The 68,159-nt window shown below is 49.3% G+C and overlaps 2 protein-coding genes across 6 annotated transcripts; one reads left to right on the top strand and one right to left on the bottom strand.

Annotated features, from left to right (window-relative positions):
* Positions 1-7,424: 7,424 nt before the first annotated feature.
* Positions 7,425-27,988, top strand: IL12RB2 (interleukin 12 receptor subunit beta 2). The gene is made up of 16 exons (XM_049807384.1): positions 7,425-7,672; positions 9,074-9,139; positions 10,204-10,530; positions 11,221-11,335; positions 13,021-13,196; positions 13,400-13,539; positions 14,232-14,376; positions 16,936-17,015; positions 20,159-20,378; positions 21,702-21,902; positions 22,928-23,029; positions 23,109-23,264; positions 24,071-24,208; positions 25,504-25,591; positions 26,093-26,192; positions 26,526-27,988. Exons 2-16 carry the CDS (start codon positions 9,082-9,084, stop codon positions 27,018-27,020), a joined length of 2,541 nt encoding a protein of 846 aa, XP_049663341.1. The 5' UTR covers positions 7,425-7,672; positions 9,074-9,081; the 3' UTR covers positions 27,021-27,988.
* Positions 27,989-31,778: 3,790 nt separating this feature from the next.
* SERBP1 (SERPINE1 mRNA binding protein 1) lies at positions 31,779-51,539 on the bottom strand. Of its 5 annotated transcripts, none has more exons than XM_049807379.1 (10): positions 51,004-51,537; positions 47,569-47,731; positions 46,491-46,628; positions 46,278-46,373; positions 45,621-45,695; positions 43,090-43,267; positions 39,844-39,891; positions 37,130-37,303; positions 36,080-36,118; positions 31,779-34,813 (listed from the first exon to the last, which is right to left on the bottom strand). In XM_049807379.1, the coding sequence occupies exons 1-10, from the start codon at positions 51,407-51,409 to the stop codon at positions 34,757-34,759; spliced, it is 1,374 nt and encodes a 457-aa protein (XP_049663336.1). In that variant the 5' UTR covers positions 51,410-51,537; the 3' UTR covers positions 31,779-34,756. The 5 variants fall into 5 exon arrangements, with proteins under 5 accessions (XP_049663336.1, XP_049663340.1, XP_049663337.1 ...); XM_049807380.1 differs by having other exon boundaries at positions 33,969-34,813; positions 46,278-46,349; positions 51,004-51,536; XM_049807383.1 differs by lacking the exon at positions 46,278-46,373 and having other exon boundaries at positions 51,004-51,539.
* Between the last annotated feature and the right edge of the window lie 16,620 nt (positions 51,540-68,159).

Raw genomic sequence — 68,159 nt, 5'->3', positions numbered from 1 at the left:
CCACCTCCGTAAAAAGGATCTTTTTATACAAACGGAAGGAGAGAACGAACTAAAAAGAAATAAGAAAGCGGGTGTAGGCTCTTCAAAGCGTCAGCAGGCTCAGAAAACAGCGGAGCCATCGGCTGCCTGCTCTTAGCTCCATCCCCTGGCGTCGGTCTCGGGCGCAAGCTCCTCGGCTCAGGCAGAGGAGTTACCCGCAGCATGGTGCGGATCAGCCAGAGAACTCTCCCTTTGGGACTTGTTGTTTACCACCCTTCTTCAAAAAGTATGCTTGAAAATTAATTAGAAGAAATGCATAATAAAGAAATAATAAATAAACTTAGCACATAATAAAAAGCGATGCGTTAAATATGCATCAGTACCTATAAATAAAAAGCGATGCATTAAATGTGCATCGGTATCTATAATTTTAAATCGTTTATGCTGCTGCTCTGCCACCGTTACCGTGCTTTCTGCAGGGGGACATAGCATTCACTCTGGTCTGGCGCCTGAAGCAGAGGAGAGCTGGGTTTTAGCCTCAGCTTAGTCACCAGCTGGCTGCGTGACCTTCACCAAGTCGCTTTGCCTCCGTTTCTTATCCACAGAGTCTGGGTAAGTAACAATTACTGCCTCTGGAAAAGCCTCGGGATCTAAAGTCTGAAAGCACCATATAGCATTTGGTAACAGGAACACTACAAGAATATGAAGGCAATAGAAACGTTTTCTGAGTAATCTTGCGCTGCTCCTTTCTATTCTGCGCAAACATTTGCCAGACTACTCCGTGCTGAAATGTTCGTAACCATTTGGTTGTCAGTAAACTCTGGAAGTGATTTAGCGGCAGATAAACATGCTGCAGAGGCCAATACTGGATTCAAAACCTTAACGTTTCACAAAGCTAAATAACAACAGTAGACCTCCGGGGATTTCTGAACGCACAGAGAAAAGATCAAAGCCCAGATTGTGACCAGCACTTGTGAGCAAAGCTGCAAATAAACGCCCGGATCAGCAAAAGCCTTCTGAAAACAAAGCAACGGAAAAATGAGAGCAGATGACACAGCTGCACAACAGAAGCAGGAATATTCATTCAAAAATCACACTATTTGGTATAGCCTCTTACATTCCTTTGCCTTCAGGAGGATTAATTCTTTAAGAGGGAAGACGAGGAGTTATTCACAGGGTGGAAGGGCTGAGCACACCAGCAGAGACTGAAACCAAAGCTGCATTTTGTAGAAGAGGATGTGAGAAGTGAGGCTGTGGTTTGTGTCTTGACGGGCTTCACTGAATGTGAGCTTCACAGAGTCAAATCCCATGAAGGTATCACTTGTGAAGCGATGGAAGCAGGATTCGGATAAAAGATCAAAGCAAGCATTGAATACAATGAAGAGAAAACAAACTGTAGGAGTGATCTATCGAGGGAGATTTCAGGACTGCTGCTTACCAAACCAGCCGAGCCTTTCCTTAACGGAGAGGAATTAATCTTGCCACAAGAATATTAGAAAAACCCACAATTCTTAACCTCTTAAAGGATGCAGGCTGACGCTGTGTCTCGCGTGTAGTCTACAGGATTTTCTGGAATGGCACGGTTGGAGCCATCCTCTGCCCGTGAATTCAGCCTTCCTTGGCTCGGTTATGCATTCAAGAGGAGGCAGAGCAGTTGCATTTGCCAAACTGACTGATTTCATCCCGCTGGGTTAAGGCAAATTCAATGAGAATCGCTGGCATACACAGTGGATGGAAAACTAACGGAGCCAGCGCACAGACTACCTGCAATATTGAAGAGAGACAAACGTGCAGTGAATTATTGCCCATTCTACCGCTGTAGCAGTAACTTCAATATTACTATAGTGCCACAAACCAAAACTCCGCTGGCCGGGTTGCAAGGAACTGGACATCCAAGCAGCTGAAAGTCATTAAAGAAGCTGAAGCAAGAAAGGCAGCGGGAATGAGCGGCCCAAGCTCGGTTGCTGGAAGCAGAGCTGCATGGGCTTGGGCCGTGGTTTGACATTGAGCAGCCGTGCTGGTCCTACCAGCCTGAGCTGTCGTGTCCCCTCAGCCACGTCTAGTGGTCCCACCTCTTCCACGGCGCTGACAGGAGCCACGGTCCTGCGCGGTAAATTGGATCGTAATTCCAAATAACGACACCTGTGATTTGGTTTTGTTTATTCCTACATTCAACGCTGAATTCACGTTACTTTCTTTCGGCTTCGCAAGCGTTACGACGGCTTCGGTTGCGGTGCCGCACGCCGGGGTGGTGACCACAACGGGCTGACGTACCACGTGTCGGCGTTGCCGGCTCTGCCTGCTCCAGAAGTCCCTGTCCTCAGCCGTCCGTGGTGGCCCTGCTATTGAGAAGGTTCTTCCCTGCTGCCCTGGTTCTCAACTGTTGAGATCGGCAGCTAAAGCTCAGCACCAAAGAAACGGAGACCTTCTCGACCATAGGGGGAGTGGCCGATGATGGAGGGTTGGCAGCATCGCCAAAAAACACAGACTAAATATGAAGTTGCAACAGAATGTGACCGCAGTTTTGACAGTAAGATCAACGCAGTGCCGACGGCGTGGCCAGGGACCTCTCATTTAGTGCAGTGCTGCTGTACAGCCTTGCCTGTGTGGTCCCTGGTACAATCAGATCTAGAAACTGTACTCGCTTCTGGAACCTCATCACCAAAACCAGTGAGAAACCAACAGATATTCAGAGAAATCAAAAAAAAAAGAGCAGGCCTGAAAGAGTGACCCGCCTACGGGGTAAGAGATGCCAGGCTGAAAGCAGTCTATGAACCTCTGAGGCCTTCAAGCAGGCAGAAAAAATATCGGTGCGGGGTTTTTTTAATAGTTGTTTGTCTTTGCTGACGCAAGAAAATGGCATTATGTTGAACACAAAGTGAAGACAAAGAATCACGGTGTGCCTTTCAAAGAGCAGGGATGCAAACACCGTCACAACAACTCTTCCCAAGCTGGACTAGGCAATGTGGTAAAATCAAGAACTCCAGAGAGTATTACCAAGGAAATACAAGAAATAAACAAACACTACTCCTTCCTGACTGACGACGGATGACAACCACGGCAGGGTTTTTGGATATACTCACATTCTCTTGCATGGGTTTTTAAGCACCCGATAATTAATGCCCAGTGCTCTGTCACTCTTGTCATTTTGACGTTGATGACTCACCACCATTCCTTCACAATTCTTCTTTCTCGAGGTTATTTCCAGACCTACAACCTGACAAAACCAGAGAGTATAAGGGCTGCAGCTGCTGATTTCACTTCTGAGTTTGAACTCTGTTTCCTCCGGTAGTATTTTTAACATTAGCAGTTGCCCATTTTCTGACTGGGCTCCAGCTTTCTTCCATCATCAGCTTTAGCTTCGATTCTCATTAAAGTAGTTGGAAAAGAGGGAGCCTTGCACCGTTTGAAACTTCTTACATTTTTGGATAGCAATTTTTTTCCTTACAAAGCCTGTGAACACAATGGCTGAATAAGCCATTCCTGGTCTTGGTTTGGTTTGCTTTAGAAGTCTCCTTTTATGTGCGCTTTTGATCCCAGATAAATTATTTTGTCGTTCACTTCCAGAAGCCGAGCACGAATTACCACAATAGCATACATTTGAACTTCATGACATCATTTACATCCACCTCATTTTCGCTAGGCATAAGGGAAGTCCATACTCTTTCCTCACTCTTTTTCCTTATTCCAGCATTCAACGCATCGTGAGGGTGGGCTGAAGCAGAAAGCACCTTGACCTCAGTACACTGAGGGCATCTACCCATGGAGAGTCCTTCCAGGTTCGTATCGCTGGAAGCTCTGCAGAAATAAGGCGCCGAGGTAGCAGCAGGCACCCATACCTCGTGTCCCACGGGGCAGAGAAGCGCTCCCTGCCTCCCCTGCGCTACCCACCACCGTCTGCTCTTGGCAGCAAAGCTCTGCTGGGGGACAGTTTGCAATCCCCCCTCCCACGAGCAAGCTCCAGCCGAGGTAGCTGCTATTCCCTGAAGCGCACGCTCAGCGAGCTACCTTAGCTCTCGCATTTACAGCTACGCGTTGGCATATGCCCAACGCATCATATAGGCTTGCCTTCCCCCCCCCCCCCCGCCCCCATCAAAGCCAGGCTACCGGGGCGGCACGGCTGCTGCTGGTGGATCTCAGATGGCGCAACTTTGCCTGAGGCGTACGGGACTACGCGACGACCACTAAGAGCCTCTTTCTTTGTCCTCCTCCGCTTGCAACCCTCCCTTCTTCGCTACCAGCGCTCCTCGGGAGCTGGCCGCCGTCACCAAAAATCACACGTTCTTGTGGCAACTGGCGCCGGTGCTTTCCCGAGCTTTGTTTGCAGAATCGCAGACACCCCCTCCTCTCAGAGAACTGATGACTCCGTACTTTCCTTGACATCATCCCCTGCCTGGTGGAGCAGGGAGGTTGGCACAACGTCCTCGCGGCGCCGGCAGCTGCGTTGGCAGCGGGACCTCGCGCTTCGGCTCTTCTCCTGCAGTCAGCGTGGGGCAGAGGTTCTGGTGAGACAGCCGACCGCGGGGAACACGCTGTTCTCTTTGCCGTTCGTAAGTACCACGCGCTTTTGCCTGGAGCTTTGTGCTCGACGCAAGTCGATGAAGAAAGAATCGTGCGAAAAAGCAGACTTTGGTGCTAAAAAAATAAGCAAAGAGAAAAAAAGAAAGCAACTGCATTTTGTGAAGGGTAATGGATGGGTGGTTTTCAGTTTAGCTTCCTGTCACCAGGACGCAAAACTCCGATCACCTAGGCCACCCGACAGGCATCTCCCTTAACTGTATCATCGATGAGTAAAATACCGCTCAAGGTCTGCTAACGCCGGCTGAGCACATCGCGTGATGGCTGCTGCCGTGTTTTTTCCAAGGAGAAGTAAATACACGCAGCGAGGGATAGCGATGAACAAGGCCTCGATAAGAAACGCGAGATAAGCTTCCATATCAGCTCCCCGCGGCGCCCCTTATATGAATCCTGGTTTCGCAGAGTGTGGATCACGCCTGTGCTGGGAAGCAGTTCTGTGAAAAGTGAAAATACAGTGTGAACTAAAAGACGACGGAGGGGAAACAAGATATATACTTAAAAAGAAACTGTTGATATTTGGAGTTTCGAAGGGTACAGACTTGCACAGTTCACACATGATATCGTAACGAACGTTGTCAGCTCTCTAGAGAGAAGGAGAAACGTTACGCTGGGCTTTGGGAGAGAGGTGAAGGGGGGCTGGAGGTTCAAATGCAAAACTCTGGACTCTTGGAGGCTGCAAACTTTGTGCTTCCTCCCCCCCCTTCAGCTGAATATCTGCCCCAAAGTACCTTCGCCACAATTTCCAAGCTAGAAAAAGTTCATGCCGCCGGGGAGCTGCTGTCAGGAAAACCGAGTTTGCGCTATCCGTGTCCAGCCGAGAGAGGGAACGCTGGGGAAAAGTTCTTAAAAGCTCTTTTAAATACGGTGGTAGTCTAGGGGAGCGCTGAAAAAAATGCGAGAAAGCGAAAATCCCCCGAAAGGGAAGACGGGACGAGCCCCCGTGTCCTGGCAGGCGAGGCGGGGGGGGCGTTTCTTCTAGTCGCGCTTCTTCTTCTTCTTCTTCTTCTTCTTCTTCTTCTTCTTCTTCTTCTTCTTCCCAGTTCGAGAGGCATCGCGCAGGTAGCGAGAGTCCTCCTGGGCGTCCCGCGAACTTTTCCCGGTAATCTCCTCCTTTTCCCTCCCCGCCGCCTGCTTCTGCCGGTGGAATTTCCTCCGCCTTACCTGCCCGGGCAGAAAGCCGAGGGGGGGTGAAGGGGGGCTGGCTCCAGCCTCTGCCGAGCCGCCGCCGCTCCTTCTCCTGCCCGCGCCGCGCCGCTGGCTCCGCGCCGGCTGAAGAGCTCCGGGCGGAGCCGAGAGCCCCCCCCGCCGTGCCCCGGCGACCCCCGGGGCTCCGGGGTGAGTAACCCCGGCTCGGGGCGGGGAGGGCTCCGGGCTGCCCCCCCCCGGGCTCCCGCTTTTCGGTCCCAAAGAGCCGTTCCCGGCGGTGCGGGGGGTGGGGGGGGGGGTGGGGGGGGGAAACGCAGCATCCCACCCGTGGGTACCCCGGGATGCTGCCTGCCTTGGGATGCTCCTCACTCTGGGATGCTGCCTGCTTCGGGATCTACTTCCCCCGGGATGCTGCCTGCTTTGGGATACTGCTCACTCTGGGATGCTGCCCACCCGAGGATGCTGCTTGCTTCGGGATGCTGCCTGCTTCGGGATGCTGCTCACTCCGGGATGCTGCCTGCTTTGGGATGCTGCCCACCCTGGGATGCTGCCCACACTGGGATGCTGCCCACACTGGGATGCTGCCTGCTTTGGGATGCTGCCTGCTTTGGGATGCTGTGCCCTCCAGGATGCTGCCCACCCTGGGATGCTGCCTGCTTCGGGATGCTCGTTGCCCACCCTAGGATGCTGCCCGCAACCCCAGAACAGAGCCCCCCCCAAAGGAGCGCAGCACTGAAGGGCCATCCTCTAGAAATAACACCGTCCCTTTCCTTCGTACGGTGAGGTCTTACGAAATACCTTGCGCTCGGTAGCTCTGGTGAGGCGTCGCTGACCTCGGCCAGGATGGCGGCACGGCCGCGGTTGCCCAGCCGGAGAGCACCGGGTGCCACGGGTCTCGCTGGGCCCGGGGCAGGCGGGGCAGCCGGAGCAGCCCCAAACGAGCCTGCCGACGGGGGGACGTTTCCCTAAAACTGCAGCGAGGGCTCGTCGAGATCTGTAAGCTACAGCGCAGTTCGGGCACAAATAGCGGTCGGTTGGGGTTTTTTTCTGGGCAAAATGTAACGGTGAGAAATGTTCCTCTTTCCACCGGCGGTCGGTCAGTTGTTCCGGCGGGTTCCGTGTGAGACCCTTACAACAGACGCTTGCTTTGCCTGGAGGTTTTTTAGGGAGAAGCAAGGGCAAGGACATAAAAAGGTGGTTAAAAGCAAACTACAGAGCTTCTGTGCTTTACAAGTGATTTCATTTAGGAGCTTGAGTCGGCTGCTGCCAGTATGGCCACTCCGTAGGTAAACAAAATGTGTGGTCTTTAGCTCTTGTGTTTTCAACTGAGATTTCACGGAGATAGGTATGCATAAACAGGCATGATCTCATACCCTGTGAACACCTTATATACTTCCTCTACTTTGTACTTACCAGGACAATGTCCTTTATATTTTCTTTAGCCTATGCACCGCGATACCATTTTCCCTCATTGATGTGGAATCCGGAGTTTTTCTTCTTTGATTTTTTTTTCCACGCACCTTTGCTCTAAGCTGAAGCTTATTTCTCATCCTTTTCTCATATTTTACTCTGATCACAGTTTATATGCTCTGCTGCACTCATATAATGCTGCATAAATTGTCTAGCACTTACCTAAGTAAACCGCTGACAAAAATTATTTGAAGCAAGACTATTTTTATCTGTTGACTCAAGTATTTTGGGTACAGCTTTGCTGTCAGAAAGCAAGCTGCCTGAAGGATGTTTACACAGTCACTGGGCAATTTCAGTTTATTGGAAGGCAGAGCATTTACTTGAAGAACCTTGGTGCTGTGATTGCTCATCCTTGCAGTTACTAGTCACCTACGGAAGGCACCGCATGAAGTGTCTTTGTGTGAAGCTGAGGCACTGCGGCAAGGCTTAACATTTCGGTCTGAAGAACATCGGGATTTAAACAAAGCAAGGCGTTAATACGCATTTTGGCAAATCTTAGGTATTTCACATTCGCGTCAGATATCGGTTCACTTCAAAAACATGGAAAGGATCCCATCTTGTTGTATAAAACCAACCTGAAATAACTTTTTTGTTTGCTTTTATACTAAAATACACATAGCAAAGACTACATTGTGCAATGCATCCCCACAGAAGTGCCCTCCCCCCCCCCCCCCCCCCCCCCATCCAAGATGGCATGAAAAGGAGTCAGGATTTAAAGTTTCACTTCACAGTAGTTTGTTTCCAGTGTGGCACCAAGTTAGTAAAATAGCTGCATCTCTGTGACGGGTCAGGAGTTATAGAAAGTTCTTGTTGGTGTATTCACTTCTGAAGTATCCCATATATTCTCACTGCTCACGTAGTTCTGCCGGGGAAGGGTAAAAATAGGAAATAGTTGTTAATGCTGGTTGCAAAACGTATGGGAAAATACCGAGCTTAGTTCAGGCTGACCTCGAATAATTTGTGTAAAACGTTTCTATTCATAACTTCCAGTAACGGAGCGTGGGTTTAATCTAGGAAGTCTAGACATGGCATAGGTTTGCATTTGAACAGAATTTTTGAGCAATCCTGTGGAGCTTAAAACATTTGAAAAGCTGTTTCCTTGGTTTGTGTCGTTAACAGGGTGCTTACTGCGTGCGTCTGCAGCTCTCTCCGTCAGGGTAGGGTTAAATAGTCGCAAATAAGCTGCGTGGGCTGGCTTTCCTGTTGGAAAGCAGTCGAAAGAAATTGTAAGATTGCTAGTTCCCAAGGTCTTATCCAAAATTTTCTGTGTAATGCTCAGGTCTGGGAATTTTGAGACTGCGTTAGTCATCTGGGATGAGGTCGGTTCATTTGGAATTGGGGTCAGGCGTACAAAGTCTGAGCCCAGAGGGGCTGACGAGCACACGAGGGTCCCTGTGGGGCACATAAACGGGGCTGCTCCATCCAAAAGAGGGTGCGGGATTTTGGGAGAGCGTGGGCTGTGCCGGAGCGAGGCATGCAAACCGTATCTTGGGGAGAAATAGCGTGAGGGGTTACTGATGGTTTGTTCTTGTCCTTCAGAGAAAGAGTTTCGGTTCTGGGCTTGCAGGGGGTCTTTGGGAGGGAAGGGAGCAAATACTTCTTTTTTCTAAAGCACAGAGTTTTCTGGGTTTAAAGCACAGAGTTTTAAAGTACCCATAACTCTGCCATTCCCCTAGCTCTTGTGCCTGTCTCTAGGGAGAACCAGCTGAAAATCAGCTGCTGCTTCGGATAGGGTCTCCAGAGTCACACCTTCGTAACGTCAGCAGAGAACGTTCATTAGAAACGTCCCATGAAAGAAGCATTTTGGATTTTCCGAAGTTGTGAAATAGCAACATACAAATACCTGTAAAATATTTTCCCATTTTTCAGGAACTGGTAAAACGTATTCGTTTCTTTATAGGGAGCAAAATGCTATTTGCATGGATTGCGCCCGCAGCAATTTGGTTGTTGGTGCACTTCACAGCAGGTAAGATATATTTTTTTGCTACATAGCAATTATCCTGAAAGGAAGGACTCGGGCTAATTAGGGGGTTTTTTTCAGCTTCTGCGTGGTGTGCTAGTAAACATCGTTCTTATTGGAGAGAGCAAAATTTGATGCTTGAGTAGGCTTATACTGTAATTTCTGTAAGGACTCCCTGACCCGCTGCTACTGCTGAGTGTCCTCCCATTTTCGGCAGCAACGCAGCTTCTCCGTGACGGTCTGGGCAGGCTGCGGGCAGCACTGCCTGGTCCGGCAGCGCTGGCTGGGAACGACCGCGGGCACGGGTACAGCCTCGGCCCTCAGCAGAAGAGGCAAATATAGACCCATATACGCTCGGGCATTGGCAGCTTGGGCACGCGTTTATGCAGAATTGGTTGCGTTTGCGCGTTCCAGGCAGCGTAGAGCAAATAGTTGGTAATTGAGTTACGCAGGGAGGTTGTTTGGTTTAGTTCGAGGGGGAGCTGTCAGTTTACATGAGAACGCATCTCTACGGTTAGCTTCCACGGAGACTTTCACGACTCAAAAGTAAGGCGAAAAGGTGTTTCAGCATTTTCCCTTACCTGCTGCCGCACCTCGGCTTGTTTGCCCCCGGCGCAAGCGTCCCGGAGCCGGCCCCAAGCGCCTGCTCTCCAAGCGTGGGATCGCCTGTCCCCGCCGGTGTCCCGCGCCGCTTTGAAAAGGCAGCAAACGTGCGAGGGGACGTCTCTGCAAGTCAGAGAAAAAGCTTGCTCGGCTCTTCAGTAGAGCCGTGCCTGCCACTGCTTTACTGGAACACAGAGATTTCCTTAAACCGCAATGAGAACAGAGTTCCGACAGATTTTTGCCCCGGGGTTGGGCTTTTTCGCAAGACGTCTGGTAGCTAGCCCTCGGTTTCCGACCCCAGTTAATCAGATCGGTGAAGTCTGGGCCCAGCAATACCCCCCGGGTTACGGTGCAGAGGCAGGAAAGCTTGCTTGCGTTATAAATTTGGGGAGACTCCCTTCCTCGAGCGCAGCGTGCTGTACAAGAAAAGTGATGTATCCGTGCTAAAGGTTTGTTTTCTGTTGCAGAAGCGTGCAGGAAAGGGAACGTGCCTGCTAGGAAACTTCCCCGTGGTGCCGCAGAAATATGCGATAAAGGGAATATGACTGCTAACACTGCTGCTTATGTCCAGCCTGGAACCAGTGTCACCCTCTCATGCCAGCTGAAACCCCTGCGATACACCGAGCGCTGCAGGATAGCTATTTTCCTTAACAGCTCTGAACTAATTAGCAATTACAGCAGTTCAGTAAGCACCGAGTTTCCAGTCCATACATATGGCAAACACATGTTTACGTGCAAAATAGTTTGTGAATACAAGAAAAAACTCATTTGTGGAATCGATATAGAATCTGGAAGTAAGGAGAATTTAATTATCCCTTGTTCTTAAACGTTTCCTGTGGTACCTCTGAGACACGTATTAGAAACTAACAGCCGGTGGCCTTTGCCAGAAAAGGTGCTGGCTTTTAGTGGCTCTTTGTATTTAAAATATTCCTGGATGGGACTGTGCAACTCTGTTATTGATAAACGGAGAGATGCTCCATAAAACTGCCTGCTCAGAGCAAATATCACATTCCCTCCTGTTCTAGCCCTCGCACCCACCAGTCTCTCCAGGACACAGGGGACTTGCAAGAAAAATCCTAAGGACATTTTAAATTTTCTTCTAGCCTGATGAGCTGATGCTGCAGCAGCAGTCGTCTGCTGTATCGGTGCTGCTTTTTTCTTTTTTTTTTTTTTTTAAATAAGAATAATGGTTGATTGCTTCAAGCAAAGCTTGTGGTGCCCAGTCTGGGGGGCTGGTAAGTGCTTGTAGTCACCTGGCACCTTTGTAAAGTCGCTGGGGTTTCGCTCAAGCGTCAGAGGTCTCGACGGGCTGCAGAGATCACAGACTCAGTTGTTTTCACGTATAAAAATTATTACCCCGAATATTTTGTCTACAAATTCTTTAACACCCCCCTCCCAAACAATCAAAAAGCAAATCTAGCATTTCTTAAAATGTCTCCTATCAACATCTTTAAGGAAGAAACTGATAAGAATATCTGTTTAAGATCCTCCAGATGAACCAAGAAATGTGTCGTGTATCCAGCATGGGGCAGACGGCCATCCCACCTGCACCTGGAATAAAGGAAGGCTCACGTACATCAACACTACCTACGTAATACTGTAAGTAACGCGGGGACGTAGGTTCTTTAATACCCATAATCGTATCTTAGAGTTGGGTTTGCTTTTTTTTTAATTTTTACACCGTTTCTTGAAGATATACCCTTATCAAAGCACGCAAAAGAGTTGGCTTGTGAATAAGTGAGTCCAAGGCTGCCAAGATCACCGGAGCAGATAAAACCCCCTTTTTTGTTCACGGCTGTGCGTGCCGCCCCGCGGTGGGTTGGCTCCTTCTGGGTTCAGCAGGTAAAGAGGGTATGCCAAGAGACGGCTGCCTTTTGGAAAGGGGCGGTTAGTAGGGGAAGGGCTCTGAAAACGGCTGCTCAAACCTGCTTTCCCGTGGCGGATCTCCTCTACTTAGGGATTCTGAGGTTAGCAGTGCCGGCACCAGAAATCCTACGATCTGAGCTGCTCGCTCTGACTCGGAGGTTAGCTAAGGAGGTGGAGAGGGACTTTGCTTGGAAATGTGTTATTTTTGCTTTCTGTTTTAGACCCAAGCTATAGTTTTGCTGGCTCTGGTTTTGCTGAGCCTTCGCTGAAAGAGATTCTGGTGACTTTTGCAGCAAATTGTGGGGAAGGAGCAAGGGCTCCCTAGAGCCTGTCAAGGCACGTTAGGAGACCTTTGGATTTTGGGAATCACCGTGCATAGGAGGGACCTTATTAAAAACCTCTATTCAAGCAAACATCCGGGTAGAATGAATTAATCTTGCCCTTTGCAAACTGCTGGGTAGGCTGAAGTACTCCCCATTTGTTTCCAGGTGCTGCATGTTGACCATCTCCTTGCCCTGCAAGGCTTGCTCTTCTTCACCTCCTTCTTCTTCTTCACCTCCTTCTTCTTCTTCACCTTCTGCTGTGGGCCAGGGTAGCAGCAACTTGCTTAGTAGCTTATAGAAACCTGTCACTGCTCTTCAAGCAGAAGGAGACTCTACGGGTAACGTGCAGAAGGGTAGGGAAGTGTGGATAACGAGTCCTGTAATTGTTGTAACATAGAGATATAGCAGTGCTTGCTAGGAAGTTATTAAATATATTGCAAAATACAAAAGGCCAGCCTGAAGCAACACGACATGAACGTCTCTGATTCAGGTGGAAGAAAACAGACAGAGAAGCTAAATGAGCTACCCAAGGCTGAATGACAGACTGAGAACTAAAAGTTGTGTTTGAAGTCATGCGGTCTGACCGTTAGACTGCAGATAAATTACATTTTTAGTCACTAACTTACGTAAAAAAAAAACAACAAAAAAAAACCCCAAATTCATCACTCACACACACACACCGCAATTCTGTGTACCAACACCTACGCTCATTCGCAGAGAAATATTAGTTAACCAATACTAGGTAACCATCAGAAGGAACGTACTCACATACTTGCAGCTCAGTGGAAATCCAGAAGTATTTCCTTTGTCTGCAGTTGAACCCCCAAAGCAGTATAACAGCTTTCCTACCGGTTTAGCCAGAGGAGTATTTACTGTAGGCACTGTATTTAAGCAGACGGATCTTTCGAGGGGCAGACGACCTACCTGGCTTCCAGGGCAGCGGTCCTGCCTTGAAAGCTCGCGTGCAGGGGAGCTGCTGGAAGAGCCGCGGCCTCGAGGGACCCGGAGCAGCGCGGCTGTACGGGGACGCCAGCCAGGTTTTAGCTTTCTTGGTGTACAGGAGAGTATTAACCCAGCATTTTTCTTCTGTTCCAGGCTATCAAATGGGACGGATGTCTTATGTGTTTCAGAAGAAAGTCTGAATAAGAATATTGGCTCGCTGGCTCTAAGCAAGTTGAATTTTGACTCTACTTACACCGTTGTGGTTGCCGCCTCCAATGGGCTAGGAAGTGCTTTTTCACAGCCGCTCGTGTTCATGTTAATAGACATAGGTAAATGCGTTACTTATTGCGTTTCAGTTAGTCCCGGCCCTTTAGAAAGAGGTGAAAACATTTTGAGCACTTTCTTCTTTAAACCTCTCAGAACAAGCATCCATCCAGCCTAAACCAGTAATTCTATTTTCCACGTAACACCCCCGTTTTGAGCTGTGCTGTGTATCTGAGTGCTGTTTGCTTGTTTCTCTTTTTACTGCTAGTGAAACCACATCCTCCCAACTTTTTAGTGGAATTTGAAAATTCTTCTGCAACCAATTGCACCTTTTTTTGGCACGATGAAGCACAAGCGCGGCACTGCAGGCTGAGATACCGTCCACTTACCAGGCAGGCCTGGAGCACGGTAATCCTCTTCCGAAGAGTAAAGGAAATTATGATGCTTGGAGGTTGCTTTAATTATTTTTTCGTTATTTCTTACTAGAATCAGTCCGTCCAAATTTGCCTCTCTCTGCTCTCTAACATCATATTTAAGAAAAACTATTGCCTATAGGTCAAAACCTATCATTCGTTTAAAATTGTGTGAAGGTAAAACCCTGATCCTGTGAAAAAGCATGTGCATGATTAGTTCCCCATATGTCAAGTGTCTGCATGATGCACTGAAGAATCAGAGGCTATGTTTGACCCGCCACTTTACTGGAATATGGTCATATCTGCTCATTGGAGCTCACGGCTACAGGCGTGCAACTTCCAAACATTTGCGCCTTCCCTCACGTCGATTGGAAGTCTCTGCTTTTATTTTAAGCGGTGAAAGAAATGTATTGCTTGAAGTTGAGTGAAACACGTGAACAGAAAATTTGTTATCTTCACATACTTAAATGGGGGATTTTTCAGATGAAGAACTGGAAGCCTGATGCTTCATTGCATCATTCTTGGAGTTATTAGTGTTGCCTCAGATCAGGGTTTTTCCCACTGTTTTATAAAGACGTGCTTTGGCTGGCTGGGATTCCTTTGGGCATGAGTAATTCAGCCTGTCGCTGCCTTCAACCTGTATTTCCTTCTGAGTTTAAGGTTACATGTCCTTCATCTTCATTAAAGGTTGAATGCTTAAACAGTGAAAGATGCAGTCTTTATGGTCTGGAGCCTCATACAACCTACGAGTTTCAGGTCAGCTGTAAAATTCACCCCGAGCGAGGACTGTGGAGTAACTGGACCACGTACCAAAGACAGACTCCAGAAGCAGGTAAGACAAGACGGCATCTCCTCCGCTAAGCCTGTGTCTAACATTTGCATACAAGTGGAAACTTCAGCTAACGAACTCAAAATGCTGCTGGGTTTTTGCTGGTTGGGTTGCAGAGTCTCTGTAGATCCAGAGCCAACAGGGAAGAAACTTCTGTAAGAGAATTGCTTTTTTAATGAACAAAACCCGAAGCGGTTCAGGTTTCTTGCAAAACAGGAATTTCAAGGGTTCACGAAGAAGGTCTGAAGGATGTATTTGTTCGACGTTGTTGAAGGTGGGGGGAATTTTCCCGGAGCTTCATCGGGACACATCTGGAAAAGGCAGACAGTTTGTGCAGCTTAGCTAGGGGAAGAAAAATATTTTGTATCGGTTCGTATCTAAGCGTTCTACTGAACTGCCGCACAGCCCCCTAACTCAAGTCAGGATGACTGCTATGCCACCCTCTGGTGCTAAGGAACCGCAGCTTGGGCAGCACGCCCTGGATCTTGAGCTTGCTCGACCCTTTGCAGAGGAGTTGAGTCAGGAAACTGCCCGGACTCTCTGGGTTCTGCTGATGCCGGCAGGTTGGGACCGAGCCGTTTTATTTTGCCAAGTCATCTTTTCCCAAGAGGAGAAGTTATTCCACTTGGAGCCTGCCCAGGTGAGCCCTCCACCACGCCGCGGGGTCACTCGAGACCTCGACAGCTTCGGCAGAGCAGACCCTGGCCGGGCGTTCGGGAGAGATCCCGCCAGGAACGAGGGGAGCACAGAGCGGTTCTGCCCCAGAGGACGGCACGGCAGGCTCCAGGGACACGCAGCACCAACCCGAGGGCAATTCTACTCGTTTCTGCCAACTCTAATATTTGGGCTGGCCGCACGCTCGCGTACCTGCCTGCCTGGCTTCACCCTGAGCTGCACAAACTCTCATGCTGCAAAACTTCCCGTTCTTACAAGAGAAGAAAGCTTCTCAGAAGTTTGTTTCGACAGAGATGTGTTGGCTGCTTTGGCATCCCCTCCTTTCATCTCCTACTTGGCTCTCGTTGCTCTTTTTTGTGAATTACTATAAGCTCCTCAGGGTAGTGCCGTTATTACTCACGCTATTTACCACTGCTGACGGCATCAGTTTCTGTAAGAAGCATTCATTCATGCAAAAGGTGTGAACCCTTCCTTCTCTCCTCACCCTCCTCTCAACAGTTTTCTCAACCTGCTCGATGCATCCTGGCTTGCTACGGCATTTGCGGTCATCGCCTCTCTACCCAGCCGGTGCTATCGATTGAGAATCTTTGTCGCTAATCAAGGAGCATTTTCTGTCCTCAGACTAGGTGACGGCAAGGGGAGGTGGCAGATGAGAAGCTCTGGGTACATCATGGTTGCCCATCTTTGAAGGAGCTGAAGTTCTACACATGAGTTTGGCCTTTTGCAAATTCAGGTGTATACCTTTTCAATGAGAGAAATTTTTTTCCTGTTTCTCTAAGCCTGACCTGCCACAAAATGTACTTTACTCAAACACTGTTCATAAGTGAGCTTCCCCCCCCCCCCCCCCCCCCACCAGCTAATTTGTGTGGTTCACACGTGAAATGAATTTTAAAATCTGAGCTGGAGTCCAACAGATGCAATCCCATATTTTATTTTTTCCTGCTTTGAGCTTGCCCCTTCCTCTGTCCCTCACGGCGAGTGTGCACTGGTTTTATTTCTTCTGTCAGTCCTGCTTCTTGTTTCTATTCCAGTCACTCTTTGCAGTTAATACAGAACAAAGAGCTCTTAATGTTGCTGGCACTGAGGATTTTTTCCGCCTTTGAATATAGGAAATAGCGGGCAGCCCCATTCTAGCTGGGGTTGTGCAACAGCTGCCTGCTGCCTAGGTTATTAGCGACAATTATTATTTGAATTCAATGGGTTTATTTTGGTCAGAGACCTTGAGGAACCAAGCTTTGTTACCTTTCGTCACATTGGCTTTCTTTACCTGTCTCTGTTTCTGAACTGTTGGAGAGCACATTGATCACCAGTTTCTGCAGCTTTAGTGTTATTTTGGAAGGTTTAATCAAAACATCAGGGGTTTCCAGTCACTCTGTGACTATAAGGGGAATCGTGGAAAGAACGGGGGTTTTAAGCTACCTCTGACAAGGTCCTAACTTTCTTGCCTGGAGCCAGACAGCGAAATCCTACAGATCCCACAAACCCTCTCACCTGAGGCTGTCCATTGCTTTAGGGTTGACGTAGCCAACCCCAAGGACCTTAGCTAGCCTCAACTTCCACGCAAAGACGAGAGCTCATACTGCCTTTTTGACGTGTAGGCTTCCTTGGGAGCCATCCTGACTACGGAGCGCGGGATAAAGTCCCCAGCAGAGCAAAACCCTCTCCTGGGTCTACGGCGTGTCCTCTTCACGAGTGCCAACACCAACGCAGCTGAACTCCAGCTGCAACAGCAACAACGGGCTATTACATACCGCGTCGTTTCAGGGACGTTTTAAATCTTACATTTCCATCGTCTCAGGATTTTTACCTCCTTCGCCCGCTCAACGTCTTATCTGTTTGCTTCAAAACACAGCCGCTAACGCTGCTCGCCTTCTCCTTCCACACCAGTGCCGACCGGGCTCCTGGACGTCTGGTACCGACAGCAGGACGTGGACGCTCAACAGCAGAACATCTCTCTTTTTTGGAAGGTAAGTCAAGCGAGACCTAAGCAGAGGCAGGAATAATCAGCAAGGTTAGAGGGGGAACTCTGGGTTCTGTGTTCGGAGGAAAGGACCGAACCCAAGGAGAGCACAGGCACAGGGACCAGCTCTGCCACCCAAGGCTTGCCTCCCCCGGCAGGTTCCACAACTCTTTTCTGCCTACAATTTCCCTTTTACACATCCCCAAACCTTCTGTCGTGCTGGAAGTGTATAACGCGTTCCCAGCACATCACATCAGCGAAGGGCACGGATGCACGTTCTCCCCCTCCGCTTCCCACAAGGCGACCCGTGTCCCCGATATCTCTAAAGAGGCAGACAGCAACCTTAGACGCTCCCTAATTAATAGCTCCCTCTCCTCGTTCCCCACCTCGCTGTTGTTTGCCGTGGTTGCCGTACCCAGCCGGGAGGACACCGTGCCCCGCGTTCGCCGGACGCGTCTGCTTTTGGGTATGAGCTTCCTTCAGAGGCTTTTCTGCTCTGCTTTGCTTATATGAAGAGCAGCAATGAAGAATAGGGGAGGCAGAAGAGGCAATTTATTGTAATAGCCCTTCGAGGTGACCAAACTCCAAAAACCCGTAAGAGCTGGATGTAGTTCGGGCGACGGAAGGGGTCCCGCGGGTGCCACTGCTGAGTGGATGGACGGTTGGTCGAGGGTCTTGTCAAACAGCAGCGGCAGGAAGAAAATCGGTTTTCTCTACAGGTGTGAAGCACTGGCGAGGGACAAACCACGTGCAAAAGGGTTTGCTATATAATAAAGCTGCAGATCTGAAACTGGACAAACTCAGAGTCGAAAAAAGGCGGTGGTTCGGGTCTGCCGAGCAGAGGCTCCTGTGAGCTGGGGACAGAGACCCTGCATGGGAAATTTCAATAAGATTTTGGATTAAAACCCAGCTGTAGGGTAAAAATTCCACATTACCGTACATTACCGCCCAGCTCGGGGGAAAAGGCTTACGCCAGGTCTGCTATTCCACCATTCCCAGTGAAACCAAGCCCTGTCACCCGTGCCGGGTGTTGAGCTTCTCCACTATTATGAATCCAGTACTTAAAGTCGGGTCCAAGAGGAATTTTTGGATTGTGGGGTGTTTTGCTGTGGTGGTTTTATTTCAAAGCCAGTAAGATATTTTTTTTTAAGCATAAACTATCCTTAACTTCCAGTTTGCACTCTCTAGTTAACCTACCAATTAATGCTATGTCTTCCCCCTACACCAAAAAGCACTACGCTGTAAGTGAAAGCAGAAATTCTCATGTGATTACGTGACTCCAGCCGTTGCGGCTTTAAGACATTTAACTTTAAAACCTTTAACTCGCAATAGCGAGCTGGCGATGCTTTCTGTATCGAAGCAGACTTCCTGCAGCACCATTCATAAAATGGGTGCAATACGTTGCTTTTATAGTTTTCACGACAGCTACAAAGCAAAAGGCTCAGACTCAGTCCAATGTACTACTAATACGTGTTCTCATATTTTCACACAAATACCAAAGAAAGGATTGCCAATTTAATTTCAGCAGGCTTTCAGAGCGGTTTCAGCACCGCGTTTGTCCCGAGCCCCTGCCAAAGCGATTTTATCCTTGCAAACATTTTCCTATTTTTAAAAGTAGCTTTTTTCTCCCTCTTCCTTTTTTTTTTCTTTTGTTACGACAGAAAAAAAAAAAAAACCCAGCCAAACAAAATGAACTTACTGCATAGGGACTGCAGGAAACTGTGAAACCGATAGTACAACTGCAGACACCCGGGGCGGAAAAACCAGCGAGAGGTGTTACACGGGACAGCACAGACTGCCTTTTCAGAGATGTGTATGCTAAGTGGTTGAATTTAAATAATTCTTTATCACGGCCTTAAGTAAAAATCTGGATTTTCCCCAAATCAAGATTTACTCGTTTTTACAAATCCACCTGTGCGGTTAAAACTCTTTTTTTCCCCTTGTGAAAAGCATGGCCTGACTTCAGACTCAAGGAAGGAGGAGGCTGCGTGTTTCACCGTCCCCGGCTCTATTGCTGATTGCAAAATCAGCAGCTCACAGCAAAAGACCTTTGCTAAACTAGAATTAAACAGGAAAAATAAATAAGAAATAAAAGGAAAGATATGTAACCTTGAGAGGGACTCTCGGGTAAATGCATGCTCTTGGCCCTACCATCAGGGAATTAACTCATTTCACGCAGTTAGATGCCACGGGTTCCCGAGAGCAGAAAAGTGACCGAGCTGGGATACGCTTGGGAATGGAGAGCATGGGTCGCAGGGCTGGGCAGCAGCAAAATCAAAGGGAAAAATCAGAATAGGCTGTTATGTGTTACACAAACGCGCAAAACTGTGGGGGAAAAAAAAGAAACTGCAGCCAGGACGCTAGCCTTCTTTGGCAAAAACATGATATTTTTAGCAGTAGAAGTGTCTGTTCACTTATAAATAGTATACTCAGGTGGCTGCTGGTGGGGAAACTACGCTACCTTTGAAATGCATTAGCTGTACTTCAGGCCAACAGACCTTAAGCTAATTTTTTTAAAAAGCGTCAGAGAGAAAGCAGGCTGAACAAGTGCGTGAGCAATCTCTATGACACCGCTTGTTTCCTCCAGCTTTTAGAGGGGAGGAAAGTAAAAACCGATGCCTCGTTACTAAAGAACATGAGCTGGTACGTGCTGCTGTCCAGCAAATAACCCTGTCGCTGTAAATAACCTCTTTACTATCAGAACAGAAAAAGAAGAGGAGAAATTACCTTTGTGTGAACGTTCCTCACTTAAACGGGGCAGCTTGAGCACCCAGCCTAGGGAGATGCTCTGAATCCGTCCCCGAAACCCGCTGCCAGGCGGGAGGGCTGGTAACAAACCCCCCCCCCCCCCCCCCCGCCATCCCTGGGGAAGGGGCCGACGGCCGCGGCTCCCACGGGAACCACAGCACGGGTGGGCAACGCTTGCTAAAGCCTGCTTCGGGAGGGCTCCTAGGCGTGACGCGAAGGTGCCCTTCGTGGCGGAAGGTCCGTGGAATAGCAGGTGAAATATTCGGTTCGCTAACGGCCAACCACCCCCCTTCTTCCACGAGCAGGTCCGAAACCTTCGCCGGGCATCCCGGTTCGGTACCGTCAGCTTTCCGCGGGCTTTGCTGACCCGAAGAAGAGTAACGAATGCACTTTGCTCGGCAGGCTTTGAGCAACTCGGAGGCGAGGGGGAGAATCCTGCGGTACGCGGTGACCTTCGAAGCCCTGGACCGGCGGAACCCCCCGGCAGGAGAAGCACACCTCACCACCCAAACCAGTTACGCCAGGGTCACGCCGAGGGTGGGCTACAAGATAACGGTCACCGCCGAGAACTCGAGGGGCAGGTCCCCCCCCGCGTCCGTCGTGACCACCCCGGGCACCCAGGGTAAGGGTTTCTGCTGGGTTTGGGAATAACCGCCAGGAATAACACCGGCGCTCTGCTTTGTGCTACACGTTCCGCTCCCACCACCTCGCGCTCATCCTTCTCCATCTCAACGAGTCTTCGGAAAGCGGCAGATCCCGTTTTCAGCGCGGTCAGGGGTGCAGCTTCACGACGCGTTAAGTTGCCGCGCATTCGTGCTGCTGTCATGACACCTCAAACCCCTTCTGCCGACGCAGGCGCGAGCTGCGCCGTCAGCCATCCAGGCACCTGCCACAGCAGCAAATTAACCATGACAAAAAAAAAAAAAAAAAAAAAAAAAACAAACCACCCAAAAAAAGGCGGGGGGAGGCGGTTTCTTGCATGAGACGGGACCGGTGGCAGGACTGAAGGGAAGGTGATGGTGAGGGGAAATCACACAAGCTTTATCTCCTGTGAAATTGCACTCTGTTTCACCCGCACAGCAAAGTTAACGAGCGTTCTCCGAATTCACCCAGCCCCAAATTTCCTGTGCCGGTATCAGGCATGACAGAACCTCACGGTCTCAGGTGGTTTGTTCAAAAAGGCAGTTCTCTATTTGCACTCGTCCCGCTGTAATGTCAGTAAAACAGTGACAAAGCCATTGGCAAGTATTTCAGCTTTTCCCAGAGCTGCATGGAGCACCAGTGGGATGCTCTCCTCCTTTGGGGACGGATGCAGAGCTCCTCAGCAAACGGGCTGCACTGATTACATGAGCCCTTCGTTAAGCAGAGGTCGGACTGGTGCAGCAATACCACTGGTCTCTGATTACTTGGAGGCAGTAGGACAAGAACTGCTTTGTGGGCTCTGTTCAATTGTGTTTGTTAGACAAACTGTTCAGAAAAGACGCTGGTTTTATGCTACGGATTAAAAAAAAAAAAAAAAAAAAAAAAAAAATCGATGACTTTCCCCAACATTTTCTAGCACAGAAAAAAGTAACCTGGCCCTGGCTGTGAAAGCAGTAGCTTTGGTCTTGTGGAGACGATGCGTGTTTGTGGCTCCATCACGGGAGCAGGGTGTTAGTATGTGCCCCGACAGCGTCCTCGCAGGGTTTGGGGATGGCACAAACAAGCAGTGCTGCGTACGCTCAGACTGCTGTGCCGGGAGACAAGACGAGAAAGGGGCTCTATTCCTATCAGCACAGAGATCGCCCTTGGATAAAGACCTTTTCTTTCAACTGCAGTTTATTTTTATACTTCACCTGGAGACGCAGTAAAAACCAGATATCGAACGTACCGAGTCCACTTGAGGTTAAGGCAAGTTTGTGCTGACGGCGTCTTTTTTGTTTGGTTGCTCTTTCTCTCCCGTAAGACCTACCTCCTCCTGAGAAGGTTTCTACCGTAGCCATGGGAAACGGCAGCATCCTCGTCCGCTGGAAACCGCCCGTCAGATCGGCCGCGTCCATCAGCGGATACGTAGTGGAGTGGGCAGACGGGCAGAGGAACGCGCGCCCGGAGCCCCATCCAGCCTGGGCGAAGCTCCCGGCATCCAACCTGTCCGCAGTGATAGCAGGTAACTACCGCCTCGAGGTGGGATACGACCGAGGTACCGATTTCTTTTGAAAGGTTTTTAAGGAACAAGTCGGATTCTAATTTTTACTAATTCAGCGTAAGAAATTATGGCACTGAAAGCTTTCCTTAGGAGGGGAGAAAAATAGAAATCTGTGGCTGCTCTGGGCTCAGCTCTGCAGCCACTCTCAGTGGAGATTTATATCTGGTAAGTGAAATGTCTCTGAGAAAACCCAGTCCCTCCAAAATTAAACAAGCCAGCTAGAGGTACAAGAGATCACAGGCTTCAGAAAAGACTATTTCCTTTCTACTAATTGCGGGTTACTAATCCCAGTCACTAGCACGCGTCGGCGTTCTGCACATCAGATAGCTATGAAGTTACGGCAGGGGCGACAGCGAGGATTACCCTCCGTAGCCTTTCCTACCCTCTGTCCCAGGGCTGTGCCTCCGAGGCACTTACATCCCTGCTCTCGAATGAGCTGGAAAAAGCAGCGTATTGACGCCATCGCTTCGTGCTCTGCTTTGGAAGGAGCAAAACGAGTTCCCGCCGACCTCCCCTAACCCGCGGGAACAGCCCGGAGGAGGATGCCGACGTGAAGTCACGGGGAAGAAATAAGGTGTGAGATTCTCGCGCCTCCCAAGCGCCCTCACGTGCGGGCAAACCCCGCGCCTCATCTCGCAGAGCAATAAGCTGGGTAATAGCTGTTCACCTCTCCCCTTACCTGGGGCGCAGGACGCGGTCCCAGGTTTCCTTTGGAGGGTGCAGGGCTGCCGGCAGCTCTTGCTTCACGAGGAAACAAAGGAATTCTTCACCCTTCAGGAGCGCTCACGTCGCTTGCTTCATGCACAGTGAGGTCCTGCCAAGCTGAAGAGGAGATCAGAGAGATTTATTTTTTTCTTTCCTTCTTTATGACAGGTGCATTAATAATCAGGAGATTCATCTCAGATTTAAGTAGCTGATGTAAACACTTCAGCCGTGACCGTAAATACTTTCACTAGTAACCGTCCACTTTCAATTTCTTCATTTAGAGCACATAAAAGATAACACGTGCTATCAGATCAGCGTGTTTGCACTCTATCGGGACAGAGCCGGACAAGCAGCATCGGTCAGGGGATACTCAAGAGCAAAAGGTAAATCACGGTAATACTCTTCCAGATATTTTTAAGCTGGCTGGAGTTCAGCTTTAAAAGTCAGTCGTATGTTTTACAGCACCATCCGCTGGGCCCCAGATGTACGCAACACCCCAGGCAAACGGCATCTCGGTTTCGTGGGAAGAAATCCCTGCCCACCAGCAAAGGGGCTGCATCACCGGGTACCGTCTGTACCTGCAGAAAAAGGACGGGCGGGCAGCCCCGGACATCTACGGTAGGTATCTGGCGAAGACCGACATGATACGCATGTGCTGCGAGGTGGAGGATAGAGGGGAGGGAGGGGGAGATGCCTGCAAAAAAACTCTGTGCAGTCAAGGAGTCGCCGCTCCGCCGCGAGGGCTGGCAGCAGGATTCAGTCAGCTCCCTCTGCTACCGACCATTCTAAGTTAGTCTGAGCGTGGAACTATCAGATTGCTCCCCGCTCTTATTATTATTGTTGTTGTTATTTTCTTAAGTCATAACCAATGCAAACCCTTGTAATTATTGGCAGGGCAAAATAAGAGACCTTCTGAAAGTCCTCCCCAACCAACACACGCTCTGCACGGAGACACGCTCGGCAGGCAGCGCCCGCTGCGTTCCCCCACCCGTGGGCTTTTCCCACCCAAGCCCTCCCTCGCTGCGTCTGTGTTAACTCCCAGGCTTCCACCCGAGAAACGTCTGCGTTGCTTTGGGTTTTTTTAAAACTTTATTCAGAAGTTGCACGACGGTTTTTAATGGATGTTTCATAGGACCAGCATACAAACCTCATTTTAGATTGAAAGGTGAACTTGCCAGGCAACAGTAGCCAGAGGGCAGGATACGCGATCCCGGGTGCCCAGTCTGTACAACGGCACGGGTCACCCCAATAGCCTAAGGTCTTTTACAGCCCTTCCAATGCCTCAGTAACACAGAAAAGCAAACTAATTAAAGCAACAAATACCTCTCCACGCTCCAAGCTCTGGAAACGTGGCGCGTTCGAGTGAAACGCAGTAAAAACGCGCGGCCGGGTGCTTCATTCGCTTCTCCCCCTTTTCCTTCCAGCCGTGTCCAACGTGACAGCCCAGCGCTGGCTGTACATCCCCGACCTGCAGCGCGGCGAGCACTACGCCCTGTGGATGACGGCGTCGACGGCTGCCGGAGAGGGGCCCGGGGGCAACAGCGAGCTCCTCTGCTTGGAAAGTAATGAGTCTCTGCCGGGGTGGGGGGCCGGGAAAGGTGCTAGCCCTCAATCCCGGTTTTCCACCGGCTGGAAACGCTTTTCCTGCTCCTCTTCAGTTACTGAAGATTTCTAGTTTCAGCTGGTTTTAAGACATAGCATCGTTAAGCTCCCAGTTCTGCGCCGAGCCGTTAGCTGTACGGTTTAGCGGTAGCTGAAGGCCAGCAGGGCGGTTTATGGCACAGAGGGAAGGAAGGGTTCAGTCCCTTCGAGTTGCTGGCCCAGATATCCGCGTGCTTCCAGCTCTGGCACAGGTACGCACGCCGAAAGTCCTGCCGACCTCCGCGTCTCCCAGGGGCCGGGGGCTCTCCGAGGAGCCGCGGTCACCCCATGCGCCCTGAGCCTTCGTGAGCAGCGCGGCATCCCCGGGCTCCCGCAGAGCGGCATCCGTCCCGTGCGGTCCATTCCTCTGCCTCCCGGGGGATGCAAAAGCAAGACCTTCTCCCAAAAACTTTCTGACCCCAGCTAGCGGCAGTCATCAGGGTTTCTCTCCTGCGAGACCGATTGTTTTGCTCAAGTTTCCTTTGAGCCCCGATCAAGAGAAACGGTCACTAATCCCCAAGAAGGGGGTTGATAAAACTCGTGCCTACGTATTGCCGGAAAGTTTGTTTTGCTGCGTTTCCTCCCCAGCAACGTGCCGCAACAACAACTTTAAGCTCCCAAGTTGCGTGCATTAGGAAATTAATCTCCGCGGCGTGGGAGCAGGGCTCCTCCGGAGGCAGGTTTCTCCCACGGACTGCGGGAGAAATCCAGGGAGGTGAGCGGGAGAGGAAATTAAAGCAATCCAGGCAAATTAAAAGTTTCCCCGGTATAAAATCTGGGTTTGTGAAAACTACGTTTTAAGCAGGTAGTGCAAGCACAGTAAAGCCAATGTGTTCACTGAGAAACAGTTCAGTCACAGTTTATTAAAGATGCACTGAATTTTGTAAGATCTTTCCTCCTTAACACCCCTCTGCTGCACACACTACCCCAAGTTTATCTGTCAATGTTTGGCTCAGTACTGGACAAAAGATCAGCAATTGCGTATTTTGGGTCATGGACTGCGTATTTCGAGAGACAGCAGTAGACATCTTTATATGACAAAGTACCGCTGGTCCCCAACAGTCCATCCAGATTCCTGATTTTAAACCAAAAAACGTTGGTGTGTTTTACGAGCGCAAGCACTAGTCAGGCCACAACTGTTGTCCAACTCGAACTAGCGTATTTAGATTTCTCATTTTTTTTAGTGAGGATGAATGATGGGTGTTCCATATTTCAGGTGCTGGGGACTGGATGACTGTTGTTCTTACCTGCAGCTTCTTCATCCTCTCAGCCTGCATTTGTTCTGTGCCTCCGGCAAGAAAAGCGTGAGTGGATCCATCTGTTACGTTCCAACAAAACAGGGAATTGCTGTTAGAAGGGAGGGCCGTGTCCTTTCAGGACACCTTGGGGAACAGGGCAGACTGTTCTGAATAAAGGTTTCAGAGTACACAAATAAGAACACGCACTGAGCTTAAAATATAGCCTTGTTTTCTATATATTGTGAATTTTTAACGGGGAGCTTAAGGTCTGCTTCCACCAAAACAAAACCGAAGGGGTACAATTCTCGCCAACTAACCCGTGAGCAAAGTCAAACCCTGAGATTAAAACCTGTTTTCCTTGGAGCAACACGCACACGATCATCTGGCGGGGGCTGGCAGGAGGAGGATGCTGGGCAGCATCTCCCTCGGCCAGGAGCCGCGCTGCCCCGGCAGCCGCCGCGCTCCCCGCGCCGCCGGGTCTCTGCAGGTCCCTACGACGGCAGATTCACAATTACGCTGAGCTCTTGGGTAATCGCACGCTTTTAATTGCGCTTATTCCATCCGCAGATTCCAGTCGCTCCTCTCTGCGCTTATGCCGCAGTGGCAGAGCAAAGCCATTCCAGACCCAGCTAACGCGACGTGGGCCAAGAACTACATGTCTATGAAGGTAAACTGTTTGTGGGGGTTTTTTTTTCTTCTAATTAATCCCACCCCTTTCAGAAGAAAAAGCAACTGGAGCCACGCAAGCCCGTAATCTCTTAAGGCAGCAAATCCAGCAGTCTCCAATAGTGGAGATTCTCATACCATGTTAGCCCGTAGGATGTATCGGGCTAATTAATTAAACACCAGGACCATGCAGAGATCTTTCATTTTCAGCAGTATTAGCTGCTGCGGGGGGGGGGGGGGGGGGGGGGGGGTGTGTGCTCACATTGTGGGAGCGGGAGGTCCCGGGCTATCCATCACGTCATTAATTCTCTCTGCCACGTGTGCCCCTCCGCAGGCCGAGCTGAGCTTACCCTCCAGTGGGTTCCTGCACAGCACGGGCAGCTTTGAAGAGCCCGAAACAACAGAAGTAGAGGAAACCTTCGTGAAAACGGACCCGCTGGCCCTCCGGGACAAGCTCCTCTTCGGCAGCGTTGGGAACGGTGACTGGGCGCTGGAGAGGGGCTCGGGGCAGGAGGAGCCGGAGTACAAGGCTCTCCCCGGCACGGCAGACGGGGAGGTTTACGAGCAGCAGCTTCCCGACCTCTACAAGAGGATAGCGGTGGAGGTGACGGAGCAGACGCAGACTGTTTCCGAGTACATCGCCAACCCCATCACCGACACGGCCACCGTGTACCTACCCCCGGTTGCAGGCACTAATGAAGACCACCCTGAACTCGAGTGCGATCCGCTCTCCGTCTTCCCGACGACTTTTCTGACACCCGTACTTTCCTACGAGGGGACTCTGACTTTGGACACGGTGAAAATAAACTGCAGCTCTTTCACAAGGTAGGCGGTCAGGGTGATGGAAGCCTGGCTTCATTTTTTTGCACTTTATGGAAGTATTTCAGTGTCTTTCGGTACAGCCAGTCCAGTAACTTGCACGTGACACCTTTAAGTGATAAAAACCCCAACTCGCCAACCTTTCTGGCACCACACATCACACCTCGCTGTACAGTACAGCAGCTCCTCGTCCACACAACACGCTCAGGCAGAATTAAAGACAAGATCAGGAATACCAGGGCTGCGCGACCCATCTTTTGGAGAGGTTAATTAATTACTCAGGTTGCCTTCACGCAGCCTGCGTTGCCTCAGGCCCCTCTCCCACTGCCTGATCACGAGCGGCTCAGCCTGGCTTGGTCCACCCCAGGAATCAGAGACGCACAAACCATCATTTCAACCCTCGCAAGCCCAAGAAGAGCGAGGAGTTACACCGAGGTCAGACCTCAGCATCCCGTCCCAGCACGACCACAGCTGCAGCCCTCGCTCCTCCGGCTGCGCCCACCAGGTCAGCAATACAGCACGGGGACATCCGCGGCCACCGGTGCTAAACTTAATGCCCGCCAGCCCCCGGGGGTTATTCCTCACTACAGCCCCGGTGCTGGGACAAAGCCACATCATCCCCAGTGACACCAGTGCTCCAGCCCGCGTGGGGACCAAGGGACACGGCTGCAGCAGGGCCGGCCTGCCTCCGTGGCTCAGGTCAGGAAAGGAGAAATCTTCGCCAGAAAGAAAAGCAACAGGCAGCGCATGTGGGCAGTAAGTCAAATGGACTGGTGAGAAGAATTCAAATCATTTATTGAAGTATTCTAATTACAGGTTTGAAGTATGTGTTACACATTTAATGACTTTGTTTACTGTACGTGTGTGTATATATATAAATAAAAATGTTGGAAACCTGAAATTTGTTTCCTGTCGTTTCCTCTGGTCAAGCTCAAGCGCTACGCTGCAGCTACACACAGAATAAAGCGTCTTTAAAAATAAAGCTGAAGCATTGCTGCTAGAGATGAGGTAGTTCAGACCTGAACTTACCTGGAGCGTCCTCCTCCTCCTCCCCAGCATCAGCTGGGTACACGAGCTGTCACGTAGCGGCACAAGCTGGTGATTAAACCCTCCTGCGGTACCACCGCCTCCGAGCACGTCCGCGAACAGCCCGACTCGGCGAGGAGATGGCCCTCAGCAGCCCTGCAAAGGTTTCCTTGCACAGCAGCCAGAGATGCACCTGCATCACCAGGCTGCTACAAGGCGACAGCTTCCCCCATTGCCTTTCGCTTGAAGTGAAAAGCAAAACCAAAGTGTTGCATTAGGGAGATCTCTGTTGGCTTTTTCCCCCCTAGTTTTTATTCCAGACGTGGCCGTTTTAGCCTCCACAGGAGGCCCACAGGTTCTTCTGCTCCCAAGTTCAGAGGCGCTGCAGGACGAGTCTGTTACTAACCGGGCACATGCTGCCTTCTGAGCTGGCGCCAGCCAGGCTGGGCTTATTCGCATTACCCGGTTTGACGAGGTCTGTACCCCCATCCACACTGTGAAAACACCTCTGCAATAGGCAGGAGTATATGGAAATAGTTGTGCACACATTACTTTTAAGCTTGCTTTTTTGTTTTTGGTTTTTTTTTTTTTTTTTTTTTTTTTTTAGGAATGTGAAATTCAAGCCCTGGGACCAACTCCCATGTTCAGCTTTCAGCAACTTCTCTGCACTTCCCACAACGCCCGGAGCGTTTCCCTTTGATCAGCACAAGCGATCGCAAGTACCCTGGCTATTCCCAAGCCTTAGCTTTCCAGTCTTGCGTTTCTGTGTACCGAAAACAAAATAAAACCATCGGCAATGATTCAGCTGCTGTTAGCCCACAGCCACACGTACTTCTAGGAAGATGTGTCCTGGTAAAGGCTGAGCAGCCTGCGGGATCCAGCACGCCGCTCGCTGCCAGCTCCCACCAGACACCCACAAAACCCCCAAATGACCCGGCCTCACCAGAGCCTGCAAGCAAAGCCAGGGCCGTAACAGCATGTGGTGTTCCTCCTAAAAGCAGCTTCTTGCGGGTAAGGAACCGAGGAACAGAGACTGAAGACACCTACTGCCCAGGAAACTGCTTTCCCAAAGCAGAAGGAAAGGCGCTGCATGTAAAAGTTGCAAGAGGAGTGGGAGCAGGAGGAGCAGCAGCACTCCAGGCAACAGCTCTTGGCGTGCTGCAGCCAGCCAGTCTCACGGACCACACTCGAGGGCTCCTCTGCAGCAGCACAGAGACCAATTCTGAGACGCACGCTCCTGCTCCAGAGCTCGCACGGCCCCCCTGCGCTGGGTGTGCATGACAGCCGTTCCTCCAGCACAGGGAGCAGGGTCCCTCAGCTCACCTGTGGCAGGACGCTGCCCACGACCTCTCCCAAACGTGCCAAGGGGTCCTTCTCGTACCACGGCCGCGGCAAAGCTTAATTCTTCCTGCCGGGTAACTCAGCAGTCACTAGAGGATGAGAATACTTACCCTTACTGCCCAGCCACCTGGCGTGAGCTCACCACGTTCACTGCAGAAATTCTGCACTGAAGAAAAACAATACCCAGATGTGCCCGTAAACACAGGACGGCTTCTTGCTCAAGAGAGGGGCACGTACTCATTAACATGCAGCACACAGTCTGCCTCGCCACAGCACCAACACAAGCGATGTACACTCCCCACTTCCACCCACGTTTTTAATAGGGGTGTCAAAGCCAGGAGGATTTTTTGATCTGCGGACTGCTAATAAAACCACGTGCAAGGAGGTGTTGCAGCAGCTGTGCAATGAAGCCCTACTCATGTAGTTACTAGAAATTTAGTTTTGAGATGTATTTTGGGATAGTATTTCAACCCTGGGATTTGTTTGCATCCTTACTGCCACCTCCAAACTGGCCCAGGACCTCCATGCTCAAGATCACAGCTCAGTCATGGATGTGCTCAGACAGGACAGCAGAGGAAGATGCACTTCCACACGAAAACAGCTTTTAACAGCAGTCCATGAGCGATCTGCAAGGTAGCTGCCCCTTTTAGCATCTTCATCCAAGTCCGACAAAGGTAAACAGTAACCCACTGTTAAAACAAACTGCTGCACAAAAAAAAGCACATTAAGTAGCAATAGCCATCTTGTCCCAATACGCATCCCTCCTGCTCCACATCGCTGCCCCGCAAGTGCCATGCAATCTCACTGAGCCAGACAGACCTTCAAGTGCTTTCTCAGGAGAAAGGACAGAACCAGGTCTTCTCCTTGCCCTCCATACAAGAACACAGAAATCCTGCAGTTTGTCGAGTACAAACCCTAAACACAACCGAGCACAAGCCAACACAAATTGCTGCACTGAAAGACTGCAGTAAAACCAATCCCATATCTGATTTGCCTTCACTCTGCCCAGTAAAGAACACGCAAGTGAAATAAACTTCCTCACCTCTCTGTGTTACGATGACCTTTGTAGCAACACCTCACGGGTGAAGATCAAACACTTACCGGTAACTACGGACAAGCTCACACCCTAGGGCAGGGAACCGACGCAAACCCAAGCAGCCTTGGCTCGCGCTGAACTGTCCACGAACGAGCACCAGCGCCAGCCCAGCTCACCTCCTCTCCTGCAGCTCACCCCAGCAAGCCGACGGGTTTACCGCTCCCTGCCAACACAGAGAACACGTCAACAGCGGTACAACTACCCGGAGCCGAGACGCTGCACACAGGTGACAGCCACATAGCACACCTCAAGTCCTCGCTCTGCTGCTAGGAACGAACCCAAAGCTACTTTCTTAGCCAGAGTTACGCCCCCCTCTTGCGCTGCCTTTATTTGTTGCCGTCAGGTATTTCACCTGTGAAAATAACACACGTAGGGCAGACAAACTGCACCCAGACCGGTCTCTGGGAAGGCAGTGAAGCACTGTTCCCCACCTCCGAGTGAGGCCGCTCGCGCTGCCAGCCACTCAAAGTGCACGAGATTCTCTTTTGCAAAGTACCAGCTCTGCAATTCTGCTTTCTGGGTCTAGAAGCTGGTTCCGAGGTTTTCTCTCCAGCCTGGCACACAGACATCTTCCCTCTGTAAGGACTGGCCTGATGTCACTCAAAGGCAAACGTTTCACTCTGGCTTGGGTCAGACATCCAAGACAACAGAACTCCATTTTTGTGCTCGCCATACCCAATGTCAACCTCCCTGGCAAGAGGATTCTGGCTCGGCATCACAGACAAATCAGTACCTCAAGTCAGCTATGTACAACCAAATTAGATACCTATTACCAAAGAAAGTTTGTTGGTTTTTTTTTTAAAAAAAAAGGGCAAAAAAAGCACACACGGTTTTGTCATGCATCTATTTCTGCACAGACCTTCAACTTCAACATATGGACAACAGAACACTAGAGTGCATTTTTTCTTTGCTCTTCAAGTCTCTAGATAAATTGCCATTCGGAACTTCACATAAAGTCTTACTCCAACTTGAAGAGAGAAAAAGCATCATTAGCAGGACAACCAAACTTTTATAACTCCTACCTTAAAGTCTCCCAGCAAGGGCAAATGACCCGTTTTCCCCACAGCCAGGTTACATCCCCCTCAGCAAAAACATTCCATTTGGCTTCTCTAGCACAGCACCCAGCAGAGCGAGGGACTTGCCGACCACTGCGTCGGGGCACCCGGCACTTGCTCAAACACAGCCCAAGCCTGGCCAGGAGGCTGTTACCAAGCGAAGGCAGACCAGGCCAGGAGTACAGAATGAAAGTAACACGGCCCTTGTAATGATTTTAGAAAAGAAGCAGGTTAGCAAATGCTGGAAGTGTCAGCTTTAGGCATATGTCCTGCGTTTATTAAAACAAGAGGCGTGGCTATGCATACCAATCTCCATGGGCAGAGTCATTACAGTTAAGAGTGGTCTCAACTCCTCAAACTGCAAACACCATATATCCACACTGACTTCTGATGTTTCAGAAGAATTTATGTCCCTTCCCACACAGCTCACACTTGCATTTATTAATCAGTCTTGTTTCCTCCCAGCATCAGCGGCAGTCGATCTGTAAGATGAACTTTCATGCTCAAACCTTGCCATCGTTACATTCAAAAGCCAATTTGCATCCTGTGCTTCCCTCTGTTTCTCTCCAGCTTTTTCTGCTCTCCATCTTTTTCAAATTTTAAAAGGTCTAGTCCTCTGGATTTGGCATGACTGCAAAAGTAGCAAGCAAGAGGACAGAAAATGTTACTGAAGAGCAAGCTCATTAATCGTAAATAAGCTACTCCAAAGACATCTTCCCAAGGCAAAGTCCATTCCTGGCAATGGAAATGCCTGGGTACCATCACCACAGGCAAGACTGGACCTCTTGGGGCAGAACCTAAATGAGACACTATTAACCTAAGTGGTTTCATCTCCATGTGTTTTCATGACATTTTTAAAAGAGCATGAAAATAAACCTTTATTTCAGTTAACACCCACCAATATTAAAGATATATGTTCACAGTTTTAGTTCTTGACACAAATGGACTGAAAGAGGCAAATTTACATCTATCGGAACAGCAGACGGACCAATTGTTAAGTACAAGCTGTCTTAAAAATCATACGTGACATGCCATTTGGGAAACTGCTCTATGCTCTAAAGCAGGAGAAGGGGAAAGCTTCTGACCAAGTCTGCCTAGCAGGGCCCCAAACAACTGCCTGGCTGGCCCAGAAGTCATCTGGAAAAAAAAAAAAAAGCTGAGTGGCAACTGAAACAGCAAATATACAGTTTGTGTAAGGGGGAGGAAGGTCTATGTCGCAGAGAAAGCTTTTCCATAAGTGTGTTTCTGCATATCAAGGCATTTGTTTAATTGTATTATCCAAGGTGTCCCTAACACTGGAACTGCAACACATTCTACCAAACCACAAAGGGAGAAGGGAAGAGGAACAACTAACTCAGTGCTGGACCTGCAACAGTCCCCACACTGAGCACCTGTGTGAGATCAGCTCAGAGTCAGGAGAAATGAACCAAGAGATTTTACCATCCACTGTTTGAAAACTTGCCTCCTTCTCACAGCCTGGTACTTTAAACTATAGGTGAGTGCACTAAAAAGTCTAATCCAATGATATTAACAGTGGTTTACAACAAAAACTTTTGTAGAAAATAGTTCAGATAAAGCAAGCCAGCTAAACACCACAATTAAGGAGTCTGATATTTCATATTCAAAGGTCTCCAATATTTTTTGCCTGTCCTGTACAGCTTTTAAAAAAATAGGGCGTTACCTTTTGTTTTCTATCTACCTAGTTAAGAAACTACAAATATGTTATAAGCTGTCCAAAGTGTAAAACATTAAATAAAATGAGAAACCTGTTTCTAGTCTCCTAACAAATGCTGCAGATAAAAACGCTAAGAAACCCTCGTTATTAGTCGTTCTCTCAACTCCTTTTGTGTCCTGAAGTGGTAAAGTTCCTGTTCACAGGGATTAAATTAAACCTATGGCAAATTTCTACAGGGGTGGAAAGGGTTTCTTACAATCGCTCTCTGAAAAACATTCATTTGTCAACTAGCAATCAGATCTCAAACACTGCACAAATCCAGAACAAAACTCTGACGGAGTGGTTAAGTGTTGGGGGTTTGTTTTGCGTCGTCTTGTTGTATGGCGCATAGATTGCAATGTCCCCATCTGAAACGGTAAGCCAAAACTCCCTCCTGCCAGACCCAGCCAAGGCCTGCGGTTTCTTCTTCAGAAGACCTGCCACTGTCAGAGCAGTGCTGTGGATACATCAGGTACTGATGTACTCGTGTCAAGAGGCTGTGCTGCTAAATTCCACGTCCCAGACGGAGTCCAGAAGGACTGCCGGAGCAACAGCTACCACCTTTCCCCACCTCCCAGCTCCAACAACAGGAAAGGTTACTCCAATCTACAGGGTATACCCTCTCAAACAAAAAGCATAGGTAATTTAAAAATTTTTTTTTTTTTGCCAACAAAGCATCTTGTTCTGTTGAAGGGAGGAGGAGGGAATAAAGGTAAAAAGCATGAGTGAAAGGTGTAATACATTGATTTTAAAAACTGTTTAGACCAATTATCCACACATCATTGCTGGATCAATACACAGGTATTTAACTATAAACCAATGTGCTTTGAATCTTTTTCAAGTATCTGGTATCAATTTTGTATAAAGATTTCGAGTAAACAAACTACCAAACATAGATGAAAAATGACTGGTTTTCCAAGTCTGAAATTAAGCATTAAAACTAAAGTACTCCAGGAGTTAGTATTCCATACAGCACTAACAGTCTGCCAAATTAAAATTCCACATATTCCAAAAGACCATGGGCTGATAAAAATCTGCTAAGCAGGAATTAAGAAAACGGAAATAGTGTGCAATAATTAAAACCCAATTTGTAGTTTGGGGAAAAATGTCTAAAATCCTGAAATAAAAAAAAACACAAATGAAGTGAAAGCTTTTAACTGGTACACACTGTTCACACCTATATTTCAAGTTTGGAAACGCATATTTTCAAGCAGCAATACAAAAAAGTATCCATGAAGAATGCATAATCTCTGAAAAAATTATGAAAACATCCCTGCTACCATTACATTTCTAAATACAAAACTGACTACCATATTGTTGCTTCTGTGTAGCGAGAGAAGTTCATTTTCAAAACAGATAAAATTCAGTCTTTAGGTGTGAATGGTATGAATGACAGTCTCTTTTTTTTTTTTTTTTTTTTTTTTTTTAAATTTCTTAGTTGTTTAGGATCCTTAAGCATGCAAGCCTCGGAGAGGAAGGCCCGACGAGGGCAGGGTTGGCTTATGACATCCAGTTTAGGACAGAGCTGGGAAAGCCTCTGGGTCATCTACATCAGGAGCAGAAGCACTTGACTGAAAGAGAAACATCAGAAAGTTATTACCTTCAGCGGCACCAAGCCCTACCGTGTTTCTAATTCTTCACACATTACCAAGTCCTTCCATTTGCCAGGCAAACACAGGCTCAGCACACAGCTGAGCTGGGCAGTGAGAGATGTTAGGACCGCTCAACTGTGGGCACAGGCTGGGGCCCAGCCAGCGGGGACAGGGACAAGGTTAAGCCTCTGTCCCTGTGCAGACAGACTGGGCAGCATTTGCACGGGGCAGCTGCAGGCAGGGGGACTGCTGGCACCCGAGACAAACGGGGCTGGGAATTCTTCCTTGTAAAAACTACTTTAACCTGAACCCTCTTCAACAGGGAAATACCAGGATTCAAAGGAGTACACAGTACAGCAGAGTCAGCAGTCTAGTGCTGGACAAATTACTACAAGAGCAACTCCCCCCCCCCCCCGCCCATGATAAACAGCACTTTTTATTCCAAGAAGGACTAGGAAGTCTCCTATACTACTTTTTGAATCAAAGCTATCTGAAGAGGCACTACAGGCAAACAGACCATGTCTGTGCATGATTATCACACAAGGTTACAAGTACATTTCTCTTTCCCTTCCTAAATGGATCCCTACATGTGGACCTATGCTATTCTACTAGCACATAACCATCAATTCTTACTGAGGGACACAAAAGTTTTACAGAAAAGGCCTGTTCATAGCACAAATGAAGTTTCACACATTTAGTTTTTCCCCAGTCACAAACCAGCTGTTGATAAACAGAATTTTTGTGCCAACCTAGCCCTAGAAATTCATACATTAACCAAGAATCTCCTCAGTGCTTCCCAACAGTTTTTTTTAAAAGGCTCTGTACCACACCTACAACAGTGCTGCCATGAAATGCAGAAATTAAATATTTTAGAATACTTTAGAAATTCTTCACTTTGTCCATGAGGGATGTGGAAGAGAGGAAGAGTAGGAAGAGCCAGGATAGTGGAATTTCCTGTAAACGTATTCATTTATCAAGAGATATATTTAAACCGTTCCAATAAAAGCTGTATCAATACCTGTAGTGTCTTAGTCTTGCCAGAGAAGTACCCAGCCCACAAACTAGAGTTAAAAAGTAACAGCAGGGTCTGAAACCTATAGCTTTAGCATCTCCATTTGCTCATTACACAAAAGCAGAAAGCAAACTAAAAAAGCCAATGCACTGCAGGAGGGGAGTTAGTTTACAGTCCCTGCAACAGGAGGGCCTTTTTCACAGGTAATGTAAGTGCCAGCAGAGATCACCAACCTGGTTGGGTGTGTGGATCACATCAAACTCCTTAACCAACTGGAAGGAAATAAACAAAGTCAACATAAAATAAGCTGCAGAAAAGTTTTTAACTACTTTATGACAGCATTCTTGAAGAAGGAAGATGCCATATTAGTGAAACAACTCAGAGCAAACACCACCACCATTTAATTTCAATTCCTTAAAATTTTCTCATGTTGGTATCAGGAAAGAGCTTTCCAACTAATAAGCCTAAAACTTAAAGTGATCCAGTGTAAAAGAGAAAACAAAACCAGTGTCCTAGAAGAGACAAAAAAGATCAAGTCTGGTCTATGTGAAGAAAGTCAAACCACACAGACTGACCTTATTTTCTATTGAGTAACAATTTGATTAGATGCAGTTAAGCCAAGTAAAGTGATCCATATCAAATCAAATCTTTTCTGTAGCTATACTATGGTGCTTCGACTTTACATGTTCTCTCCCCAACCCCATTCAGTACTTTTCCTGAGTACTTCCTTGGGGCTTTAGGACCAGGAGGAAAAAAAGTACTGCAGATGAGGAAAAACCCAGAAAGAGTCCTATTTCGACATGAAAACTCTAAATTCCTCAAATTCAAGATATAACATGCAGCCGTAAAACCAGTCTTTCACCCCCAACAGGTCATAATGCAGGTACACCGCCCTGACTGTGTCTGAAAATAACCGCTCTAGCACTTGTGGTTCTGCTCTGGCACAAACAGAAGCATCTCACAGTACATTCAGATCTGTCCGTACCAAAGAGTCACTTTTCGGGTTTAGATACAAAGATGGGCACTTCTTTTTTTAACCCAACCTACTCCACACCCTCCCTTTTTTGCGTTTAACAAGAACACTGCTAAAACATTTATCCTTTTGTCCTAACAGTAACCTAGTTTAAAGTAAGCTTGTAAGAATAGGACATTTGGTTTTAAAACACTGTGTTTGTTGTCAGAGCATCTCCCCCAGAAAGGAAACACCTAAAACTCTCTGTATGAAAATCCTAATAATAACTGAAACTAATCTCCTTTGTAGATGAAAGCTGTTAGCTACTTACCTTGTCACTTCTGCCTCCACGGCTGGCCCTGCCACCACGTCCTCGGCCACCTCGTCCCCCTCTGCCACCACGTCCGGGGCGGCCGAGGTCTCCAAAGTTGATCTCCAGCTGGGATGTAATATCATTTGCTGGCTTGCGGAAGTGGTGATCCATTACAGAGTCCTCAGCATGAGCCTGAAATGAGCGTTTCTTTATGAGTAAGAACAATCACCAAAGAAACATTTTCATCTGTAGTTGCACTCTTACCACCACAGCATATGTGTTCGCCTCCAAACGTACTCCCAAACTGATGATTACCTTGATCGATTCAAGTGAAAAGGTAGTGCAGGAATTGTTAGGAATCAAGTTATACCACTTGTCCAGACAACCAAACCACATACAGGTAATCAAATAAGCACTTGAGCAAACAAAGGTATTTTGCATTTCCAAGACAATTCAAGGAAGCTCTAGAGTTCCTTCAGAGGAACACGTTTAGGCTTATCTGAGACCAAACTATCACCAAGCCAGTAGAGAACCTCATTTTCTAGCATTTCTCTTCTTCTCACTTCGTATCCTGAGAAATCTTCAGGTTCTATCAATTCATTTCATTCTTTTTAAATACTTACTTGGTAACCCATCTTTATTTTTCTCAATGGGTATTTTACACTTTCTCATTTGCTTAGCCCTGTATAAATATTTAAAACAAGGCAGATGGCAAGAATCCCTTACTGGTTTGCATTAGTCATAACAAACAGCAAACGAGGCATAACAGATCAAACACAATGTAACTGAAGTAGCTAAAACATTAATGCTAAAACAGAGAACCACTCTCACCAATTACACTAAAAAATACAACTCTCACCACCTTTGCCATGATACAACATTCTCTTACAGCTGGCTGGTTCCCAGTGCGTTCACAGTGAGAAACCTGAGCCTCGAGGAGCACAGTACACACCGAAGAGTTATGTCTAGCACCATAAATGCTACTATTCAGCACATTTGAGTATTTAAAATTGTTACACACTGAACACAAAAAGAACCAAGTGTTTTTAACGTAATTATTTTTCCTGTTTTGCACAAGTAATTCTTCCATGCGGTAAGTCTGGTTTTGGCGCCTATGATGATACACGAAATGTAAAACTGACCACACTGGATCAGACCAAGGGTTTATCTCGTCCAGCACTCTGCCTATTACAAGGCCTAATCATTATGTTTCGGAAACATGGCAACATACAATGCTTTCTTTTCCTATAAGCCCCAAAACTTCTAGCACAGCTTGCTTGTTTTTTTCCTACAGAAGTGCCATGTGCAACCTGAAGGCTCCTGACTAACTTACTTTTCTTGTGGTGTAATTACACAATATGCTGACTTTCAAAGGCAACATATTGTGCAATTAAGCCCTATACCCTTTAATTACCTATTGTGGATCCTTCATAAGGTAGCCAATGGATACACAGAGGTCTGCAGTCAAAAGGCTGAAAGCTGCTTACAGGGATTTCTTGAGTCAGTCACAAGCACCATAATGTACAGAGCCATAAACAGCCTTCTCCCCCACCAATCTAATTACCCCTTTACGTGCCCAGCTGTACGTTTGGCCTCCACAATGTCCTGCAGCGGAGAGCACTGCAATTTAATTAGGCACAATGAGAAATACCCCTCCATGCTGCTTTATTTCAAGTATATTTCCACTGGGATGTATTCCATGTGACAACTGGTCCTCATCCCACTCCTGATTTTATAGATTTGAATTGTATACCCTTCCCCCAGAGATTGCTTTTCCAAACTTAAGAAGTTTGCCTAAGCAGTTATTTTTCAGAGAAAAGTCACTCCATACCTCAGCCTGATGAGGCACTACTCAAATGTAAGTACACCAACAATCTGTAAAACAGTACACAGTACCTCTTCTTTATGGTTTTGATTCCTTTCTTATGACTTAATATTTTATTTACACTTTTGATCACTGCAGGGTACGAGATTATATTTTCAATTTAAGGGAAGTCATATGACATTCTCTTTTGTGAGAGGTAGTATCTGTCCATTTCCTTCCCTACACTGTTATTGCTTAAAAAAGAAACACTGCAGTCTACCAAAACCATTGTATTTTCACAACTTTGGTTTAACCACTAAACCAACAAATAGCAAATTCTACATGTAACCCAATGATGTCTTTAACCAATGTAACTAAAGCTAATTTAGAACACCAATACAAGACTTGGCATATTCTCCTCATCCTCTTCTGTCACTTAGGTGATGGCAGTCAGTCACAGAGATACCGTACAAATTGCTTATTCTGAATCGCCTTTGGAGGCATTTAATTTATATGTATTGGCAACTCTCAATAAGTCTTCTGATCTATAATCGATAGCTTCTTGAAGGCATTGCTGCACTTACGGGTCTTGGGGAAGGCTGTCAAAAATTAAGAACAAGCTACTAGCAGACAGGGGACCAAAGCAGACAGTGAGATATGGAAAAATAACAGCAACAACAAAAAATAAAAAGACTCATGATAGAAGCATTTATGATAAGGCTGGAATTCAGCTCAATTAGGAGCAAGGGTACTAATTATGAAGGGTCCTATATGGTGCACAGTTAGACAACAGGCATGGACAGAAGAGCTCCATATTGTATCTACTTGTATTCTCCATTTTTGTGACTTCTTAATATCTAGACCTTCATTTCAGAAGGGGCTCATATTAAAACACAGGTATTACCAGTTAGATATAAAGGATCAGTACCTCATTTGACTCCAGCAGACTCCCCTGCATTTCTGTCATCGCCTTTGTCTGATGAAAGTTGCGTGTCCACGCCAAAGTGACAAAAGGAACAAAGGGAGAAAACAAAAGGAAGAAATGAGACTCAACTACATACAGAAACAACAGGTAATAAGGTCACATGAACTTGCTGGGTACAGATGTCACTGAGCACATGAAGCAGCAAAAGGATGAGATCAACAGCTGTGCAAGCATCCAGAAAGACTAGAGGACAGACTACACCACAGGCGTGGAGACAAGAGAAAGCTCAGACCGATACCAAAAAAGTTTAACACAAGCTGCTGGAAACTCTAGTAGAGACGACGTGTGCAGCCTGATCCCTAGCACACCTCGATACATCAGGCACACCGTGTACAGAACTAGACAGATAAGAGGGTGGGATGTTTAAAAATACTGTTAATGAGAAAAGGTTTCTGCACAGGCTGGATTCAAGAGTGATTCCTCCAAATTTTGAGGAGATGAACTATTCTTTTCCAAAACGTATTTCACAGTCTCCATTTGCAACCTCCTTTAAGGAAGCGATTAGATTAGCAAGAAAGTTTGAAGGCACAGGAAAGAGGCATGGCACAGCAGATAGAGAGTAGGAATTGATCTACTACGGGGGTATCAGTCTTTCCAGGAGACTTGCATCCAACTTTTTGAACAAATTTTAAGAACTCTCCACAATGTAACTCCTTCCCATTTTTTGTTCAGCTGCACCAGCAGAACTTAAAAGACTCAAGCCACTAAACCAGCTGCAGAGAAGGAAGAAAGATCTCTCTTTGATGGCACAACCCAATCTCCTGGAAAGAGTCTCATTAGACTAGGGCTGCCAATACACATGGATTTCATATTAAACCAGCAAGAATCCACGACCAAATTAAGAGTTCATTTTTATACAAAGTATCACTTTCTAGTAATTGCATAGCAAACGTGGAAAAGAGGAAAGACCTCAGACAGGGCCAAGTTTCACCCCTCAGTAAAGAGTGCAAGTCAGAGGAGGAGGAGGACAGCTCTTTCACAAGACTAAGGCAGATGAACAGTACTAGATCCTCATACTCCCTTTTCCCACAGACTCCTAGGACATTCTCCCAATGTCACCCAATGAGGGTGATCATCACAATGCTTGAATCCAAATTTCTGAGAAAATCTGCTGGGGCACACTGTGATTTTTCAGCTGTAAGAGTACAGAAGATCTGGGGCTGAAACACAGAATTCACCTATAAACCAAGTCACTTCCACACATCAACGCCCTTCTTATCAATAAGAATCACAGAAACCTTACATCAACCTTAATTTCATGACTCGTAAGTATGTCCAAGAGGACAAACAGAAAAAGAACAGCAGGTGATTAGTAGGTTTTGTTCACAACTTCTAAATATTCCACCTTCTAAACCTGCTCACAAAAGAGCCACAGTGAAGGGTTTCCTAATGCCTGTATTATAGAGCTATTCTGCTATAATACATAGCAAAAAAAACCCCACGCTGCTTCCCCTGGGATCAGTGAACAATGAATAAGTGAAACGGGGAGAGACATCTGCTGGGCATACAAAAAAAGCAGGCTAAAAGCACCTAGATTTAAGGCAGTTTTGTTAGTATCTCACTTCTGTGCTTATACATCAAGGAGGTGTTAAAACATCCACCTCATTTCTTTGAAGAGAAGTTAACCAAATACACCTCAAACAGAACAATCTACTAATTATGTCAGTTCTTCCATGAAAGTAATTTGATTAGTTATTCTCATTGTTTTCATCTGGGTTTTTGAGTTAACTACCGATTCATTTTTCAAAAATACAGTATGGCTCTTTCTAGCTTCTGAATTACTCAAGAGTACCACCATCTTATTATACTATCATACATGCAGGTATGTTGAAAAAGACTGTCTTCAGCTGAGTCAATGCCAAATAAATCTGCTTCGGAGAGACTGGGGCTGGGGGAACTTGAAGGACTACAGGTTTAGTAAATTTTGGTAAAGCACATAAAAGAATATGTTTAAACAGAATTACATAATATACAGCAACATTAAGTCTAACTCAATTTCCCTTTTCTACACAAGCCAGAGAAAGCAGTATTTAATGAACACTTCAAACACTGAACAGCTTAAAGTAAACAGAAAGATATGCAATCATTTAAAGAACTGAACTACCTTACACAGCAAGAAAAGAAAATAGCACGACCGTCACAAAGTCAAACTCATTCCGAGTTCAATGAGATTAGAAATGGAGTTTTCATTGGGAAGTACTGAATAGTGTCTCCTCATCTGTATTATGCCCCCAGCTTAAGAAAAAAAAGCTGGCAAGGTGCAATAAAGCAGACATACTTATTAGAAGACCAAACAGCATATTATGTACTATTTAGTTACTTCAAAGGGAGTCAGAACCATCTGGTACACAACATTGCAGGCCACAGATTAACAGTGGGCCACTTAAGATATTACAGTGTTAAAAACTAAGATTAATGCAGCCCTGCATTAGAAAACAAGAGCTCTCAGCACCTCCCTCCCCTTCTGAAGTGAAGGAGTATGTCTCTCCTTGCCACTCTCACTCTCTTGGAACAGAATAATTAAAATTTTGCAATGACTGAAATGAGTATGCTTGAGAAACTACAATTTTAAAATAATTCTACACCAACTACATGGAATATCACTGAAGCATCCAAATGTATTCCACCTGGTTTCTCAAAACCTTCAAGGGCACTTGTCTATACAATACTATAAAATGAGAACATACCTAGGTTACAAACTTAAGATACAGAGTTTAGATATTAAGGTGTCTGAGGCATGACCAGTATTTCTTCAGCCTTCCATCATGTTTAGCAAGCACCATAAATCTGTGTACTGCATAAGACTGACAAGAGATGCTAAATAACATAAGCTTCCGTTAAAAAAAGCAAATAAATTTGGTATCGACAAACTTTTTCTAAAATGCTCACAAAGAGACAGTCCACCTGCCCAGATGCAGCAGTATTGCAGTCTGATCTCTAGATTATGTGACGATACACACCAACATAAGGGTACAGATCAACTGCTAAAACTAACCATAGTAAGAATGGCTACTTACACTACTGCGTAACTGCAGTTTTATTAAGAGAAATGTTCTTCCCACTTTATAAACTTTTAGCTACAGGTCAGCATCTCAAAGAATAGAGTCCCCACTCCAAGAAGTGGAATATTTCCATCAACAGAAAAACCTATACAGTCTTGATACTAGCAAATATTGAAAATCACTTTACCTCCTCGCTCTTTGACTTGTGAAGAACAAATCCTTTTTTCCATTGCCCATCAGCACCCTCATTTGGTTTACGGATGTTGAACTCAACTTTTGCACGATCCTTACTTTGAATAGCTTTCCACTCATCCAGGGTCATTTCCTTAGGACCTTCTTCCTTAACTTCTTCAACCTCATTCTCTCTGCAGTGAATTCATGGATATTATGATCATGACTTAGAACTCAATTCTAGACACAACAAATTCAAAATCAGTTGTTAATCAGCATCAGATTTTAAAAATTCATCAATTATTTAGCAGTTAAGAGGTGTATACAAAAAAACCTCACTTCCACCACTCAGAAAGCACACATGAAAAATCATCTCCTTTAGCCAGCACCAAAAAACACCCAAAAAAACCAAAACCCCAAAACACAGCCAGACACCTTTAAGCAACTAAATGGTAAGCACAGCACAATAAATGTTAAAATTAACACTGACCCATGCCATCTATTCTCTGCATTAATGACAATTTTCTTTACAAATATGAAAGCCCAACTTCTGCAATGGACTTGTTTGGAGATTTGTCCCCACCTCTCTCGCAAAGGTTCAAGTTAAGGCAGTGAGAGAGAACTTGTTCTTACCACAATTTTCACGCTTTTTATTTTTTTAAAAACCAGAATTTAATCAGCTTTGGATAGCCTGCTTCCTTTACTGAACCAAAGACAATTATTAGTTTCCCAGCTAACTGAAACAATTTTTACTTTCAGCTAACTTGAAAAAACAACAGCATACAACTTAGTACTTGTGCAATATATCACCTCATTGTAAATCTTTGCTGCCTCTACCTTCTGCCAAAGAGCTACTTTTAAGTAAAACACACAACCACTATACTCAATAATAGATCATGTTCCAACTACACAGGCAGTCAATCCTCTAGTCATTCTTCAGTGTTTATGCAACTAAATTTCTGATTTATAGAAAACTAGTGCCATATATGTGCAGCAGAAAGATCACGAAAGCCTCAACGTAACAGAAAAAGTCTTCATTTTGTAGCCATTAATTTTGATGTAATCATGAAAAGGTTTTATGTAAAAATTACTGTATTTCAATTTTTTCTCATTTTGTAGGACAGAATGATTTTTGACATGGTATAATATTCAGAAGCACTTTTTCTGTTCAAGGCAAAGATACTACCCCTCAGTATTCTGCACATTTTACTGCAGTAAAAGATCCATTTAGGTTAGAGATCCACACCAAACCAGCCAACCTGAAAAACTAACCCATCTAAAGATGCTTTTCTATAAAGATAACTGATGGATTACAACAGATGTGTTATGCTTGAAACCGAGTACACGATTTCTGCAGATTTGAGGAAGAAGAAAAAAACCATACAAATAGCCTGCAGAATTTTGCAGGTAACTGATCTGCACATGGATGGGTCAGTATCTGGTCAAGCACCAGGACACTGCTACTAACCAAGACCCAGGAAATACTGCAGACATGGCAAATTTAGTATATCCACATTTCCAGTAAATGTAATTTTTTTAAGGACGAGCTAGCTAGCATTTTCTGTCCAATGTTCGAGCTGTAATTCCTTAAAAATTCTCATACTACTTCTGTATACAAGATGACCTTAACCTTGGACCACCACAACCTTGGAGAAGTAACAGTATTTAGTCTTTTTTCAGTTAAGCTAAATCCGTATCTTATTCTCTACGCCGCAGTAATTGTAGCCTCTCTACTGCTAACCAAAGTTATTAATGAGGAAATCAAGCTACAGCAAACTCCACATTAGAAATCTCGTGCAAACAAGTATTTCAAAATTCTATCTTATCTGTTTGCCATTTTCTTTTGAATCCACCATGAAGCACGTTCCTCATTAAAATACAGTATTCTATTTTACTAAGCTACCATAATAATTTGTATCACATTTTTACATCAACTGTTATGTATCACTACTGCTCATTCTGCTTCTCTAGTTACTCTATTTCATTCACCCAGTCCCTGGTTTCTTCTGTAACAGTGTCCAAGCAGAATGAGAAGCAATCAAGTTTAACTTTGAAAATTGCCTGCATACACAGAAGCTAGACAACGGAAGAGATACAACCTTTCTTCTACAGGCTAGTCACGCAGTCTGAACGGTTGTTTTGAAAAAATGAAGTTTAAAAAAAACCTGCTTTGCACTGGCAGAAGAATCTTTTGTCCCTTTTTCTTGGTTGTTCTACCTAGTTATGAGCACAGATGCTTTTGGATTGGGTACTTCAGAGATGCAATCCTGAGACCCTAAGCATCTTAGAACCGATTATTAATAACTAAATCTGAAAGTGACCTAAGAGCCTGCATGACACTAATGAACAGTTTGAAGATAACAATTTTTAGACATGCAGTTTTTGAAGAAACAATCTTTCAGCAGCACTGTGGATAATTTCATATCTACTGAAGAAAATATAATCTGGGTTTGGCAAAAACAGAAGTAGGAATAAATATCGGAGGTTAAAGGCAAAGTAATACCTCCACTGAAGCACTCAAAGAACATTAAGAGGGGTGGTACTCACTTATTTTCAGAATCAGCAGGCGGATGTTCCTCTCCCTCTGGCGTTTCCTCAGTGACGGCTGACTGATCCAATTCACTGCAATTACATAATGTTTGGAGTTTTGTTTTTTTAAAAGTTCATCCCTATTTAAAGCTACGTAAGATTAATGACCAAGTTCTATAGCAGATTTACACAACCCACTCTTCTTTAAAAAAGATTTCATTAAGGATTGGCGCTCTCTGTGCCTTTTAAATTCTATGCTTTCCACCTTCCTCATGGTTTTCCCCAACACTTACTAGTACCCATTCTGAAAGCCTCCCGCTGTACCTTGAGACACAAAATGGATCTGGGTATTAAAAATACTGTTTTCAATGTAATACTTGTAAAACAGCATGCTTAACCTGACCAAAATTGTTAAAATTAAATTGTTCTATTTTTAGTAAAAGCGTTGTTCAAAACCCAGCAGAAGACACCCACCCCTTAACAGTGAAGCCATCGCTTATGTTACAAAAAATTGCTAGTTCCCTAAATTCTGAAAAGGCTGCTTTAATAGTGCAGCAAAAATTATCAAAAATCAAAGGCAAAAAGGCAGCTAAATCTTTACATTTTGCAAGCCATAAGAAATAGGATTTATTAACATTCTGCTAATAGTTTTCTGAGCAATTACAGATTACTAACGTTAGCTCGTCTTTGACGGTTCCCCAGTTGTGTGATCCACTGCCACCACGCTTGTCCTCATGCTTTAGGCCGCTGAAATGTGAATGTGAAACAGAACTAACAAAACTGAGTTAACATTATAGTGTCCAGATACAGAAATCCAAAGGCAAATTTTAAAACTTGTATGAATTGTAAAGAATAGCCAAAAAACAATAGAAAAAGTTAAAGACTTACGATCTATCGCTGCCACTATGTCTGTCAAATTCACGTTTGCCACGAGAGTCAAACCCATCTCCTCTGCCCATTCCGCGGCCGCGTCCACGTCCTCTTCCAAGTCCACCACGTCCACGCATAGGTCGGTCAATAATGGGTCTAGCATGGAACAGCCAAACATGAATATTTCGCCTCCAAAAATTCACAGCATGGTTTTTAAGGTTTTCTTTTTCTCTTTTGAGAATATTGTTTGCTTACTTTTCCTTTGACAATTACTGTTTGTAACTGTGTCGAGGCTCTCATTTCAATGCCAAATTATTACACTGAAAAAACCCACATACATAATGCCTGCACTTTAGAATCTGGAAACATATGCTCAGAAGGATTACTGTTCATTTGCATCCTCTGGCACTAAATTCCGAAATTTATTGTTTGTATTGTGTTACATAACTAGCTGATACTACAATTTCAATTTAACACACATTCATCCAACTTACTTTTAAATGGATTTTAGCTTTGGCTACTAAAATATTTGAACACTGCTTTCCGAACACTTGAGTTCTGGACCCCTCATGATACCCGAGACACTTTATAAATCCTGCCTAGATGCAAGATGTCTTCACCACTTCCAGATTTGAAGCCACTGCAGCCCAGGTGTAAACACCTACATGGACAAACTTTTATTGTCTTTAAGTCAGCCATATGGATTTAAGCAACAGCTGTAACAGCAAACAAATCTCATCCTGCAGGCAACAAGTTCCTTACCCAAGCTATCTGCTATAAATTTAGAGAGGTATGGTGGGTACCTTAATGATTTAAACTGTATTTTCAGTTACACCAATGGAACCGTTCACATTAGGTGACTCCCAGTCCAAAACTTGAGTCAAGTTTGTAAACAAAATCATGGAAAAGGAAAGAAAAGTGTTATGGTCTGCATGACATATGCTGCTCTTGTGACTGACAAAGAATTTAATTCAGTCAATTTAATTTTGATTCAATCAGCTGTTTGTTTGCTTTTTTAACTTAGTAGCAGAAGGCAGGACAGCCCCTTCCTATCAAAGCTAACACAGTTCTTTGTCACACAAGACAAAATTCTTACTTATCAACAGAAAATTCTCCTCCTTCGCCTTTCTCATCAGCAGGTTTATCAAAGCGGCGCTCACGAGGAGGTCGTCTCTCCGGTCTCCTGTCAATAGGCTTGCCTTCACCCTGCTGTTGCTGCTGCTGCTGCTGATCAGGCCTCCTGCCAATACGTCTTATCCCTGAAACATCAGGCGAAACACATCAACGGAATGTGGAGCTGCTCCCAGAGAGATACTGACTCTAACACCGTAAAACAATATTGAAGGTAAGCCGGAATTGAAGTTTTTCTTCTAGCCTTGTGACTAGATAAACTGAGAGACTATACCTTTATAAAAAAGTCCCTGTAGATCATTTGACTCTTCTTATTCACATTTTTACGCAGCATTTCAATCGAATTGTATTTTGTACAAGCGTATATTCTTACAATATTGTAGGAAACAAAACCTGTCAGAGCACACAATACATTAGTAATCTGTGTTAAAATGACAGGGTCAACTTTCAAAGAGGGATCACGGTAAGCAAGATTCCTTTATTCATTTTTCTCTGAAAGGTGCTTTTCAGGTAAAACAAGTGGTTTTTATTTTGATGCACACCAAAACGAAGTCGGCATCGCTGCGCTGGACCCCAAGTCCCTGTGCTTCATCCCACCACGCTCTTCTTCCAAACTGTTTTGGCCAGCAGTACTCCCCAGGGCAGGGCACCCTTACCCAGACAGGTGCCACCTGCATCCCCATGAGCAGGCAGCCCCATACACTAGGTACTGGTCAGTGACTAAATGGCATGTTCATCCACACCAATCCTCGCAGTCCAATACACACGCTCCCTGACAAAGGCTGGCCTCCTTGTGCGCTTACTTGAGAATACACAGTGCCACTGAACTGGCTAGCATTCCTCTCTCCCTTTCTATGCCTTCTGAAAGTTTGGGTTTTTTTAAACAATAACTTCCCATGGGCATTATCTTCTTCACTAAGACATCTGAAGGATCTTCAAATACAGTTTTCTTTTCCACCCATCTGAAAGGCCTGTTTACTCTTCTTTAGAAAGATCTGGACAAACACATTACTCCTTTGTTATACTATTTTCCTGCCAAAACATTTAGGGAAAAAACACTAAGCAAACCACCAGACTTGTGGTTTGTGAACGATCTTTTCAATTAAAAGCTGCCTTTTTTTTTTTTTTTTTAATTTTTTGAAGAAATAAGTTCCTGCCTAACAAGCAATGTCACATTTGGGTGGGGCTAAAGAAGTTACAGTTGTAATGATATCCAAGCCAACACACCCACATGAACAATGTCTTTCTTACCTTACAAGCTGTACTTAACGTGAAGCTTGCATGACATACATTGCTTGCTAAGTAGTCCTTACTCCCTGAGGAAACACAGGGGTTAAACTCACCAAGATTTACTTTGAAAAGGACTCAAACTAAGGACAGACCATTTAATTTTAAGAGGTAGAGCTCAGCAAGGAAAGGGAACAGGCCAGTGCCACACAGGAGGTATGCTGCAGAACTGGAATGAATAATCCACGTCTTCTGAATTTCAAGTTCAACACCATGTGCTCAGAAAAACCTGGTTCCCAGTGAAGCCCAACCAAAAACACAAGTTATTTCTTTTTCTTAGTATCACAAAGCTTTGAACTGGTAATTCACCAGCCAAAAAATCTGCACCTCTACAGAGTAGTGGAATAGTTTTAAACTGCAATACGTTCACACAGAAGTGCGCACGCTCGTCGATACCATGGCATCGAACACCTTTATGATGTTAGAACTACTGTCCCCATAACGAAAAAAAGTAAAATAAACTAAAATAAAAAATAAAAATTGAAGTTTTCAAACTGGGAAGTGACTTTGTTTACTACAGTGCTCTGTACACACTGCTACAAAAGCAGGCCTGACTTTCTCTGTTTCACTACTATAATAAGCCACGAAATACTTTTTTCATACTGAAGTAATGCTTGTTCTTGAAAACAAATGTGAAAACCGGGAGGTAAACATCGACTGCTAGCCCTGCCAAAAACCCTCTGCATTCTCTTGTGTCGGCCAAAGACACTGCCCATGTTTCAGGTTTACCTCCCGAGGGACAACACCATAATTCTGTATCTGACTAGTACTTCCAGAGGACACTGGCTTAGCACATTGCCACTTGGGACAAATTCTTGCATTCCTCACGTGGAAGAACAACTCTCAAGTGTTGAAGTACAGAATATCGGTAAGCAAAGAGTACCGTAACACAGTTCCTAAATTCTGCTTCTCACAAGGTGTTTTCAAATAACATTTGGGAGGCCCACTTTCTAAAACAACGGTATATTAGAACTTTTTCTTCCTTAAAAAGCATAAAACGTGGTGGAGAATCATTTTGCAACATGCACCGCAGTAAATGCTGAAGTATGAAGATGCTTTCACATAGCACTGTGCTCTTCCGAACCGGCCGCGTTTCTGAAAAGATCGTTTCGAGTTAAACTGCAGTGAGCAAGTGACTTCCTCACCCGCACGTCAAGTGCCGTCACCACACTTTGATGCATTTCAAGGGGGCCAGTTTAATCAAGAGTTCTGACCAATGCGACAGTGCGCTGAAGTCTGTGCGCGGCACAACTGCCTGCGACGGGATGGGACGACATGCGTGCAGGACAGCTATCCCTCTTCGTGCAGAGCTGCATCCTACTAATTACCTTGCGCAGAGCGTATTCGTTTAACCTACTTACACTTTCTTTTTGCAACAAAGTTTCCCGCGTGGGACGTCTTACGGGTCTACACAAACACGGCTGAGAATTCGCCCAACCCGTTATTAAAAGGCAGACCTCGCTCCTACCAACGCCGTTCCCTAGAGAAACGACCCAGGTGAACGTCGAAAAGCCCAGGGACCGCCAGGCACCCCGTCCAATACCTCAGGCCAGCCGAAACGCCGTTTAAGTTTAAGGATGCGTTGCTGGCGTTTCTCCAATTCGCCTTAACTCTCCTCCTCGCCGGCAGCCCTCCCTCCTCCGTGCCCCGCCACCCCGGCACAGACGCCCGACTCCATTTTGAGCGGGCCGCGGGGAACACACCGCCCGCGGCCACGTGTGGCCGGCTAAGCAGGCCCTGCGCGGCCGCCGCTCCTCCCTGAGCGCCGGCTAGCCCGCGGCCGCCGCTAACGGGTGTCCCCGTCCCCCGCCGCGGTCCCCTCGACGCGGGCGTTCCCGGCCCGGCCTTCCCCGCCATGCGCTTCCCCACGTGGGTGCGAGGCCGCCGCGGACACGGGGCTGCTGCCACCGAGGACGAGGCCTCGGCGCTGCCCGGGGCTCCGGCGCCTTTCCCGCCGCCGCCGCCGCCGCCTCCTTTGTGCGCGGCGGGACGAGCCCCCGCGGGGCGAGGGGCGGCCCCTCGGCGGGGCCGGGCCCGGCAGCGCCGCGGCGTTCGGCTCGGCTCCCTCCCCCGCCGCAGCCCCCCCGTTCCCCCACCCCGCTCCGCCGCTCACCCTCCTTCCGCAGCGGCGCGCCGGGCTGGCCGCTGCCCTCCTCCCGGCGGTCGCCGGGGCCCCCGGCGGAGGCGGCGAAGGGGGGCAGCGGGTTCTTGCGCTCCTTCTGGGACTCCCTGCGCAGCTGCTTGGCCGCGCTGCCCGGACCGCCGCCGACGCCGCCGCCGGCGCCCGCCTGGCCCGGGCCGCCGCCGCCGCCGGCCCCGACGGAGGAGTTGGTCTGGGCGCCCGCCGGGCCGCCGCGGGCCCCGCCGCCGCCGCCCCCTTGGCTCCCGCCGCCGCCGCTCTCTTTCCTCCGGCTCTCGGCCGCCCGCAGCACCTCGAAGGGGTCGGACTCGTCATCAAAGAGCTGGTCGAAGCGGTTGGTGACGACGCAGCCGAAGCCCTCCTGCAGGTGTCCGGGCATGATGGGCCCCCGTCGGCGGGATCCTCCTCCGATGCTGCCGGGACCCCCCCCCGCGCCCTAGCTCGCTGCCGCACAAGATGGCCGGCCCCGAAGAGACCCGCTTCTCTTCCGGCGCCGGGCACATCCGGGCACCTCACCCCCGCGCGGGGCACGACGGGAATGACAGGCGGCCCTCGCCCGCCGCCGCCCGCTCCCGCCCGCCGAACTACAGCTCCCGGCATGCCCCGCGCCGCCATTGTGTGGGGCCGCCGCCATTACCGCCGCCGCCATTATCGCCGCCGCGGGCGGGACCCGGTCGGGTGGGGTCCCTCACGGACCCCGGCGGCTGCCTGAGGGGGTTTACCCGGGGGGGGGGGGGGGTGCCGAGGGCCGTGGAAGGGGTTTGCCGTCAGCGGTGACATCAGTCCTGACGCCATCAGCCTCTTTTTTTTTTTAAGCGTCTTTCTGAACTCTAGGCCTGCGTGTCTGGCGGCGGGCGCCATTCGCCCCGCTTCCAGCCTGCTCTCCCCAGGAGCCGGGCGCCTTGCCTGTGGCAAACCTCCTGTCAGGGCCGCGGGGGATCACGGCCGGCTCCGAACGGCCCGGCGGCTGCCCTTCGTGGGGAGGGGGGAACCGGTCATGTCAAGGAGATACTGAGGAAAAAAACGGGGGAAAAAAAACAATCCGTTGGCTGCTTTTTTGTTTGGTTGGGTTTTTTAACAAATTCCGCCGTTGAAGTGCCACAAACCACCGGGGTGTACGTAGAGCTTATTTAAGGATTAAATAACGCAGGCTGGCTGCAACAGAGCTGCAGTTTTTAATTAGCTGTTAAGACACTTGAAGAGCATGCTGATACGCCTGAGTGAAAGCATGACCCGGTCACCAATTTATGCTTTCATACTTGCATGTATCCGAGTCCACGCGCTAATATGCGAAACCACTGAACACCTCACTCTGTCCTTCTTCACCAGCTTGTTGCCTTATACAAATAGGTTAAAAAAAAAAATCTGGAGAGTGTGGAATCGCAGACAGACATTTTGGGTTTCCCAGCCAGTGGGACAGCCACGTGCGAGCCAGCGCTGCGCTCCCGCTCCGCAGGGTTTGTCCCGTGCTGTGGTCATCAATGGACCCGCCATCAGATCCGTCGCGGACTGGGGGAGAAACACCCTGTGCCTTGTACGTTGAAGGTTAGAAAGGTGATGCTGCCATGGTGTTTGATTTGAAAGGAAAATCGTTCTTAGGTCGTGATGGTGAAGATCGGTGCCATGAGTGCTCGAAGTACCTTGCACACGGAGGCTGGGCAAGCACGAGCATGGACGCAGACCTTCCGTCGAGAGATCGACTTAACGCAGGGATGCGTTGCACTGCTGAAGATACAGAGCGGTTTTGCATTCAAAACCTGTGAATCTGACACTTCTCGCTAGCATTAAACTGCGTTTTAAAGCATGTCACTGAAGGCAACTTCAGTAGCAGCGGTTTAAGAGAGTTGCTGCTATAACCAAGTAAAGTTGCTGTTTCAAAACCTGGCAGATTTACCTTGTTGTTAGTTATATAATAAAATTTCCTACTTTCATTTATGCTCATCTAATTAGCAGACATACACAATTAGAAGACAGTATCAAGTGAAGATGGTAAATATTTGCAGTATTAATTAGTCTTTAAAGTTCTGTTTATAGCCAGTGGGAATTATACCGAGAGATTAAAACATATTTGGCAGGCACAGATTTGACATGTGCTTCTAAAACACTCTTGCCTATGCTCCCAGTTTCTATCTTTAAATAAGTTGTCAGAACTTTTGGTACCTGTTAGCATAATTAACTTTATCCTCAGCAAGGATAGTATTTCTAATATTTGCCTACTCCAAGAAGTTAGGCCACTTTAAATAATTGCTCTAGAAATTAATTTCATTACATTTGCCCAGTCCTCGAATGCACGTTGCCCATAAATTGGAGACTCCACAAACCAATTGGGTTTAAAAAGTAAGTCCACAGTTTACCTTCTTCTAGATTAGCTGAAAATTGTTTTGGTGGCATTCATTGTTCTTCACACAATGCTTGTTCAATACCAACTCTTTGTATTTACGTGGCAGGTGTTTTCAGGAAAAGCCGTGAACCCATTTCAAGCCTCCTGTCCCGTCACATGCACTGAGGCTACATTGCATCACATACATTTTCTGAACGAAATACAAATGTTTCTCACTTGGAGCCCTGACGTGCTGCTTGCCAGATGGCACGGACGGCTTCTTGTTTACGAGAGGGCATCTGCTCACAGAAATGGACTTCTCAGTTGCCTCTCTTCAGGGCTTGTTTGCTCAAAGGGAAGTCAGAGCATCTCTTTTGCAAGGATTGTGCATATCCAGCTTCCCTGATCTATACTGCAAGCTGATGTATATTCTGTATTCCAAAATTTTCCAACCGCAGATATGGCATAATAAGTCTTGGGTCACACCTTGAATTAAACACAGACAAAACAGACTCAAAATATTTCAATATAAACTGGGAAATGGATCATCACATGAATACAATCACCAACAACCAGACTTACTCATTCTGTGTAGCAAGAAACGGGAGTTGCAGGGTGCGTGGTAGGAAGCTCCGGCTCTTCTTGGGACCATCGCGCGCTTTGATGCGCACCGCCTGCTTGCACCTCCGTGTTCGCAATAAAGAGGCCCGGCAATTAGCCACACAGGTCAAAAGTCCAAATGATAATGTTGTCCACCGAATATAATTCACGGTTTTCAGGCACTTCTGGCCGTAAGACAACATTTCAATTCATAACATTTAAAAAGGGGGTTTTAAAATTTTTAAACTAACAGGGAGAATTTACACCGAGGGAGAGTCCTAGCACCTTACCCACACGAGCGTTGTGCTTCCCCCCGTCACACGAAGGACCAGCACACCAGGAGAAGTTACCCGGGTTTAAGCCTTATTTGAAAAGCAAACTCATTAATTGGCATGTTCAAATTCATAACTTTTGCCTCACTCAACAGGCGCAGCCTTGCAGGAATCCCAACCTGAATGTTGACATGGCAGCCCTTTCCTCCAGCCCGTTCCTCCGCAGGATTGCAGCCTGCTGTTCTCTCTGGGGAAAAAGAGGAGAAAATTGTTTCAATCAAACCAATGACTTCATAAGCAGCAGAGCCAAAAAGCCTGGCTTCCTACACCTGGGGAGCTCCAGGTGGGTCCCACCACGTTCATCGATACCTTGCAGAGTCTGGAGGAGCATTGCTCCTCCAGAGACCTCCTTTTCCTTCTGGGGCATTGCTCCTCCAGATACTTTTCTTGCCTTCTGGAGGAGCATTAGCCGAGTCCCTGCCTAGTCATTGTTGCTCTGTTAAATCTGCTCGCTGCTGGCCAACAAATTCAAAGGTGACTGGGGGAATGGCTGAGGCTGACAGCTTTGCACGCGCGTTGCTTCCTTGGGAAGCTTGGCCGAAAATTCTATTCACGCCGCAGGCTGCTGACCATGGATGCGGTTTACTGACAAAGCTCTCCGCTGTGCTGGGACAGCGTGTGCCTCGGCTCCTGGCTAGCACGGCTGCTGCGTGGGAGCATCACACCTCCTCACGTCCTGGCCCGTGCTGGATAAGGACAGAGATCGCGCTGCGGCCGAACGAGGGAAGGACAGATGGCAAGGTCTGGGGCTTTGCTACTCTCCAAATGTCAGCAAAATTTCCTGCCAGAGAAACATTCGTGCACGTTCAGCGGAGCTGAACTGCAATCCATCCTGAAGATCTGAACCACAGACGACCATTGCCTGGGAATTAAATAGCCAAGGACTATTAACTCAGCACTTCTGCTTCTAACCAAGGATGTAACTTTTACATAACAGCTTCCAAATCACTGAAACCCCACACATTGGTCTCAGGACAGTCATCTCGTTAATGCTGCTTGCTGATGCAGTCATTAGACGCTAGCAGACAGCAAGGGGGTAATTCAAACACACACACAGAAGACTTCCAGGAGCTGGCATCAAAGACTGGGCAGGCTGATGCAGTTCTTCTGCGTAGCAGAGGCTTGTGTTATCATTTCACGCTGGAGTAAAACTAACATTTCCACCACCCAAAGAAGTGGACTGCTGGTGCTATTTATGGCTGGGACACGCAACGCTCCTTGGCCGAAGCCGGCCTATAGATAACCTACCTAAGGAGCCGCTCCTGCACTGCTTACCAAAAGAGGCACGGAGTGCTTTCTGACATGCTACACTCTTATGCTATTTTCAAGCTTTGCCAACAGCTGTCGGCTGCCTGCTTATTAAGCAAGAATAGGAAATGCAGCAAGTTGAGGGCAAGGGGAAAAGAATTAGTTTGGGTCCTTGCTCCATTCCCAAGACATGTTTTTTAACTTAAGAACCTTTATAAATCTGTTTTGCCGGTTTTCTCCAGATGCATATGTTACTTTGCTGTCAGAATGTACAATATACGGACAAGGAGGAGGTTGCTTGGGGTTTTTGAGATGGATCTTTTCCTAGGCCATAAACAATTCAGTGATTTATTGCACAGAAAACATTATGTTTGCCTCTGAATAAAGTCATGGCCATGACTTCCAACCCGTAAGAAAAACTTCAGGTATCATGTAATCATCATATGCCACAGAGAAACGAAGCAACTTCTTGTTCAGTTTGTTCTGGCAATTGTTTCCTTTGGATTTTCAATTTGCTGTATGAAGATACTGACCATTCAAACCGAGATGCTCTACAGCCATCGTATATGGCTTTAGCAGAGACAGCTCAGAGTGAAGTGTGACAGATGACCTATTCCCAGCACTTTTTATAAGCAAAGTGTATCAGCGCTGAGGAGTCCGAAGTAGCAGACAGTCAGGGGAAGATAGCAAGCAGACTCCCTAAAACTGTAACTTTTGCAATTACTTTGCATTACATTGCATTACTAATATAATAATAATATTTTTGCCTTACCGATTATTATTGCATTAATAATATAATAATGAAGTACATTGCATTAGCTAAGCAGGACGTAATGCTTGCTGGTGGTTGCTCGCAGAGGACTGATTACTGAGCTGTTTGCACCAGTATAGCTGTGGTCCACGGATCGCTTGTGAGACGTCCCAGAATTAAGCAGCGCTGGGCAGAAGGGCAGCAGGAATGAGTGGGGGAAGTCAGGCAGAGCACATGAGAAGGTAGACGAGCTGCACCACACAGGTTTATCCTCCCACATATTCTGCTCATTTCACAGCACAGCACTAGATGTTTTTTTTCATAGCAGAAAAACCAGCAGTTTCATTATGAGGAGAGCTGTAAACATGTGAATAACAACGGTGCTTCTACGTTAAGTACGTGCACTGAAAAATAAAAAAGCCCAGTACCGCTCTGTGCATTAAAGTGTACAACAGCCAAGTGAAGCACATCACGCAGACACAGAACTTCGCTTGTAAATTAAGCCGGACTAATTGAGCTCTGCCTGAACTTTCTTCCCCTGAATCCTAAACAACCTGCCAGGCAAGTGTTCTTCCTTAACAGCAGTCAAGTAAAAAGGTATTTTTAGCCTAGAAAACCAGCACTGGAACTTTACAGAGCAGGTGGTCAGGTACCCCCAAACACCGCTTTTCTGTGAGCTCTCCTCTACCCACCCCGTCCCCGGGGCTCCCGAGGCCCTGGTGCTGTGGAAGAGGGGTGCCAGGAGGGGCTGGGGGGATCAAACAGCTCCCTTGGGACCAACCCTGGAGGAGAGGAGGCTTTGCTGCCTTCCTCGTCTGAAAAAGAGGGAGAAGGAAAAGAGGAGAAAACCAGGTTTCCCCTTCCTAAAAGGCTCAGCAGAGCGCAGGGGGGTCTGGGTACTGAGGGGATCCTCTGCGCCCCAGCACCCGTCACCACCACGGGTTAAACGGCCTCAAGTTGCAGCATGGGAGATTTAGGTTAGATATTAGGAAAAATTTCTTTACTGAGAGGGTTGTCAGACATTGGAACAGGCCGCCCGGGGAAGCGGTTGAGTCACCATCCCTGCAGGTGTTCAAAAAGCATGTAGACGGGGTACTTCACGACATGGTTTAGTGGGCATGGTTGATGGTTGGACTCGATGATCTTGAAGGTCTTTTCCAACCTATAAATGATTCTATGATTCTATGAAATAATGCACTTAGTGCTGCACCGAAAAGCTCAGCCCGAGCATGGAACTGGCACCCCACTTGGCTCGGCTCCCGGCAAGCACCGAGCCCTCCTGCCCGGGCGTCCCCGCTCTTGCAGCAGCCCTCGCCGAGCCACTCCGGCTGCCGCCACCAGCACCCACGGCAGCTCTTCTCAGGGTTATTACTGGGGGAAATTAGAGAGGACAAAAAAAAACGAAGGTGCCTTAGCAAAATGGCCAACGGCCGTGTGCAGCAGCACTGGGAAGACTGGGACGTGCCAAAGTGAAACCCGCTGGGCTGGCTGGTAACTGTCTGGGCAGAAAACTGCTCCTCCCTGCTAGCTAAAACTGCCTCCTGCTTCCACGAGCAGATTCCCAACTCGGCTGCAGCTGACACAGCCGCTTTCTGCCTGCTGCCACCTCCCACGTGCTGCCGTCGCCGCCGCCGTGCCGGCACACCGCCCACGGCGCTGCACCGGCAGCTGGATCAGGGCCCCGATCCGGCTGGAAAAAAGCAAAGGCACCATTTTTTTTTCCCCTCCGTGTTAATTTTTTTTTTTTTTTTTTTTTTTTTTTTTTTAAGGCTGGCTGGGTTCGCGCTGCAGCCCCGCAATCGGCAGGAAGGGGAATACGTTAAACCGCGATTGCAGCCGAGCGCAGAGCAGCCTGCGGTTGCACATTCCTGCGCTTTCAGCAGCAGGTCCCGTGTCGGGAGTTACATCTCCTCCGCATGTTCCCCCTTGACTTCGACGAGACAGCTCAGCCCTTTGCACCGGCATCGCTGCTGACGCTGACCCACAGCCACTGTCTTTGGTGCTTGGGGGGGGGGGGGGTTCGGGTGCCTGCGGGGTTACACCACCCCAGGAGGCATTTGGGGACACCAGTGACAGCTGGGACTTCCACGCACGTCGAAGGCGCAGAAGAGCCCGGGTACCTGGGATAGCCTGCCCTTGTCCCTGCCGTCGTAGGGACCGGGCTGGACCTGCGCTGGGTGCCTCAGCACAGCATCGCTCCTGTGAACATCCCCTAGAAAACAAACCTAAGCAGCCTGCAACCCGCGGTGTTTCAGAGAAAAGCCATCAGCGTGGCTTTGCGTGCCAGTGGGCGAGCCTGGGGCTGTGTCCTGCCCTGCCTGCATCCCTGCCTGCGTTCTGCCTGTAAGCGTGGGCAGCTGGGGCTGGGCTTGGGCCATTGGGTTCGAGCATCCCGAAATTACAGTTTTGGCCAAAGTCCGAGTCCAGAGCCACACTCTGCAAACCGGACGCGTCTTTGCAGCAAGCTGACTCGCCGTCCCGTATCCAGAACAGATGGACAGTCAAAACCTGGACCGGCACTGTCGGCAGGGCGCTGAAAACGCCTGGGGTACGACTGTTAGCGTGCCCCACGCTGACACTGCCACCGAGGCTGTCCAGGAGAGCTTCGGCTGGTCCGGGTCCTACCGGGAAATCGTCCGTGGGGACGAAGCTGCGTCCGGCAGCGCCGCCTCCAAGCCCGGCCAGCACCAAGCCCGACTCTGTGCGGAAAACCAGCCCGTCCAGTTTGCGCGCCCGGCTCCCAGTCGGACGGACTGCAGGGTGTGGAGGGCAGCCACGGGAGAGCTTGGGCCAGGCTGCTGAGCCGGCAGCTTTGCAGGGACACGGCGGGGCGAGCTGCGAAGCAGGAGCAGGCGAGACCACTCTGAGTCACCCCGCAGCCTCCCCTGCCCGGTGCCGGGGCTGCGGACAGGCAGCCTTCACCCTCAGCATCCTCAGCCTGCCCGCTCGCCTTGCTCCCCGGCCAGCGGCTCGGCTTCTCCTTCCCCTCCTCCAGCTGCGGGCTGGCTACAGCCGCTCGGTAGAGCCCAGATTTCAGCTGTGGCACAAATAAAAGGGGCCCTTTTGCTTTAGAGAGCACAATGCAGGGCGAGGAACGAGCGTAGGTTTATTTTGGGGCACGGCCGAAGGAGGGCGAAGCTCAGGAAGACACAGCTTCCCACCTGGCAGCTGCAGGAGAGCAAGGAGCACGAGCGGGATCTGTGAGCCGGCAGCTCGGCCAAGCTCCCCATCGCGCCGGCAGACCCCCCAGCCGCGTGGCACCGCAGCGTGGCACCGGGCTGATCTGTCCTGAAGCGCGGGATGGTCCTTCCCAGGGCCCAAAGGAACCCCAGGCACATCCACCGCCTGCAGGCACTTCTGTAAGCAGAAGTACTTCTGGGCTGACACAGAAATGCAGCGATTCAGAAAAGGGAAATTTCTACCATGTCAGGGTATTATTAAAACAATCAGATTTTGCTGCACCTTTAGCGATAATGATATCGCAGCTGGCTCACTCCTGGTTTACGCTGAGAGCGCTGCAAACCCCGGCCCCCACGAAGACACCAACTTAATGGGTTAGAAAACACTCACTACCTAAAACCCAGCTCTCCCGCGCATCTGTCCCGCAGCTCTCCCTCCCACCGGTGCAAACCAACCCAGGACCTTTGTCCTGCCGCCCCGCGCACCCGTTTGCTGGGCGTGCGGACTCTCTGCCACCCGCAGCCCTTCCCCAGCCTTCCACGTGCGAGGGACCTGTCCCAAACACGACCCAACCCTTGTGTTTGTTTTTTCTTACTTGTCCCTGCAGGTGCATTTAAAATAAAAACGACCCGGGCTCGGGCTGTGCCAGCACCGGTGCCTGAGCCAAGCCCTCCCCGCCATCAGCCCAGTCCAGGAGAATCCCGCGCAGGCAGCCGGCGGCCATGGCTGTTTGCAAATGGGTCAGGGCCCCCAGCTCCCCTCTTCTGCTTCTCCCTGCCTGCTTCTCCTTGCCTCTTTGGGTTCTGGGAGGAGCAGAAGCCCTGCAGGACCCCTGGGGAAGGAGGAGAAGGAGGAGAGGTCTTCTGGGGGTGTGCGGCACACGGGGTGATGCTACCGCCGGCTGCCCGGCACGCTGCGGTCAGCTGAGGCTCCTATTTGCTCTGCCGTGTTTGATCGAAACGAGCCCTGTGCGTGCTGCCGCGAGGCCAAGGGAAAACATGCCGGCTGTACTGCTCTGCACCCCAAATCCTCCCCCCCTTTGCTCGATGCTGACCCCCGCTCCGCAGCAATGCGTGCCCGGGGACCGGCTGCTCCTCCGTGCAGCGAGGGGTCCCCCACGCCATCATGGTCCCCTGCCCGTGGCCCAAAGCAGGTGGGGGGGTCCTGCAGGGCCCTCAACCCCTCAAACGCATCCCCCAGCAGCAGCCCGTGACGGAGCGCAGAGGGCCGGGTCTCTCGGTCCTGCATTTTCCCGAAAAGCACAGTGCCGTGCCGCTGCTTCGGAGCGAGGAGAGATGTGGCACCCAAGGGCGGCTTTGCAGCGAGGGATGCGGCGGCACAGAGTCTGCTCCTTGCAGAGGACAGAGGCCGTGGGACCGGCCGTGGGGCCGTGGGTCTCTTAGCCAGGGCAGCTATGGGGTCTGCGAGGGTGGGGATGAGCCCCTGTAGGACCCGCTAAACCCCCACGCAGCCAGCCTGTCTCGTCCGCGTGGATCGCTCCCGGGAAGAAGGCATTGCTCTGATGTTTTTGTGTTTCTGGGGATTTCCCTGATATTATGCTCCGGCAGAGCCAGGTTTCGAGGTCACCCTGTCCTTCTACCCGGAGGAGGGTAAAGCGGAGAGTAGCGCAGCGCTTTCCCCCCCCCGGAGATGGCTGGGAAGAGATCCCATGCTTGCCACTGGGCTGGTGGTTTGGAGGCGGCCACTGTCCTTACACAAAACAAGCGCCAAAAATCCCTGGGGTTGTTACTCAGCACCGATTTCAGCTCTTCCTTGAGACGCAGAAATACCCCTGGAAGGAAATACAATCCCCTGCAGCAAGCAGGGAGAAGCAGAGCCGTCCTTCTCCAGGAGCATCCCACTTCGGCAGCGGTCCGATCCCGCGCCCCTGCCCGTGTCGCAGGCGGAGGGTCCGGCTGCGGCACGGCTCAGCGCGTCGGCGTTAAGCCCGGCTCGTCGGCGAGCCCTCGCGTGAGCGCTGCGGGGCAGGGCACCGACGCCGGGATTAAAGCGGCCGTGATTCACCCCCGTGGCCGCCTCTGATGGCCGCTGGCTCCTCTCGCCGAGGATGAAACCTCTGCAGAGGCATCGGGAAGGCTGGGAACCAGCGAGGGGAATCTCCAAACCATCCCAGGGGCTTGAGGCGACCCGCAGGATTTCCATGGATTTCTGGGGAGATGGGGATGCAGCTCCCGTGCAGCAAACCGTGTGCGTTAGGAGTGTGTGGAAGGCATCGCCTCCTCCGCCAGCGTGATGTCAGGCTTGGGCAATTAGCCTGAGCCATTAGTGCTGATGCTGTCAGTCACTAATGAGGTATGTATTCCCAGAAGGTGAGCAGGGCACACGCATCAAGTCTCTGGGTGCTGGCAGCGAGCCCCAGAGGACATCGGCTTCGGTCAACGCGCAGGTCCCGGCCGCTCTCGGACCACGCACGCTTGACCGCCGTACCTGCTGCCGCAGCAGGCTCGCCCAGGCGAGGAAATACAAGAAAAGCAAGATCAAACGCACCAAAAGCAGGTCACAGAATTGCCTCTGCTGCAGCTGGGCAAGACAACTACTCATTAGGGTGATTACAGGCAGAGGAACGACCCGGGCTCTCTGCTAACGAGCGGCATGGCATGCCTGACCTGCGCAGGTCTCTGCAGCCCAAACAAGCCCCAGGGATGTTGCTGCACGTTCAGCTCCAGCTTGGGAGGTTTCCCCACTGCTCCAGCTCATCCCAGTCCCCTGCCCTGCAAAGGGTCTCACCACCCAACTGGTGCCAGGGTCCCAAATCCCCGTGGCCGCAGCACGCCCTGGGCAGGCTCGCTGTGCGTCCTTGGGGTGCCAAGGAGAGCCGAGGTGCTTCCTCAGCCTGTCTGAGCAATGCTGCTGCCAGCGTGAGCCCACGGCTGACTACAGCCCGGGGTTGGGGGGGGGGGGGATCGAGGTTCCGAGACCATCGCTTCCACTGGATGGTGCTGGGAGGGGGTTCGGGGGGCTGAACCTCAGCCAGGGACACTGGTGAGGCCGGCAGAGAAGAACAGGAGGCTGCTCACAAGCAGAGGGTCAAGGGCATGGTTCTCCATTGCACATGACCATTAAGGCACCAGCCTCAAAAACATCTAAGGAGGATGTGCAATTGCTCAGGACAATTTCTGAGAGATCCCGAGCGCCCTTGGCTCCTTCTCCCCGGGCAGTGCAACCTTCGGCTGGCCACCCATCCTGCCTGGCTCCCACGGCAGTAGTCCTCACATCCATCAGCAACGTGTGGGCACATCCCAGCACATTAGGCAAATGGAAGATGCTTGACCCGGTAGCAAGACCTCCAATCCCTCCCCGCGCAGTGGTTTTTAACCTGGCGTGCTTCATCGTCCGTGTCGCATGGCTCATTGACTGTCCCAGCGTTAACGTCCCGCGGGGTCCCCGCGGCTGCTGCTTTAGATAAAGAGACAAATGAGCAGGGAGCAGGGCTGCCGGTTCGGATAAGGTGCTGTGGGAAGCGTGGTCCAAGCAGTGGAGGTCTTGTTCATGGTGGAGGTCCTGTTCGTGGCAAGAGCGAGCGGCAGCACGGGGCTGCCGGCTTTGATAACGCGGCATGGGTCCCCAGCACGGGGGGGGGGGGGGGGGGACCACACACATGGGGACACCCCACCGCGACACAGCTCGTGTAACCCCAAACATCACTAAAAATAGACTTTGGAGGGCCGTCGGAAGAATCAGACCGAGACACTAGTTTCGTGGCTGAAAAGGCCTCATAAAGACAAACCAAAAATAGTGGCAGTTTGTGCAGCCTGCGGCGAGGGGCCAGACTTTGGTGACGAAGGGCCGCGGAGCCACCGGCCCTCCCCACGGGGCTGGGACTTGGCTGGACCAAGCACGTCCCCGTCCCCGCTGCACCCCCCTGGCAGCCTGGGCAGCCCCTCGCTGCCAGCCCCCGCTCGTGAAAACGGAGGGGAAAAAAAAGGGATTTGTGTTTGCCGTGGGCGTGCTGCACACACCAACTGCCGCCTGTGAATCGCTCTGAGCGCCTCTGATGAAAGAACCGAAGAACAAAGTGTTATTAACATATTGCCTGCAACGCGGGCGGCTACGTGGGGAACGGCACCCGCTCCGCACCAGGAGCTGCTGCCAGCCCTGCTAGGGCCACCTCGACGAGCTCTTATCCCCTCCTGAAGGCGGGGGTCCCTCCCACCGAGGGTCCTCATAGTCGTGCAACCCCTTCCCGAAGGAAATCCCTTTTTATTCAGTCTTCAGAGGAGCCCTTTGGTTCACAGCTCACCCTCTTCCAGCAGAATAGACCCACGTTCCCTCCCCATCTCCTGAGCAGCTCTCCAGAAGCATCCTCTTCACCCCCGGGATGCCGGCTCCGTGTCGACAGCTCTCCCGGTGTCCCTGCATCCCGGGACCCAGCTGGGAGACGGAAAAGGCCAGACCGAAAGTGTGATTTTCTTGGAAAATGGGAACTCACATCCCAAGCTGTCACCCCGAGGTCACCCTCCCGCAGCCCCGGGGTGCCTCAGCCGCAGAGACACAGCGTTTCTTTGGTCCAGCTCTTCTCCGGGCGATGCACAGCCACCGCTCCGGAGCCGACACTGCTGCAGCCCCTGGAAAGGCCCCGGCCCAAAAACAAATGAAAAATTGTGAAAACTCAGTGTTTGCCCAGCTCCCGGCCCGGCTGCAAAGGAGGCAGGAGCCACACAGGGCAAACAGTAACACCAACGCTAGCAATCTCTTCACTTGAATGTACGTGAGCGGGGTAATCATTACACGGGTAACTACAAATCAGTCCAGGAAAACTGTCTCCTGCCTGGAGACTGCTCCTGAGCAGAAAAAGAGGCAAAAATCCTCAAATTAATTCAAAAGCGCTGGCAGCTCCCATAATACATGAAAATAAAACCGGCACGGCTTGCTGCTACCGCTCCAGACTGGTCTCTGTAAGCATACCTGGCTCTCCCAGTGACTGCGGAAAGGGGCTGATCTGCCAGACTGCTTCGGGATGAGGGAATCCTCCAGCTCCAGGGACCTGTAGCAGCAATGTTTGATTTCTTTAGAAGTGTATTTTCTTAAAAAAAACTCACACCAGTCAGTAGAAGACTATGCATGTTAAAAAAAATGTTATGTATATTTTCTTTAAAAAATAAATTACCTTTATTACAAGCTTATGTTAAAGGATTGGCCTGAACGGTGCTGCTCCAGGCTCTCTGCCCCATCGCTTCCCTGGGAAGAGCTGCCCGGCAGCAGTGCCGGCGTTCCCGGCTGGCAGGCCCTGGGCTGCGGCACTGCGGGGATGACTGCACACACCTTTCCCTAGGACTGGGTCACGAATTTGGGGTTATTCAGTGTTTTTCTTACAGCCCCAGCTCCTGGACTGAGGTGACGGTACGAGGACGGGCTGCCCCACAGCGTACCCCCGCTGTACCCAAAACCCCTATCTGGGCTGATCCCTCACCGTCCGGCATTCCCGACACCGCAGCAAGCACAGCCAAGGGCTTGCTGGTGGAAAATCAAGGAATCCTAGATCTCCTCTTCTGAGTTCTACGATGCCAGCAATACCAAACCTCAGTTAACGAGCGCTAATTAGCTGCCGGTTTGCAGCCGTGCCCCCGCGCCAGGCGGGAGAGCATCCTCCGAGCACGCGCCGGCTGCTCTGCGCGCTCCTCGTTGCTCGCGAGCTCGGGAACGATCCGCTCCCCGTGGAGTCCCCCCAGCAGCTCCTCGTCCCCCCTCTTTGCAGGCGTGGGAGCGGGTTCCACGGTGGTACCACGCGTCCACGGTGACACGGCTGCGGCCGGTGAATTTGGGATCCCCCCCCCCCCCCTCCAGCCCAGGACATTGCTGCTCCATGAGTCCAGCCAGGAAGCAGGTTGTTGTAGATGCCCCGCAGCACGTGTGGGTGCGTTTTTCTGCTTGTTTCGTCCCCTCTAATTCCTCCTAACGAGCTTCTGGGCTGGGGGGGCAGGTTGGGCCTCGGGCTGAGCCAGGTCCTCGTCTCCCTCCGGGGCTCCGGCCGCTCCCTGTGCCGGGGGTGGGGGGGACACACACACACACAGGTTTGGTGGGGAGATGCCATCAGGAGGAGATGTCCCCACCTCCGTCCCATTGCTCCCGCAGCCCCTGCCTTCGTCACCCTTGGGTTTTGCAGCCCAAGTCGTGTCGTCCCCCCCCCCCGGGGGAGTCGGCGGCTCCCCACCTGCAGCCCCGTGGGGCAGGGGGCTCGGCAGGGCTGCGTGGGCAGCCAGCAGCACCCCCATCCCACTGCTCCCACCCACCCCCCCCCCCCCAAAAGGCAGGTCAGTCCCCAGCAGTGACCCCCCAGGACGGGCATTAAAGGCTGGACTTTTCCATCGCGACACCCTGGGTGTTTTTTGTTTTCTTACCGCAAAAATGACTTTTTTTGTGGGGGGGAAAAAAAAAAATATGTTTTTTTGGTTTGGAATTTGGTTTGGGAAATTTTTTTTTTTTTTTTTTTTCCCTGACGTGCAGGCACCAGAACTTCCCCGGTTCCCAGCCCCCGGGGCCGGCCCGACCGCTCCCCCCGCCGCGACCGCCAGGAGGGGCTGGAGAGGCGCCGGCCGCCCCCCGCAGGCAGGAGCAGGCAGGAGCAGGCAGGAGCAGGCAGGGGGTTGCAGGCAACCCGTCCCTCTCTGCTTCCCGAAGAAACAGCAATTTGTTTTGTTTTGCCCCCCCCCCCCCCCCCCCCCGCCCCAGAGCTGCTGCTGGGGGAACTGGGAGCAAATGAGCTAATTGCCAGCCAGAGGCACCAGTAACGCCCTGGGAGGTTTTGGGGCGAGCGACCACTGGAAGAAGGGTTTTGCTTTGTCCCCAGGGTGGGCAAAAGGGTTTCCTGCCAGCACAGGTCAAAGTTGCCCTTAAAACCTTTGCCGGAGTTCCTTGAAAACAAGATTCCTGTGTTTCTGACTGTTATATATATATATTTTAAATCTGCTTCCAAATAAATGTCGTGGTTCCGTTTATATGTACTGCAACAGTCGTAACTGCAATGCCCGTCAAACTCAGGGCTTCGCTTCGAGGTCCCTTCCCCTTTTCTTTCTACACACTCTCCCCGTTCAGTGCTTTACAAGAGACAAAATTCAACGAAATGAATGTAAACTCGTAGCCTGTCCCCAGGTGACCTACCTGCTATTGGCAGGGACGGCACTAAAGATGACTGTAACTAAAAAGGGTGAACAAAACCGGTTCTCTGCTTCCACGTGCGTGACTGCGCTCAGTAGCAGGGGTTGGGTTTTGGGGGGCTGGGGGGGATGGACAGCTTGCAAAGCAAAGCCCTCGGCAAACGGGAAACATCCCCTAGGCAGGCAGGGCTGGGGGGGGAGCCGGTCACCGCCGGGGCGGCCCCCGCAGCAATTGCACACGAAGCCGATTTCCTTGCGGAAAAAGCACGCGGGGCGTTTGCTCGTGCGGATGCCACCCGTGCGCTCTTTCAGATTGCGCCCAGCTATTAAATGGGACAAAGTTTGGGTTTGCCTTTTACTGTGGGTTTATCTGGGGAGCGGTGCTGCGGGCGGCGAGGGGGGTGTCCCGGCTCCCGGACTTTGCCCGGTGCTGCCCGGGCTTCGGCTCCGGGCCAGGCGAGAGGGCTCACGCCAGCACCCAATGCCCCTGGGTCCCCCGTGGCCGTGGGTCTGCAAAGATGGGCAAGCGCAGGGTGGGAAAAACGCCTTCCTCCTCCGGAGAGAAGGAATGGTAGGGATGGATCCGGGGCCAGGCGCGGGCAGGGGGAACGTCGCTGCCGGGAACGGCAGCAACAGCCCTCTCCGGCACGTTTTGGGGAGCAGCGCGGGTTTGTGCTGCCCCGAATTAAGAGGTACCAGGAGCTGCTTGAGCCTCAGCTGCCTGCAGCCGGGCAGAGGCTTGCCGAGGAGCGCAGGACTTCTGCTGAGGAAGGAAAAGACGTTCAAGCGGCAACCCAGGGTGGTGGAACAAGGGTGAAGCGCTCCCAGGGATCCCACTTGTCTTCCCCCTTTGCAGGGTCCCTGTTGTCCCACACCCCCTGGGCCTCTGCAATAAAAACTCAGGCCCAGGCGAGTAAACCCCCTCCCCAGCTCCAAGGGCACGGCCGGCAGCACCACGCCGGGTTTCGGCGTTTTCTCCGGTGCCTGGCGTGGGAAGGCACGGTGCGCCGGTGCAGGCTGCCTGCCTGCCTGCCTCTCCCAGCCCCGTGGAAGCTTTTCCTGCGGCACCAAAGGCTCAAAGCAGCCCAAAATGTCATTTTCCCAGCGAGGGGGGCAGCTGGGATGCTGCCGTGGATGGGGGCGCAGCAGGAGCCGGCAGCAGCACGGGCTTTTGGCCGCAGGTGAAAACATCTGCCGATGGGAAGCGGGTCCCTTTTTTTTGTGCAAACCCAGGCGGTTCCCGCAGCCCGCTCGGCACAGCAGCCTGCTGCCAAACCCCAGCGTGCCGTGGCCGGCGAGACCCGAATCCCTTTCAGCGACGCTTCGGCACCGCGCAAGACAGCAGGAATGTGCTGAGCACGGGCAAACCGGGGGGTGGGATAATCACATCCCGCATCCCCCAGACCCTTGCACCCCTGAACCCCTGCAGGACCGGACCCCTGCACCCCCAGATCCCTGCCACCCCGCTTTTGGGAGAGGGAAACCCCCAGGTCAGGAGTCAGCAGCCGGCCTTGCTGTGCAAAGAGCAGCAGACGGCGTTATCCCCGACGTGGGGGTCCCGCACCCCAACTTTTCTCCTTTCC

The sequence above is a fragment of the Accipiter gentilis genome, chromosome 8, assembly GCF_929443795.1.
Source record: "Accipiter gentilis chromosome 8, bAccGen1.1, whole genome shotgun sequence".
Lineage (NCBI taxonomy): Eukaryota > Metazoa > Chordata > Aves > Accipitriformes > Accipitridae > Astur > Astur gentilis.
The sequence above is the reverse complement of the archived record's forward strand: the minus strand, read 5'-3'. Positions and strand labels throughout refer to the sequence as shown.

Bases quoted from the DNA above. Each gene is read 5' to 3' on its own strand.
- IL12RB2 (XM_049807384.1), top strand. From the start codon at position 9,082: ATGCTATTTGCATGGATTGCGCCCGCAGCAATTTGGTTGTTGGTGCAC. The intron at 11,336-13,020 runs GTAAGTAACGCG...CTTCTGTTCCAG, and splicing joins AACACTACCTACGTAATACT to GCTATCAAATGGGACGGATG. The intron at 26,193-26,525 runs GTAAACTGTTTG...GCCCCTCCGCAG, and splicing joins AGAACTACATGTCTATGAAG to GCCGAGCTGAGCTTACCCTC.
- SERBP1 (XM_049807379.1), bottom strand. From the start codon at position 51,409: ATGCCCGGACACCTGCAGGAGGGCTTCGGCTGCGTCGTCACCAACCGC. The intron at 43,268-45,620 runs GTGAGTACCACC...AATTCACTGCAG, and splicing joins CCTGCTGATTCTGAAAATAA to AGAGAATGAGGTTGAAGAAG. The intron at 37,304-39,843 runs GTACTGATCCTT...CGCTCATTTCAG, and splicing joins GTCTGCTGGAGTCAAATGAG to GCTCATGCTGAGGACTCTGT.